This window comes from Oryza brachyantha, chromosome 3 (genome assembly GCF_000231095.2).
Source record: "Oryza brachyantha chromosome 3, ObraRS2, whole genome shotgun sequence".
In the NCBI taxonomy this organism is placed as follows: Eukaryota; Viridiplantae; Streptophyta; class Magnoliopsida; order Poales; family Poaceae; genus Oryza; species Oryza brachyantha.
The window spans coordinates 17,080,851-17,152,939 of record NC_023165.2 but is presented as its reverse complement, the minus strand read 5'-3'; the positions used below and the strand labels follow the sequence as shown (position 1 = coordinate 17,152,939).

Below are 72,089 nucleotides of genomic sequence, written 5' to 3'. Positions count from 1 at the left end.
AACCAAGACCATTGATGCAGATGATACCAACCTCTCCGACCCTAGTGCCCGAGGAAGGTGTCTCCCGTTTCAACGCTGCAAGAAGCCGCAACGGGACTGTCACAGTCTCTAGCAGCAGCGAGTCCACCTCTGGTGAAGATGAAGATGGCCTCCCCAGCAACTCTAGGAGTCGTTCCGAAGACGAGGAAGAAGATCCGTCTCCTGCCGTTGATCGTCCCTCTCCTTTCGTGCCCTAGACGTCGCCTTTAGCTACGTTCTTAGTCGTTGTGTGCTAGTTTTGTTGTGTTAGGTGTGCTTCGCTTGGGGCTAGTGGTGAACCATAGCAGTAGTGGGGTTATGGTTGTACCGCCAGGAGTTGTGTGGTTTTTAAGTGTGTTTCTTAAGCAAGACAATTACAGTTCATTAATTAAATAAAGCCCCTGTTTGCTTAGCCGTTTCTTTTTCTTCCTTCTCTTTTTGTTCCCTCCCGCCCCTGCAGATGGTGAACACTCGCAACGGTAACCGCGACAACGACCAGTCCAGCACCGGAGGACCTCCACCTCCTCCACCAGAGAACCAGTCGCTTGCTCAGATCCTCGCTAGCCAGACACAGATGCTCACCCTCATGATGCAGCAGATGCAACAACAGCAACAGCAGCACCAGCAAGTGCTACAACAGCTCTTGAACCAGCACCAGAACAACCAACAGCAGCATGGACCACCCCCTGTGCAGTCAAAGTTACCAGAGTTTCTCCGTGTTCGTCCCCCGACCTTCTCATGCACTACCTACCGCATGGAGGCAAATGATTGGCTCCATGCTATTGAAAAGAAGCTCAGCCTACTGCAGTGCACTGACCAGGAGAAAGTCTCATTCGCCGCACATCAACTGATGGGTCGCGCCTCTGCTTGGTGGGATAATTTCCTGGTTACCCGCACTGCTACCACGGAAATAACTTGGGCGGAGTTCTGTCTCAACTTCCGTAGGGCCCATAGCCCTGATGGGATAGTGACACAGAAGAAGCGGGAGTTCCGCGCTTTGCAGGAAGGTACCAAGACAGTGACAGAGTACCTTCATGAGTTCAACCGCCTCGCACGTTATGCCCCGGAAGATGTTCGCACTGATGCCGAAAGGCATGAAAAATTCCTCGGAGGTTTGGATGATGAGTTGAAGAAGCAGTTGCTCTCGGGCGACTATGCTGATTTTCAGAGACTGGTGGACAAGGTCATCCTTCAGGAGGACCAGCACCTCCAGATGGACAAGAAGAGGAAGGCCTCACAGTTCAGGTCTAACCAACCGCCTCCTCAGAAGCCTCGGTTTCATACCGGCCCGCACCCACAGAGTCAGCAGCACGGGCAATCCACCTTCATTGTCCGCCAGCACCGTCCCTTGAACCCGAACAGTTTCAACAACAACAGTGGCTCATCCCAGTGTGCTCCTCCTCAACGCGCTCCCCCAGCACCAGCTCCCCGACAACAGAACGCCCCTCCATCAATAGCTCAACTTCCTCCAACTAGGAAGGATGCATGTGCAAAGCCTGGAGTGTGCTACAACTATGGCGACCCAGGTCACTTCGCCGACAAGTGCCCGAAGCCGAAGCGTAGCGGGCAGAGGTTTGTGCAAGCTTGTGTGAACCACGTCACTGCAGAAGAAGCACAAACCGCACCGGAAGTAATACTGGGTACGTTCCCTGTTAACTCCGTACCTGCTACAATACTTTTTGATTCTGCTGCTACGCATTCTTTTATTTCAAGCAAGTTTGTGGGAATGCTTGGGTTAAGAAGGGAAAAGTTAAGAAACCCGATGCGGGTTAGTACTCCAGGGCATAGTATGTTTTCGAACCTTTATAGCCCTAAAGTGCCCAAAGAAATCCAAGGGACACCGTTTCTAGCCAATCCCATCCTTCTCGAATCTAAAGACCTAGATGTCATTTTGGGAATGGACTGGCTTACCAAGCATCAAGGTGTGATTGATTGTGCCAAGCGTACAGTCACCTTGACTAGTGAAGGTGGTGAAGAGGTGACTTATCAGTCGCCGGAGACAGTAATAATCGGGACCAGTCTAAATCAGATGGAAGCTGAAGAGCAACCCTCGGAAACAGTCAAAGATCCGAAGAAGTTGGAAGACATGCCAGTGGTTTGTTAGTATCCGGAGGTGTTTCCAGATGATCTCACAACGATGCCACCAGAAAGAGAGATCGAGTTCCATATCGATTTGGTACCGGGAACTGCACCGATCTATAAGAGACCCTATAGGATGGCAGCCAACGAGATGGCAGAAGTGAAGAAGCAAGTGGATGAACAGCTTCAGAAAGGTTTCATTCGACCGAGTACCTCGCCTTGGGGTGCCCCGGTTATCTTTGTTGAGAAGAAGGACAAAACTAAGAGAATGTGTGTAGACTATCGTACTTTGAACAATGTCACCATCAAGAATAAGTATCCTCTGCCAAGGATCGATGATCTGTTTGATCAGTTGAAGAGAGCCAAAGTTTTCTCCAAGATCGATTTGAGATCAGGGTATCACCAGTTGAGAATTCGAGAAGAAGATATTCCCAAGACAGCATTCACTACTCGCTACGGCTTGTATGAATGTACGGTTATGTCGTTTGGACTTACTAATGCCCCGGCATTCATCATGAATCTCATGAATAAGGTGTTCATGGAATACCTGGATAAGTGTGTGGTTGTCTTCATTGATGACATTCTTATCTACTCCAAGTCAGAAGAAGAGCACAAGCAACATTTGCGGATCGTGCTAGAGAAGCTAAGAGAACACCAGTTGTATGCCAAGTTCAGCAAGTGTGATTTCTGGCTGCGTGAAGTGAAGTTCCTTGGTCATGTGATCAATGCTCAAGGTGTAGCAGTGGACCCCAGCACTGTGGAGTCAGTAACAATATGGACCCCGCCTAAGACGGTTTCCCAGATCAGGAGTTTCTTAGGACATGCGGGCTATTACCGCCAGTTCATTGAGAATTTCTTGAAGCTAGCCAAGCCAATGACACAGTTGTTGAAAAAGGAAGAGAAGTTCAGATGGTCAATTGAGTGCGATAAGAGTTTTGAAGAGCTCAAGCAAAGGTTGGTGTCAGCACCCGTGTTGGTTTTGCCAGATCAAACGAAAGACTTCCAGGTTTACTGTGATGCATCCAGATCAGGGCTTGGATGTGTGCTGATGCAAGAAGGAAAGGTGGTTGCTTATACCTCTTGTCAATTGAGACCGCATGAGGGTAACTACCCGACCCATGATTCGGAACTAGCAGCCATAGTGCATGCCCTAAAAATCTGGCGACACCACTTAATTGGTAACAAGTGTGAAGTTTATACGCATCATAAGAGCTTAAAGTATTTCTTTACACAACCGGATTTGAACCTCCGTCAGCGAAGATGGTTGGAATTGATCAAGGATTATGATTTAAGTATCCATTACCATTCAGGCAAAGCAAATGTAGTTGCAGATGCTTTGAGCCGGAAGAATTACTGCAATGCTGCGGTATCAACGGAAGTTTATGAGCAGTTACAACAGGAGTTTGAACGACTAAATTTGGGGTTAGTCGAAGAAGGTTTCGTGGCAGCTCTGGAAGCGCAGCCCACTTTGGTGGATCAAGTTCGCCAATCCCAAGCGAATGATCCGGAGATAGCCGAGCTAAAGAAGAATATGCGAGTTGGTAAAGCTCGAGATTTTTGAGAAGATGAACATAGCTTGTGTATACCAGATAACAAGGAGTTAAAGGTGTTGATACTCCAAGAAGCTCATCAAACCCAGTACTCTATTCACCCCGGGAGTACCAAGATGTATCAGGACCTCAAAGAAAAGTTCTGGTGGGTTAGTATGAAGAGAGAAATTGCAGAATATGTCGCCTTGTGCGATGTTTGTCAACGAGTCAAAGCAGAACACCAAAGGCCAGCAGGACTGTTGCAACCTCTTCAGATTCCAGAATGGAAATGGGAAGAAATCGGGATGGATTTCATCACTGGTTTACCAAGGACCGCTGCCGGTCATGACTCGATTTGGGTAATTGTTGATCGATTGACAAAGGTTGCCCACTTCATACCAGTTCACACTACCTACTGAGGGAAAAGACTAGCTGAGATTTACTTGGCTAGGATCATGTGTCTACATGGAGTACCTAAAAAGATCGTTTCTGACTGAGGAAGTCCGTTTACCTCAAAGTTTTGGCAGAAGCTGCAGGAAGAATTGGGAACCCGACTGAATTTCAGTACAGCTTATCATCCACAGACAGATGGTCAGACGTAAAGGGTAAATCAGATTCTTGAAGACATGCTCAGAGCTTGCGCTCTCGACTTTGGTGGAACTTGGGATAAGAATTTACCGTATGCAGAGTTCTCATACAACAACAGTTATCAAGCCAGTTTGCAGATGGCACCTTTTGAAGCATTGTATGGGTGAAAGTGTCGTACACCCCTTTTCTGTAATCAAACAGGAGAACGTCATGTTTTTGGGACTGAAGTTTTAAGTCAGGCGGAAGAAAAAGTCAGAATAATCCGTGAAAGGTTGAAAACGGCCCAAACCAGACAGAAAAGTTATGCAGATAACCGTCGAAGGGACTTAGCCTTCGAAGCAGGAGACTATGTGTACCTCCGTGTCACACCTTTACGAGGAGTACACCGATTTCAGACCAAAGGAAAGTTGGCACCACGTTTCGTGGGACCATACCGAATAGTGGAACGTAAGGGAGAAGTTGTGTATCAGTTAGAACTCCCTGCTAACATGGCCGGAATCCATGACGTGTTCCATGTGTCGTAGCACAAGAAGTGTCTCCGTGTGCCTGAACAGACCAACTCCGAGCACATCGATCTACAGCAAGATCTGACATATGTGGAGAAACCAGCACGGGTTGTAGAAACCAGTGAAAGGAAGACTCGGAACCGTGTGATCAGATTCTGCAGAGTTCAGTGGAGTCATCACTCAGAAGAAGAAGCGACATGGGAAAGAGAAGATGAGCTCAAGGCCGCCAATCCGCACCTCTTTGCCAGCATCTCCGAATCTCGGGGTCGAGATTCCATTTAATTGGCTTAAATTAAATGAAAATTCGTAAAGGAAATTCGTAAATAATAATTGGCTTAATTAACTCAGGAAAAATCCCTCTAAAAGAAATTAATTTAATTAAATCGAGGTTCGCAAATCGATAAATTGGACTTAAACTCAAATTGAAGAAGTATAAAATTTGGCCAAACAAATTAATTTAAAATTCGACAAAAGTGGGGCTTTTCTTTTTCCCTCCTTTTTGCCTTCTTTTTTGCCTTCCTTCTCAAATTGGGCCGAAGTCCAATTTAACTCCTCTCTCTTTTTCTTTTTCCTTTTTTCTTTTTCCCCTCTACCTTCCCGGGCATAGACTTTAGAGATCTGAACAAAGCAACTCCCAAGGATGAATATCCGATGCCGGTAGCCGACCAGCTGGTGGACGCAGCCTCAGGACACAAGATGATAAGTTTCATGGATGACAACGCCGGTTACAATTAGATATTCATGGCAGAAGAAGACATCCATAAAATAGCTTTTAGATGCACGGGGGCAATCGGCTTGTTTGAATGGGTCGTTATGACGTTCGGACTGAAGAGCGCCGAAGCAACCTACCAGCGAGCCATGAATTACATCTTCCATGATTTAATCGGCTCCCTGGTGGAAATCTACATAGACGATGTCGTAGTCAAATCCGGAACAGTAGATGAACACTTGGGCAACCTTCGGCGCGTACTGGAAAGAACAAGACAATATGGATTGAAGATGAACCCTACCAAATGCGCCTTCGCTGTCTCGGCTGGGGAATTCCTGGCGTTCATGGTGCACGAGAAAGGAATCGAGATAACCCAAGGATGTCTCCAGGGAATAAACGACACTCTGCCTCCGGAGGACAAAACAAAATTACAATCCTTGATCGGCAAGATTAATTTCATCCGGAGATTCATATCAAACTTATCCGGGAGAATTGAACCTTTCTCTCCCTTGCTGAAATTAAAAGTCGATCAAGAATTCTCATGGGGGGAGAGTCACCAGAAGGTGTTCGACAAGATCAAAGAATACTTGAAAAAACCTCTAGTCATTATGCCACCCAAAAAAGGGGTACCCTTCAAACTTTATCTGTCAGCCGATCAGAAACCTATCGGATCTGTACTCATCCAAGAAGTAGACGGCAAGGAAAGGGTGGTATATTACTAGAGCAGAAAGTTGTTGGATGCCAAAACCAGATACCTAGAAGTCAAAAAATTGTGCTTGTGCTTGTATTTTTCATGCACCAAACTAAGGCATTACCTGCTGGTAGACAAGTGCACAGTCGTATGTAAAGCCGATGTGATAAAATACATGCTATCGGCCCTGGTTCTAAAAGGAAGGATGGGTAAATGGATGCTGGCACTGACAGAATATGACCTGAAATACGAGTCGGCCAAAGCAGTAAAAGGACAAGTAATGGCCGACTTCATAGTTGAGCATCACAAGGAAGCTGATTATGTCGAGGTCGTGCCTTGGACGGTATTCTTCGATGGATCGGTTTGCAGGCACGGATGCGGCATCGGCTGATGATAATCTCGCCTCGGGGGGCATGCTTCGAGTTTGCAATCACGATCAAGCCGTATCGGACCAACAATCAGGCAGAGTACAAAGCACTGATCAAAGGGCTGGAGGTACTAAAGGAGATAGGAGCCGAAGCGGTTGAGGTCATGGGGGATTCCCAGTTGGTGATCAAACAGCTATCCGGGGAATACGAATGCAGAGACGACGTCCTCAGAACTTACTATGAAGCGGCCAAAGAACTACTAGAGGATTTCAAGCAAATCACGTTAACTCACATTCCTCGAGAACAGAATACTGAAGCAAACTCCCTCGCCCAAGGGGCATCAGGTTACCAGCCGATGAATTCCGAAACTGAAGCAGAGATAAGACAGATAAAATTGATAGAACAAGCAAGCATATTATGCGCAGAAGCCGATGACTAGAGACAAGAGATTATCGATTATCTAAAGGACCCATCATCACCGGCCAACCGGAAAGTTAGGTACAAAGCGCTCAAATATGTACTATTCGAAGATCTGCTATACTACAGGACGATTGATGGCGTGCTGCTGAGATGCCTAGACAAAGAGGAAGCTAAAGTGGTAATGTGCGAAGTGCATGATGGCATATGCAGTACTCATCAATCGGCCTACAAGATGAAGTGATTGCTGCGGGGAGTAGGGTATTATTGGCCGATTATGCTAGAAGACTGCTTTACATACTATAAGAACTGTCAAGACTGTCAAAAATTCGGAAACATACAGAGATCTCCAGCGTCGGCCATGAACCCGATCATCAAACCTTGGCCGTTCAGCGGCTGGGGCATCAATATGATCGGATAGATATATCCCCCATCAAGCAAGGGACATAAATTCATACTGGCAGCCACGGATTACTTCGCCAAATGGGTCGAAGCTATTTCGCTCAAAAGAGTAACTTCGGCCGACGTGATAATTTTCATAAAGGAACACATCATATACCGGTTCGGAATTCCCCAAACAATAACCACAGACCAAGGATTGGTTTTTATCTCGGAAGAATTCCTGCAATTTGTCGCTAGTATGGGGATTAAACTACTCAACTCATCTCCTTACTACGCTCAGGCTAATAGACAGGCAGAAGCTTCAAATAAGAGCTTGATCAAGCCAATAAAAAGAAAGATAGCTGAGCAGCCTAGGAGATGGCATACCTCGCTAGCCGATTCGCTCTCGGCTTATCGGATGGCGTGCCATGGATCCATCCAGGTCCCACCTATTAAGCTGGTATATGGGCATGTCACACCCGGAGTTTTGTCCTAAGCCTTAAATCGTAAGAAGAAATCCGTAAATAACAATTGGCTTAATTAACTCAGGAAAAATCCCTCTAAAAGAACCTAATTTAATTAAATCGAGGCTCGCAAATCGACTAACTAGATTTAAATTCAAATTGCAGAAGTATAAAATTTGGCCAAACAAATTAATTTAAAACTCGGGAAAAGTGGGGCTTTCCTTTTTCCCTCCTTTTTCCTTTCTTTTTCCCTTCCTTCTCAAATTGGGCTGAAGTCCAATTTTCCTCCCCCTTCCTTTTCTTTTTCCTTTTTCTTTTTCCACCCCTCCTTCCCGGGCCGGCCCAGCCGAGCCGGCCCAACCTCCCGCTCGGCCGGCCCAGCCGACCGGCCTCCTTCCCGCGCGCGCCTCCTCCCTCCGCCTGGGCCGCCGCTCGACCCAGCTCGCGCGCCACGCTCGCCAGAGTAGTCCGCGCCGCCTCCCTCCTCCCTCGCGCCACTGACAGGTGGGGCCCACCTGTCAGCGACCGCGCCCTCGCCAGCTCGCCCACGCCGCGCCGGCCGAGTCCGAATCCGCCGCCGCCGCAACGGTCGCCGCCGAGACCTCGCCGCACCCGACTCGGTCTCCGACCTCCGCCCCGCCCTAGCCGGCGCCGCCACCCTATAAATCCTCACCGCTGCCGCGCCGTCGCCCACTTTTCCCTCTCCACCCGAAGCTCCCGCAGCCGCCGCTCCTCGCCGCCGCCGTTCGATCTCGCTGCCGGCCGCCCGTCGTCGCCTGTCACGCCCGGAGTTTTATCCCAAGCCTAAATCGTAAAAAGAAATTCGTAAATAACAATTGGTTTAATTAACTCAGGAAAAATCCCTCTAAAAAGAACCTAATTTAATTAAATCGAGGTTCCAAATCGACTAACTGGATTTAAACTCAAATTGCAGAAGTATAAAATTTGATCAAACAAATTAATTTAAAACTCGGCAAAAGTGGGGTTTTCCTTTTTCCCTCCTTTTTCCTCTCTTTTTCCCTTCCTTCTCAAATTGGGCCGAAGTCCAATTTTCCTCCCTTTCCTTTACTTTTTCCTTTTTCTTTTTCCTCTCCTCCTTCCCGGGCTGGCCCAGCCGAGCCGGCCCACCTCTCCCCGCCCGGCCGGCCCAGCTGAGCCGGCCTTCCGCTTCGTCCCCGCGCACGCGCGCGCCTCCTCCCGGCCGGGCCGCCTCGGCCCAGCTCGCCCGCTCGCGCGTCCGTGCCCGCGCCGCCGCGCAGTCTGCCTCGCCTCCCTTGCGCCACTGACAGGCGGGCCCCGCCTGTCAGCGACCGAAACCCCGCCTCCGCGCCAGCCCGCGCCCACGCCGCGCCGCGCCAGCCGAGTCCGCCGCTGCCCCAACTCCTCCGCCCGCCGCTCCGCCACCGCAACCGCCGCCGCCGAGTTCGCCGCGTCGCCGACTCGGTCTCCAACCTCCGTCCCGCCCTAGCCGGTGCCGCCACACTATAAGTCCCCTCCCTGCCGCCGCGTCACCGCTGTTTTCCCCTCCGCCACCAAACCGCCACTGTGCCCCGCTGTTCGCCGCCGACGTGCGATTGCGCCCTCTGCCACCCGTCGTCGCCGTCCAGCCACGTCATCACCTCCGCCTCGCCGTCGCCGACTTGCTACCGCCCCGGTCGTCGCCGGCGGGCATCTCTAGCGCCCGCGCATCCTCTCGCCACTCGGTCGCCGCCGCTCCCGACCTCGCCACCGCCTCCCCGATCCCATCGCCCGGTCGTCGCCGTCGCGCCATCGGACGTCACCACCTGTCCAGCCTCCTCGCTGACCTGTCGCCGTCGTTCCCATCGCCGGTGAGCCTCTCCGCTCTCCTCCTCCCCTCATTTCCTCTCCGCAGGATGCCGCGGAGGCCGCCGCCGCTGCCGCCGTGCGCGCGCGTGCCTTGGGCGTTGCCATCACCCCTCCGTTGCCGTCGCCCCTCCGCTTGCAAATCGTTCCCGCCATTCGCCGCACCGCCGCGCTCGTCGCGCCGTCGTTGCCTCCCCGAGCTGCCCGGCGTCCCCGTCGTGCCGCTGCGACGCATCTGCTGCCGGCCGCCGGCCTCCGTCCCGCGCCGTTGCCGCTGGTCGTGTCGTCGCCGTCGTCATCGGGCGCCATTGCCGCCGTCGGCCATGTGCCTCCTCTCTTCCTCGGCCCCCGCCTAACCGCCGATCCTTAGCACCGCCCCTCACCACGCCGTCGGTCGTCGCCGCCGTCCGCTGCCGTCGCGCCGACGTTGCCGACCACCGTTCGCCCGGCCGCCTGCCGCCTAACCGCGCCACCTCCTCCCGCACGCAACCATCGCTCCGCTTTCCCCCGGTCGCGCCGTCGCTCGCAACGGTCGCCACCGATCCCGCCGCTCCGCTCGCGCCGGCCCAACAGCCGTGCCACTTTTCCCGTCCGTGCCGCACAACCACCTCCTCCGCGCCGCGCGACGCAAAGCCGTCGTTGCGCCGACGCCGCCGCCAGTTCCCGGCCGTCGTCGCCACAATTTCCCCCTCCATCCTCCTCTGCCTCCCCACGCACGAGCCACGTCGCCAAGCCGTCGTCACGCGCCGCTCCTCCTCCTCTCCCTGGCTATGCTCGGCGCCGCCCCGGTCTCCCTTCTCCTCTTTCTCCCCGACCCTCGCCGCCGCATCGCACGTCGTCGCCGCGCTGCTTGGGGCCGTCGTTCGCCAACTCCCCGCCGGTCGTCACCGCCGTCGCCCCTCCGCCCACCACCACCTTCGCCTCCGCCGACCACCAACGACCGTTCTGCTGTCAAGCCGTCGCTGGCCGCCGCTGCCCCCGCGCCGCCGTCAAGCCCGCCTCTCCTCTCCTCTGTCGCTGCCGCTTGGCCGCTCCGCTCGCCTCTGACCACCACCACATTCGCCACCATTGGTCACCGGACCCCGTCGCCATCGCTGGTTGCCGACCGCTGCCGCTCAGCCGCCCTCTCATCCCTCCGCTCCGGCCGAAGCCGTCACCGTCCCCCTTCCCCTCTCTTTTTCCCTCCGCACGCTGTCGCTGAGGTCGTCACTGCCGCCACGCGTGTGCGTGCCCCAGACGTCACCATCGCCCCTCCGCCCGTCGTTACCCTCGCCTCGCCATCGCCGACGCGACCTTGCCGACGCCGGAGCGCCGTCGCGCCGTCGTCGTCGTCCTTCCCGAGCCCCGCTGTTCTCCCTTCGGCGTCGTCGCTCTAAGCGCCATCGCCAGCTCTCGCTTGGCCACCCACTCGGTCGCCACCGTCCGCCGCATACCCGCCGGTCCGTGCCGCCGTCCGTCGATCGCCGCCCTTCGCCGCCGACCGCCCCTCCCTTTGTCTCGGTTGAGGCCGGGCAGGCCAGCTCCCCTCCTCTCTCTGTTTTCTCTCTCTGGCAGGTCGGGCCCGCAAGCCAGCAACACCCTCTCTCCCCGTGGGCCCCGCACGTCGGTCTGCCCTCTCTCTCCCGTGCCGTGGGACCGCCTTGTCAGCCCTCCCTTCCTCTCTCTCCTCCCCGGGCCCGCGTGTCAGTCTCTCATTTCCCCTCTCTCCCACCGACAAGTGGCCCCCACCCGTCAGCGCCTCCTCTCTCCTCGCTGACGTCAACAGCCCCATTAATTGCGCAATAATTGATTTAGGACTTTTCTGTTTAGCTAAAAAACCCAAAAAACTTCTAAAATTCATAAGTAATTCATCTAGTCTCCGTTTAGGTCCATTCAAGTTTCATTAAATCCAGAAAATTGCCAAGAATCCATTAAAAATAGTTTCTTTCTCTGTTTCAGTAGTTTTATAGCCTGTTTTTCTTGTTTTGCCTTGTTTGTCGTAGGTTTTTCCCCCGTCGCAGCGCCGTTCGTTCTCGAAGTCGTCGCCGAAGTTCCTCGTGGGGCTAAGCAAGGCAAGTGGCACCCTTATTTGATCATATTGAACCTATGTTTATAAAATCCCCCGCTTTTACATTCAAACATGCATTGTATTCAAATGTATTTACTTTATTTATCTGTTGGGCATTTACCTTTATATCCGTTGATCCCCATTTATTATTATTGTCATCCCAGGGCTAATTTGACTAGAATTAGGGTTAGTCAATGCTTACCCATGCTTAGTTTAACTAGCTCACCAATTCTTACTTAATTATCCGATTAAACTTTGATAGACCTTTATTGGTTGTAATCATTATTAATCTCCCGATGTGGATTAATACAACTAAAATATTGCTTATGGTGGGCTGTGGGTGTATGGTTTTGAGAGTCGCACCCATGGCAATTAAGGACCGGTTCTCAGTAAACCCTGAAGGTCTTACACGTACTAACCACAAGCCAGAATGGGCAACGGTGAGACTCGTAATCTAGCTTGTCCCTATTCGACGTACCGAGCCAAGGGTAGGCGTGATGGAGTATGGACGGGCAATCGTGGTGTAACGAAAGCCTCTGCTGCTTCCGGATCTACCAAGGCACAAGAGGGGACTGCCCGACTTGGTGTAAAGGAGGGGGTGAAACCTGAAGTGTGGTGCGATTGTCTAGGGAGGGTTAGGTGAAAGGTCTTATCATGGTTTCCGTACTGAGGTATCGTGGTGATACGTTGGGGCATGGTGACATGCTTGGCAGCCATGTCTTGTTGGTAAAGTTGTACACCTCTGCAGAGTAAAACTATTCGAATAGCCGTGCCCGCGGTTATTGGGCGAACTGACAGACTCACTGGGATTAGTTGAACCCCTTTAATAATTTTATTAATCTTGGAATTGGTTTGACCCTGCGCAATGTGGTGTAAGGTTGGCAGAGGTTTGGGTCTGTCGCAACGTGGTTTAACGTTGGGCAGAGGGTTGACCCTGTCGCTACGTGGTGTAACGTTCGACAGTGGTTTGGGCCTGTTGCAACGTGGTGTAACGTTGGACAGTGGATGTTTATTGTAAATGTTTCTTTACTTTTATTTCAGTTTATTTTATCTACTGTTTTGCTAAATTACTACAGCTTTGTGCAATTTAACCTTAGCCTATCCTTGATACCCTATTGCATTCATTATTCTCCTCTCTTGGGTGTTACTTGTTGAGTACGGTGGTTGTACTCAGCCTTGCTTAATTTTTTCCCCCACCAGAGCAAGTGCCAGAGTTTCAGTCAGAAGGTTGTTCCCAAGGTTGAAGTGAGGTTCAGTCCGCCGTCGAGAGTGCCTGTGGTGTGGAGCCGTCTTCGCCAGCTGAAGCTGAAGATTAGATGGTCTAGTCTTGTTTTCCTTTTCGGCTGCATTTCGATAGATAATTGTTTTTATTTGTTTTTAAGACGTGGAACTGTGTATTAATTTGTCATAGTGTGTACTCGGCCTGATGCCTGGACCGAGATTTAATACATGCTATTGTTCAGAAATTTGGTGTAAATTTCTGGGCGTGACAAGTTGGTATCAGAGCCAATTTTGACCGTAGGATGAGCCAAATGGAAACCCTAGGAGCCTTCTGTCATATGCATTAGGTTTTGCAAAATTTGAGTCGTTAGTTGTTTTGAAAAAAAAGGTGTCGAGTCTTTTGGTTTTGAAAATTTAGTGAGCATACTTGCTTCTCAAACCTTGATCTCTCTATATGTGTGTCATCCCATCAATGAGCCTGTGCCTTCGTCGCAGTAGTCGTCAGCAACTTCAGCCGATCAAGTGTCAAGACCGAAGATTGAAGTGAAGAGTCAGGTCTGCGCTACTCCAAGCGTCGCTCTCAAGATGAAGACGGAGTTGTTCACGAGTCAAGCGTTGCTTCTTCAGTCGTCGCAGCCGTTTCGAGCCGTAGACGTTACCCTAGCATCGTCTTTTAGTCGTTGCTTGGTAGTTTGTGTGTGTAGGTTTGTTTTGGGTTAGCGGTTCACCATGACAAGTGGAGGCGTTATGGTTGTACCACCAGGAGTTGAGTGCTCTTTTTAAGTGTTTTAATCCAGATCAGAAAATTTCACTCGAATAATTCAAGAAAAGCCCTTTGCTTAGTTTTCTCCTCTGCCTTTGTTTTCTCCTTCTGCTCTGAAGATGGTGAACACAAGGAACAGTAACCGCAACAACATGGGAGCAACTGGAAGTCAAGAAAACCGTGAAGGTTCACGCAATGGATCACCACCGCCGCAACAAGAGGACCCGACGATTGCCCAAGTTCTAGCCAACCAGGCTCAGATGATGACCATGATGATGCAACAGATGCAACAACAACACCAACAGATGATGCAGCTTTTGATGAATCAGCAGCAGAATCAACACCAAGGACCACCGCCAGCACAGTCAAGGTTATCAGAGTTTCTTCGAGTTCAACCACCGACGTTTGCAAGCACAACCAACCCGATGGAAGCAAATGACTAGCTACATGCAATCGAAAAGAAGCTGGATCTTTTGGAGTGCAGTGATCAAGAGAAGGTCGCTTTCGCGACTCACCAACTGATGGGACCCGCCTCCGCTTGGTGGGATAACCTTTTGGCTACTCGGACTGCCACTACAGATATCACTTGGGACGAGTTCTGCAACAGTTTTCGGAAAGCCCATGTGCCAGATGGAATAGTAGCACAGAAGAAGCGTGAGCTTCGTGATCTACAACAAGGGGACATGACAGTTACAGAGTATCTCCATGAGTTCAACCGCCTTGCACGTTATTCCCCGGAAGATGTGCGCACCGATGCTGAAAGACGAGAAGTTTCTTGAAGGATTGGATGATGACCTGACCAAGCAGCTGATCTCAAGAGATTTTACAGACTTTGAGAAGTTAGTAGACAAAGCAATCTGTCAGGAGGACCAGCGCAACCAGATGGATCACAAGAGAAAAGCGGAACAAGTCAACACAGGAAAGAACCAGAAGCCACGTTTGCACTTTGGACAACAGCAGGGGTCTTCGACACTGATTGTTCGTCAACACCGACCTTTCAACCCAAGCAACTACAAACCCCATGACAACGACAACAATGGAGGACAACTGCAGCCCTTATCAGCACTGTCACCGCCAAGCCAGACAGCACCAGCTCAGAAGCCAGGGGTCTGTTTCAACTGTAACAAACCGGGTCACTTCGCCAAGGAGTGTCCACAGCCAAGACGCAACAAACCAGGATTCATGCAAGCCCAAGTCAACCAAGTCTCAGCCAAGGAAACTCAAGCCGCACCCGAGTTTGTTCCAGGTAAGTTCTGCCAACTCTAGGCAGCGTATCTTCACCTCTTTAACAGCTCCTCCGAATCTCGGGGACGAGATTCTGTTAAGGGGGGTGGATTTGTCACGCCCGGAGTTTTATCCCAAGCCTAAATCGTAAAAAGAAATTCGTAAATAACAATTGGTTTAATTAACTCAGGAAAAATCCCTCTAAAAAGAACCTAATTTAATTAAATCGAGGTTCCAAATCGACTAACTAGATTTAAACTCAAATTGCAGAAGTATCAAATTTGATCAAACAAATTAATTTAAAACTCGGCAAAAGTGGGGTTTTCCTTTTTCCCTCCTTTTTCCTCTCTTTTTCCCTTCCTTCTCAAATTGGGCCGAAGTCCAATTTTCCTCCCTTTCCTTTACTTTTTCCTTTTTCTTTTTCCTCTCCTCCTTCCCGGGCCGGCCCACCTCTCCCCGCCCGGCCGGCCCAGCCGAGCCGGCCTTTCGCTCCGTCCCCGCGCACGCGCGCGCCTCCTCCCGGCCGGGCCGCCTCGGCCCAGCTCGCCCGCTCGCGCGTCCGCGCCCGCGCCGCCGCGAAGTCCGCCTCGCCTCCCTTGCGCCACTGACAGGCGGGCCCCGCCTGTCAGCGACCGAAACCCCGCCTCCGCGCCTGCCCGCACCCGCGCCGCGCCGCGCCAGCCGAGTCCGCCGCTGCCCCAACTCCTCCGCCCGCCGCTCCGCCACCGCAACCGCCGCCGCCGAGTTCGCCGCGTCGCCGACTCGGTCTCCAACCTCCGTCCCGCCCTAGTCGGTGCCGCCACACTATAAGTCCCCTCCCTGCCGCCGCGTCGCCGCTGTTTTCCCCTCCGCCACCAAACCGCCGCTGTGCCCCGCCGTTCGCCGCCGACGTGCGATTGCGCCCTCTGCCACCCGTCGTCGCCGTCCAGCCGCGTCATCACCTCCGCCTCGCCGTCGCCGACTTGCTACCGCCCCGGTCGTCGCCGGCGGGCATCTCCAGCGCCCGCGCATCCTCTCGCCACTCGGTCGCCGCCGCTCCCGACCTCGCCACCGCCACCCCGATCCCATCGCCCGGTCGTCGCCGTCGCGCCGTCGGACGTCACCACCTGTCCCGCCTCCTCGCCGACCTGTCGCCGTCGTTCCCATCGCCGGTGAGCCTCTCCGCTCCCCTCCTCCCCTCATTTCCTCTCCGCAGGATGCCGCCGAGGCCGCCGCCGCCGCCGTGCGCGCGCGTGCATTGGGCGTTGCCATCGCCCCTCCGTTGCCGTCGCCCCTCCGCTTGCCGCTCGTTCCCGCCATTCGCCGCACCGCCGCGCTCGTCGCGCCGTCGTTGCCTCCCCGAGCTGCCCGGCGTCCCCGTCGTGCCGCTGCGACGCATCTGCTGCCGGCCGCCGGCCTCCGTCCCGCGCCGTTGCCGCTCGTCGCATCGTCGCCGTTCGTCGGGCGCCATTGCCGCCGTCGGCCATGTGCCTCCTCTCTTCCTCGGCCCCCGCCTAACCGCCGATCCTTAGCACCGCCCCTCGCAGCGCCGTCAGTCGTCACCGCCGTCCACTGCCGTCGCGCCGACGTCGCCGACCACCGTTCGCCCGGCCGCCTGCCGCCTAACCGCGCCACCTCCTCCCGCACGCAACCATCGCTCCGCTTTCCCCCGGTCGCACCGTCGCTCGCAACGGTCGCCGCCGATCCCGCCGCTCCGCTCGCGCCGGCCCAACAGCCGTGCCACTTTTCCCGTCCGTGCCGCACAACCACCTCCTCCGCGCCGCGCGACGCAAAGCCGTCGTTGCGCCGACGCCGCCGCCAGTTCCCGGCCGTCGTCGCCACAGTTTCCCCCTCCATCCTCCTCTGCCTCCCCACGCACGACCCACGTCGCCAAGCCGTCGTCATGCGCCGCTCCTCCTCCTCTCCCCGGCTATGCTCGGCGCCGCCCCGGTCTCCCTTCTCCTCTTTCTCCCCGACCCTCGCCGCCGCGTCGCACGTCGTCGCCGCGCTGCTTGGGGCCCTCGTTCGCCAACTCCCCGCCGTTCGTCACCGTCGTCGCCCCTCCGCCCACCACCACCTTCGCCTCTGCCGACCACCAACCACCGTTCTGCTGTCAAGCCGTCGCTGGTCGCCGCTGCCCCCGCGCCGCCGTCAAGCCCGCCTCTCCTCTCCTCTGTCGCTGCCGCTTGGCCGCTCCGCTTGCCTCCGACCACAACCACATTCGCCACCACTGGTCACCGGACCCCGTCGCCATCGCTGGTTGCTGACCGCCGCCGCTCAGCCGCCCTCTCATCCCTCCGCTCCGGCCGAAGCCGTCATCGTCCCCCATCCCCTCTCTTTTTCCCTAAGCACGCTGTCGCTGAGGTCGTCACCGCCGCCACGCGTGTGCTTGCCCCAAACGTCACCATCGCCCCTCCACCCGTCGTTACCCTCGCCTCGCCATCGCCGACGCGACCTTGCCGACGCCGGAGCGCCGTAGCGCCGTCGTCGTCGTCCTCCCCGAGCCGCCGCTGTTCTCCCTTCGGCGTCGTCGCCCTAAGCGCCGTCGCCAGCTCTCGCGTGGCCACCCACTGGGTCGCCACCGACCGCCGCATACCCGCCGGTCCGCGCCGCGTCCGTCGGTCGCCGCCCTTCGCCGCCGACCGCCCCTCCCTCTGTCTCGCTGAGGCCGGGCAGGCCAGCTCCCCTCCTCTCTCTGTTTTCTCTCTCTGGCAGGTCGGGCCCGCAAGCCAGCAACACCCTCTCTCCCCGTGGGCCCCGCACGTCGGTCTGCCCTCTCTCTCCCGTGCCGTGGGACCGCCTTGTCAGCCCTCCCTTCCTCTCTCTCCTCCCCGGGCCCGCGTGTCAGTCTCTCATTTCCCCTCTCTCCCACCGACAAGTGGCCCCCACCCGTCAGCGCCTCCTCTCTCCTCGCTGACGTCAGCAGCCCCATTAATTGCGCAATAATTGATTTAGGACTTTTCTGTTTAGCTAAAAAACCCAAAAAACTTCTAAAATTCATAAGTAATTCATCTAGTCTCCGTTTAGGTCCATTCAAGTTTCATTAAATCCAGAAAATTGCCAAGAATCCATTAAAAATAGTTTCTTTCTCTGTTTCAGTAGTTTTATAGCCTGTTTTTCTTGTTTTGCCTTGTTTGTCGTAGGTTTTTCCCCCGTCGCAGCGCCGTTCGTTCTCGAAGTCGTCGCCGAAGTTCCTCGTGGGGCTAAGCAAGGCAAGTGGCACCCTTATTTGATCATATTGAACCTATGTTTATAAAATCCCCCGCTTTTACATTCAAACATGCATTGTATTCAAATGTATTTACTTTATTTATCTGTTGGGCATTTACCTTTATATCCGTTGATCCCCATTTATTATTATTGTCATCCCCAGGGCTAATTTGACTAGAATTAGGGTTAGTCAATGCTTACCCATGCTTAGTTCAACTAGCTCACCAATTCTTATTTAATTATCCGATTAAACTTTGATAGACCTTTATTGGTTGTAATCTCCCGATGTGGATTAATACAACTAAAATATTGCTTATGGTGGGCTGTGGGTGCATGGTTTTGAGAGTCGCACCCATGGCAATTATGGACCGGTTCTCAGGAAACCCTGAAGGTCTTACACGTACTAACCACAAGCCAGAATGGGCAACGGTGAGACTCGTAATCTAGCTTGTCCCTATTCGACGTACCGAGGCAAGGGTCGGCGTGATGGAGTATGGACGGGCAATCGTGGTGTAACGAAAGCCTCTGCTGCTTCCGGATCTACCAAGGCACAAGAGGGGACTGCCCGACTTGGTGTAAAGGAGGGGGTGAAACCTGAAGTGTGGTGCGATTGTCTAGGGAGGGTTAGGTGAAAGGTCTTATCATGGTTTCCGTACTGAGGTATCGTGGTGATACGTTGGGGCATGGTGACATGCTTGGCAGCCATGTCTTGTGGGTAAAGTTGTCCACCTCTACAGAGTAAAACTATTCGAATAGCCGTGCCCGCGGTTATTGGGCGAACTGACAGACTCACTGGGATTAGTTGAACCCCTTTAATAATTTTATTAATCTTGGAATTGGTTTGACCCTGCGCAATGTGGTGTAACGTTGGCAGAGGTTTGGGTCTGTCGCAACGTGGTTTAACGTTGGGCAGAGGGTTGACCCTGTCGCTACGTGGTGTAACGTTCGACAGTGGTTTGGGCCTGTTGCAACGTGGTGTAACGTTGGACAGTGGATGTTTATTGTAAATGTTTCTTTACTTTTATTTCAGTTTATTTTATCTACTGTTTTGCTAAATTACTACAGCTTTGTGCAATTTAACCTTAGCCTATCCTTGATACCCTATTGCATTCATTATTCTCCTCTCTTGGGTGTTACTTGTTGAGTACGGTGGTTTGTACTCAGCCTTGCTTAATTTTTTCCCCCACCAGAGCAAGCGCCAGAGTTTCAGTCAGAAGGTTGTTCCCAAGGTTGAAGTGAGGTTCAGTCCGCCGTCGAGAGTGCCTGTGGTGTGGAGCCGTCTTCGTCAGCTGAAGCTGAAGATTAGATGGTCTAGTCTTGTTTTCCTTTTCCGCTGCATTTTGATAGATAATTGTATTTATTTGTTTTTAAGACGTGGAACTGTGTATTAATTTGTCATAGTGTATACTCGAGCTGATGCCTGGACCGAGATTTAATACATGCTATTGTTCAGAAATTTGGTGTAAATTTATGGGCGTGACATCATCGTCCAACCGCGACATCGCCTCCGCATCGACGTCACCAACCTTCCTCCGGCTCCCGTCGCCGCCGGTGGGCACCCCGCGTCCTTCGCCACTCCATCCTCTCCACCGCCGCGCCTCGTCGCCTCGCTGCCGTCTGCCGACCTCGTCACCGCGCGTCGCAAGGCGCCGCTCGTCTGCGTCACCACCTCCGCCTCAATCTCGCCGACTCACCCGCACCGTCGCCACCGCCGGTGAGCGTCTCCTTCCTCCTCCCCTCTCCCTTTTCCTTCTCGGCTGACCGCCACCGAGCCGCACGCCGTCGCCGGACGTGTGCGGAGCTCTTCGTCGCCGCCGCCCGCTGCTGTCGTCGTCGCCTTCGTGACGCCGTCGTCAAGCCGCCGCCACCCGTGCCCTTACGCGCCCGCGCTCGTCGCCCGGTCGTCATCGCCGTCGCTTTGCCTAGTCGCGCCGCGCGCGCCATCTCGCTCGTGCGCCGCGCGCCGTCGCCGGACGTCAGTCGTCGCCGTCGCGCCGGCGCCACGGTGCCGTGCGCCGCCGCTATCGCCGCAGCCGGCTGTCGCCGTCGCTGAGCCCCTCTCCCCGCTCCCCTCTCTGTTTCCCCTCTCGTCGACCGACGGGCCCCACCCGTCAGTTGCCCCGCGCCTCTCCTCCCTCTCTCCTCCCGTGGGACCTAGCTGTCAGCCACTCCTTTCCCCTCTCCTTCACCGACAGGTGGCCCCCACCTGTCAGCCGTCAGCCTCCTCTCTCCTCGCTGACGTCAGCAGCCCCATTAATTGCGCAATAATTGATTTAGGACTTTTCTGTTTAGCTAAAAAACCCAGAAAAATTCTAAAATTCATAAGTAATTCATCTAGTCTCCGTTTAGGTCCATTCAAATTTCATTAAATTCATAAAATTGATCAAAGTATAATCTATTCGAATAGCCGTCCCCACGGTTATGGGCGAGCTCCCAGCTTCACTGTGATTAGTGAACCTTTAATAACTTGAGTAAACTGGTTTTCACTCGGGACTACTGCAACGTGGTCTAACGTTGAGTAGTGGTTGGGCCTATTGCAACGTGGTGTAACGTTGGATAGGGTTGTGGTATTTTACAACTGTTATTTACTTATCCTTTACTGTATTCAATTACCTTTATTCTTTTTATTCTCTGTTAATTGTTTAACTGCTGCTTTATTGCAACTAACCCTAGCATGTCCTTGTTAATCCCTATGTATCATTTATTGCCCCCTTGTCCGTGTCACTTGTTGAGTACAATGGTTTGTACTTAGCCTTGCCCAACTTTTTCCCCCTTCAGAGCTAGAAGTTGAGTCCGATGGAGGTGCCTCTCAGGAGTGAGCTGATCTGCCGTCGAAGCTTTGCCTGTGGACTGGAGCCGTACCCGCTGGAGCTAGTCTACCTTTTTCTTTCCGCTGTATTTCCGCTAGAATAAGTGTTATTTTCAGTTGTTTCTAAGAACGATGGTTATGTAATCGACATTGTCTTTTTGTATACCCTGGCTGGTCCTGGACAGGGATTTAATACACAATTAAGTTCAGAAATTCGTGTGAGGAATTTCTTGGCGTGACAGGGCATGAGGCAGTACTCCCATGGGAAAATATTATCGGCTCCAGGAGATTGATGTTGCAAGATTAGTTGACGGCCGGTGAATACTATAATCTCGTGATGGATGAATCAGAAGAAGTTGCCCAATCCCGGTTAAGGGCGCTGGAGAAAATAAAAGAAAACAAGGCTTGAATATCAAGACACTACAACAAGAAAGTCAAGTCAAAAACTTTCGAAGAAGGAGAGTTGGTATGGAAGCTAGTCTTGCCGATCGGAACCAGAGATAACGTTTTCGGCAAGTGGTCACCGAATTGGGAAGGACCCTTTCGGATTCACAAGTGCGCCCAGGAAACACATATATGCTGGAGGGATTGGATGGAGAAGTGTTCGGGAGAGCGTTAAACACAAAATATCTAAAGAAATACTACCCGAGTGCATGGAAAACACTTGATCGGCTGAAGCCGATTAGCGTGAAAGCCAATACAATCAAGTATCGCCTCAAGATGGCCGATGTTAATACATCGCCCTTAGACCAAAAATTCATCACAAATCAACATGGAACAGAAGCCATGTCAGAACAAACAGAAGTTGTATCAATCAAGACAAAAGGTGCCAGGAAGCCAATAGAAAATCAAGTCATGCTGACAGGCCGATCACAAAAGTAAGGGCAAGAAGTTACAAGCCCAAGTGTTTTTTGGGGGCGGCTATCGCACGCAGGCGAACGTTATCAGCCTCTTGGACGATCTTCAAGTCATGGGCATCGGTGCCAGGAATTACCTTTAAGGATCGGTGACTATGGATAGCGGCCTGGACGGCCGATTTTAAGGCTTGCTCCTGAGCAGTGAGGACCGACGGTAGGTTGGCCAGTCGTTCTTCGGTTGCAAGATTCTCTACAACCTTAGCCAGTCTTGCTTCCAAGTCAGGTTTCTGCGTCTTCAGGTCAGCAATGATGGCCGATATACCAGGGGCAGCCGATTGGACCTCATCTAGCTTGGCCTTCTCGGCGACAGCCTTATCCCGATCGGCGCACACCTTCTCCTGGGCTACAACTTGGGAGGCACGATCCGTGATCCATTGATGGGCCCTAAGCACGGGGAGTCGATGGGACTCAATATAGCCCGCTGGGGCGATGGATTCAATCAGATCATCGGGCAGCCTGTCTTGTACTTCCTCGATCCTTGACCTGATCGGACCAGCGTCACTGATCAGTGTGTCGGTCGGATAGTCCAGCCTAGCCAGGATGTCTTGAAGGTATGCTCAGAGGTTAGCCGGCAAACTGACGGGTTCATCATCGTCGACCTTGGAGGGGTCCAAATATTGACCGACGTTGAAGGAAAAGAAATCATCCAAGTCCTAAAATAAAAGCGGCGGATGAGCCAGGACAATAGCAAAGCGAGAAGATAAGTTTGAAATTTACCCATGCTATGGGGGCAACATCGGTTGGTTGGATAGCTGTACTAGCAGGAAGAGGAACTTCTTCCGGGGCGAACGCTGGTGCAAGAACGATATCGACCGGTAAGATCGGTGCACTAGGAGCATCAGAAAGCTATCACGAGGAAACAGGATGTTAGCCACGAACGTGAAATCACATAATGAAAGAATGATCGGGTAGTTACCTATGCCGAAGAAGTAGCCTGCCGAGGAGACCGATGGGCCACCCTCTTTCGCTTCGTGCCGGATTTTGGAGATGGGCCAGATGGTGAAGCCGGACTCGGTGGCACTGGCGGTATGACAGCAGCAGAAGCCGAATCGCTGGCAGTGGGAGACAACGGGGTAGCATCGGCCGATGGCTTAACAGGAGACTGTAGGGAATAGAATTAGCAACACAATTGACAGAACACAAATGTGAGGATGTGTTATAAGGCAGTTACCCGCAGAGAAGGAAAAAGATAGGTAATCACCTGCTGACGAATCTTGGTGTCAGAAACATCCTCTGCAGCAGCATCAATGGCGGCATCCAATTCAGCCGATGACGCAGGGGCCGGTAGGGCTACCGCCATCGTCTTGGCCTTCTTTTTCTTCGGGGCCAAAGTGACCATCTTACTACTAAGAGGCCTCTTCGCTACACTCGATGACCCCGGGAAGTTCTTGATATATTCGCTCGCGGAAGGTGCTCCGTGGCCCAAGGAGGGAAGAGCCGATGAAGAGTACTCGATCGGCTTGCCACTTCTGCTGACAGCAGAATTGCGATGGTAGGCTGTGAAAGAAGAGTTAGTAGCAATAGAGATGATGTGTCAAAAATAAAGATATGAAATTAGTACAAAAATCACCTCGGAGTCAGAATACTCACAATCGGAGTCAATCCGATTGCAGAAGAAGCTGACAGCAACGGAGAATAGGTGTGCGTGCAACTCTTCCCACCAGCCAATATAAAGGTCCAGCACTGCATTCCCAAAAGAAAAGGAGACCATTGACCTGAGTGGGATAGCTTTGGTTATTTTCGAGACTTTGTCAAATTCTAAGGCCAAAGCTACATAGCCTCTCATCTCAATCTTGCCAAGAACGAATAGATTGGCCGGTAACTAACCACATCCTAGCTGACGGGCTACAAGGGCTGGCCGATCGTCCAGCGTGAAAACTCACTGGCAACAGATGAGGAGTGCAAGCAAAAGAGAAATTTTCCGATGAGCACTTGTCTGTTAATACTTCCTCCAGCCTAAGTATACTTGGGGCTTCGTAATCTCTAGAATCCGGGTAAGCAAACCAAGTTTGAGCATTGGGTTCTGGTCCTTGGTAGTAGATCTAGAAAAGGTGTGCCAGTCAGGCATCTGACATTTGGTGACCCAGGAAAGAGGAGACAATCTCTCCGTAGGACATGCATCTCCGAGTCTCGACCGGTTTTGCTTCCAAATATGGCAGTGAAGGGAAGCTACACTGATGGAAGGCCGATAGTTCCAGAACCTTAGAGAGGTACAGTCGGTGCCACAACTGGAGGAACCACCATGGTCCAGCTACAAGACCAACTGGTTGGCCGGTGGAAAGCTTTGATGAGACTTGGTGCATCATATGGTACATTGCTCCAAGCAAATACTGCCCAAGGGGCAAGAGGTTTCCATCGGCTAGGCATTCGGCTAAATTCTCGAAGTTGGTTGTGGGGCCCAAGGTTTGTCCACAGAACACAAACCTCTCTAGCCATAAGTTTAAGAAAGCGCTGTACTCTCTGTGATCGGCTGATCCGGAATCCTTGCGGTGGGAGGAGATATATCCAGACCAACCTCCAACACCTTTGGTTTGTAGCCGATGCTGGAAAGTGCTCCTCAGATTTAAGGGGTTGACCGGTGTCATGATATTTAGGCCAGTCAGCATTAGGACATCCATAAGTGTGGGAGTAAGTATGCCATGGCCGAATATGAATGCATTCAAGGCATCAGACCAAAAGTGACGCTGTGGCTAGTAGGGGTCCGTCTTTTTCCATCTCTGATAAACTCAGCCCTAGGCAGTGTCCAATATCTAATTCCTCCCACTGGGTGCCATAAGTCTTATAGGGCCGATTGTACCAATCTCTCCAACCAGTTAGGGGAGTAGGCAAGGATCTAAAAGATTGGGTCCAATCGGAAGCGTTGAGCCTAGCATTCTTGAAAGGGATCCGATTGGCTTCAGAACAGATGATTTCTGTGGGGTCAAGGTTTTCCACCGACCCAAGAAAGTAAAACCTAGGGTTTGGGCTAGGAATCATGATTTGATTTCTAGATTGCTCAAAAGGAAAACAATGCGGCAAAGGAATTAGCTAGCAAGCTAATCAATGATATGATTCGCTAACAGTAAACCGTAGAATTGGAAAACAGGGCATTCAGTGGCGGAAAGCGAAAATGGGGCAAAGGGGAGAACTTACCTCCGGGATCTCGTACGGGGTGTCCGGCGATGAGCTTGCTGATGCCATTGATGCTGGTGGAAGCTTGACGCGACAGGGGTCGAAGTTCTTCGCTGCGCGGTGATGATGAGCCTGGCGGTCCCGCAAAGGAGCGTGAACCCAAGGGGCGGCAGGCGTGCCGGGAGCAGGGAATGTTGAGCGCAAGGGCTTGAGGAGCAGGAAGAGTGCAAGAGTGAAAGTGTTTAACTCCGCAGAGGGATGGAAGTTTATAGCACGAGCAAGCGGAAAGTGACCGTTGGCACAGTGCGCCAAAACAGGGGATCCGTTGGGCTACAACAGTGAGCTGATGGCAGAAGTCGGTTATAAAAGAGAAAAGTTCGGAACAATGAATTATTCCGAAATTGGGGGGCATGTGTTAACACCGGATTTTAGCAAATGGGCGTTATTGATTAAAACACGGTTAAAGACCGAATCGGATGAGAAAACTTGGATCGGTTGGGGCAGGAAGCTGAACGTAAAAGGATTGCAGCCAATAGAGTTCAAATCGGACAAGAATGGGAGTACGATTGAGTCCAAAAATTGGAGATAGGTTCGGTGTTTAATTGTGAGTCCGTGTAAATTAATTAGGATTTATCTTGAAGTTTGTTTAGGATTCTATTGTTTAATTAGAGTCTGAATAATGTAAAGTTAGTTAATAGCGGATTCTTATCCGATTAGTTGTTTCCCGGGGCTATAAATATAGGTGCCCGGGGTCCTTGTAAAGTATCTCTAGATCAATTCAACTTGGCGCATTGCCTCAAATCTTCGACTTGCTAGAGCTTTCGGTGTGGGGTTTGTCAGCTTCGCAACGTAAGTTCTAGTTCGTCAAACCCGTTGATCAACTTAGACAAAACTGTCTTGGTTAAAACCGATCTTCTGCTTGGTTGATCGGCGGGTTGAGTTCTGCTGTTATTTTAATCTGTTCTAGCTTAAGGTAGTGGTAGTTCTCGATCAAATCCTCGTAAGTTCCTATGCTTGATCTGGTTGCATGAGTTTATTCGGCTTGATTCTGTCTCGGTTCAGGCATATCAATCAGGTTTGCTGAGTTCATGTCGTTAGATTGGGGTGGGAACTTGCGAGGGTTTATCGCTGGAGTTTTAGCCATCATTATCATAAACTAGTCCACTGATTGATTCGTTGATTCCGTTGATCTTCGTATTCCTGTGGTTATATCGTGTAAGACTGCATATTGTCTCGGTTAGGTCTGATCTATGTATGTCTGGTGCGATCTGTCCATAGAGATATGTCTGATCGGCTGAGGTTAATGAATTAGTTGATGGAGTACGCTGCTTTGCTATCTCATTATTCGTATACTATAATATTTATCTGATGTTATGCGTGGTTATGTTCAGATCTGTACTGTCTTGATTAAGTTAGATCTTCTAGGTCTGGATTAGGCACGTATGCTATCGGTTGTTATTGTTTTATGCGAATAGTTAGTACAACATTCTAGTTATTGCACAAATTCCATGTTTAAGCCTTACATCGGCTAACAATTTAGCGGATGATAAATATCACAGTGGTCCGATCGGGCGGTTAATCTTAAGACTGTCTCAGTTGGTTCCGATCTTTTAAGATTAATTTGTCGGTTGGCTTATCTGTTATTTATCCTGCTTCTGACTTAGCCGATTTGGCGTATTTATAATTGTTATCATGAAATTCATGTAAAGCCATCGTCTAGTCTATCGGCTAGGGTCCTGGAACGGTATCGGCTATCTGGCCGATAGCGATTTCGGAGTTAACTGTTTTCTATGCCATATCTTGTCAGTTACAAAATCAAACTGACTCGCACGCCCGGTATTTCTAAGAATTAGGTCCTGCACTGGAATGCTTTAAGATTGATTCTCAGGCCTACGTGTGTGACCGTTGATTGTTATTTTCAGCGTCAACAGAAATTTACACCAATTTCTGAACAATAGCATGTATTAAATCTCAGGAATCAGCCCAAGTACACACTATGACAAATCGAATACATAGTTCCATGACTTAAAAACAAATAAAAATAATTGTCTATCGAAATGCAGTGGAAAAAACAAACAAAAACTCTAACTAATCTTTAGCTTCTACTGACGAACACGGCTCCACTCCACAGGCATTCTCGACGGCGGACTGAACCTCACTTCACCCTTGCGAACAACCTTCTGACTCAGGCTCTAGAACTTGCTCTAGTGGAGAAAAAATAAGTAGCGCTAAGTACAAACCACCGTACTCATCAAGTGACACACGGGAAAGAAACAATAATGAATGCAATTGGATAACAAGGATAAGCTAGGGTTAATTTATACAAAGCAGCACTATTTAGCAAAATAGTAAATAAAATAGACTGAATAAAAACATAAAGTAAATATTTAAAAGAATCGTCCACTATTCAACGTTACACCATGTTGCAACAGGCCAAACCGTTGTCCAACACTACACCACACAACAACAGGGCAACCCTCTATCCAATGTTAAACCACGTTGCGACAGACACAAACCACGGCCAACGTTACACCACATTGCGCAGGGTTAAACCAATTCCAAATTAATCAGATCAGATTCTTAAAGTTTCGACTAATCCCAGCGAATTTGTTAGATCTCCCCATATTTGAATAGTTTTACTCTGATCAGAGTTGTACAACTTTATCCACAAGACAAAGCTCCACATCATGTTATCATTCCCCAACGTATCACCACGATACCTTAGTAAGGAAACCATGATAAGAGCTATCACCTAACCTTCCCTAGACAAACATACCACACTGCAGGTTTTGCCCCCTTCTTTACACCAAGTCAGGCAGCATGGACCGTTGTAGGGTCCATCCATACTCCATCACGGTCACCCTAGCCTGGGTACATCGAATAGGGACAAGCTAGACTATGGATCTCACTGTTGCCCACTATGGCTTATGATTAGTATGTGTAAGACTTCCAGGGTTTCCCGAGAACCGATCCTTAGTTGTCATGGACGTGACCCTCAAAACCATGCACTCACAGCCCGCCACAAGCAATATTTTAGTTGGCATTAACCCTCACCAGGTAATTAATCATAAACAAGAACTATTAAAGGTCTATCAAAGTTTAATAATAATTAAATAATAACATGTGAGCTAGTTGAACTAAGCATGGCTAAGCATTGCCTAAGCCTATTTCTAGTCAAATTATCCCTGGGATGACAATAATAATCAAAGGTAATTAATGGATATAGAGGTAATTGCCCAATAGGTAAGTAAATGAAGTAAATTTGCATAAAATAATGCATGTTTGAATGTAAAGCGAGGATTTTTGCAATCATCGAATCAATATGATCAAAGGCAGGTGCCACTTGCCTTTCTCTGACCCACGAGGAACTTCAGCGATGACTATGAGAAAAACCGGCGATTCGACGAGGTCAAAACCTACGACAAACAAAGCAAACAGGCAAAACAAATGCTATAAAACTACTGAAATAGAGAAACAAACTATTTTTAATGGATTCATGTCATTTTTATGGATTTAATGAAATTTGAATGGACAAAAACAGAGAATGGATGAATTAGTTATGAATTTTAGAAGTTTAACTATGTTTTTAAACTAAACAAAAAGCCTTAAATTATTTATTGCGCAAGTAATTGAAGGCATGACATTAGCACAGGAGAGAGAGGGTGTGCTGACATGGTGGGCCCACTAGTTAGTGAGCCGAGAGGGGAAAAGGGGCTGACAGTGGGGTTTAGCTGTCAGTGGAAGAGATGATGGGGGAAAGGCTGACAAAAGGGGCCCTTTGGGAAGGAGAGGCTAGCCGCGAGGCCCACGACTCAGTGATAAGGAGAGAGAAAGCGAGAGAGAGTTGATGGGAGGGGCCCACAACTTGGGTGAGAGAAACAGAATATGATGAGTGGGGTCCACCCATTACAGAGATAGAGGGCTGACAAGCTGGGCCCGATGCCCAAAAGGAGAAAAAGAGAGGAGCAAAGGAGGGAGGGAGCGGCCAGGCGATGGCGGCAGATGACCGACGAAGGCGGCAACCGACGAGCGGTTGTGGTGCTAGGTGACGGCGGTGGCACACATGTGCGGCAGCCGGTTTAAAGGCGGCATGGCGGGCGACGGGTGCGCATGAGGATGTTACGCACAACGATGAGCCGAGGGAGGGAGAGGGAGCAGGAAGGGGGAAGGCACGACGATGGTGGCCGGGAAGCGGCAGAGGACGACAACCGACAATGGTAGCGTGGGGAAATAGAGGAAGGGGAGGCAGAAGTGGTGGCTTTGGCTTGGCCCGACGGCAGCGACAGCAACCAGTGCGGGTGCGAGCACGGTGGCAAGGGAGTTGAGAAGGGGAGAGAGAGGGGGAGGGAGACGCCGACGACGACACGCACCAAGGTGACGATGAAGATGATGTCCAGCAGCGGGAGAGGTGAGCGGTGCTGGTGCAGCGGAGGCTCGAGCTGGCGAATGGGGAGTGAGCGGTGGCCGAGGGGATTTTAAAGGGGAGAAGACGGCGATCAGCGCGGCGGTTGCGGCGCGGGAGACGGGGGAGGCAGGAAGTTGGTTGGCAGTGGCGGCACGCGGGATTGGTGGCGCGAACGCGGGGAAAACAGCGGCGACGGTTGTGCCGGCGCGGCTGAGATTGGCAGCGGCCGTTACGGGTGACGCAAGGGAGGCGGCGGCGCAAGCAGACGCGGCGGCGACACGGAGGGGCGCAGGCGTGGGAGCAGTGCAAGGGTGTGTTGTGGCGAGGAACGCCGAGGCAGAGCGTGGATGCGACCAGGTGAAGCATGACCGGGACGGCACTCGGCGGCGATGAGGCGCGGCGGGGCGTGGGCACACAGCGGCGTAACACGGAGCGTCACGTGGGCGAGGCGACAGCGCGTGAGGAATGCGCGGAGGTAGAGGGCGGCAGCGGCCCATGACTACATCGGCGGCGAGGCGCAAGCGTGCGGGCCACGGTGCCAATCGGCGGCGAGACGCAGCCGGCGCAGCAGGATGCACGCGCGGCGAACACGGCGCTGAAGCGGAAGCGGAAGGGTGCGACACAGGCACATGGAGGATGGGGAGACGGCAGGCAACGAGACATCGAACGACAGCGAGGGCGCGGGCACCGGAGGTGGAGGATGGGCCCAACGGGTGGGCCCCACCTATCGGTGTCCTGAGGAGGGGGTGAAACTGGACTTGGCGTGATGTGGGCCGTGGGGAGAGGAGGGAAGTAGTGGGTCGGGCGGCGGGGCCGGTCCAGGTGGGAGAAGAAAGGAATGAGGCTGGCTGGAGAGAGGAGGGAGATGGGTTACCAACCCAACCGACTGTGAAAAAATAAAAGAGAGAAAAAGAGAGAAAGGAGGAAGGAAAAAATAGAGAGAAAAGAAAAAGGAGAAAAGAAAGGGGAAAGAGGGGGAAGGGAATAAGGGAAAAAGATGAAGATTTTGCCTCCAATTTTTGCCAATGTTTATTTAATTTATTTAACCAAATTTGATACACTGAAATTCATATTTAAATCCTCTTAATTATTTTAAGCGCTTTCGAGACATTTTAAAATATTTCGAAAAGCTTCCAATTAATTTAATTAATTTATACATGGTTTCTCCTGAACTTTAATTAATAAATTTATTTTTAATGTATTATTTAATTAAGTATTAGCTAGCGTAAAACTAAGGGCGTGACAAATATACCCTCTTAAATAGAACCTCGTCCCCGACATTCGGAAGAGCTGTTAAAGAGGTGGAGATGACCAGCCTAGAGCTGGCAAAAACGTACCTGGAACAAACTCGGGTGCCGTTGACAGCAAAATGTGAACGATGATGTGTCACATACCGTTGACGTCAAAATGTGAACGTTGACGTGTCACGCATGAGAGAAAATTTATGATTGGCCACTCCATACATTTTCTCTCCATAAAATGCCACCCTTTACATGTTCCCCATTAAAATGCCCTCCTCAGTGTAACATTCTCTATAAAATTCCATTATGATGGTTTTAGAGCTGTTCTCCTTTATTTTAGCCATCAAATGAATTGTGAAAAGACTAAAGTGCCCCTGGTCTATTTTGTAAACAAAACAGCCAGCTAGCTTGTTTTTTGAGCACCCAGCCAGCCAGCTAGCCTTAACCGGGCATGCATGCAAGCTACCAGACAGACAACAAACAAAAGAGCATATAAAAAAATCACCCGTTGCATATCAATCTTAGAAATAAACACATACATCACTTAGAAATAAGCAATCTTTAACCAACAATAATCAATCTTCAACTCAATATGAATAAACACATACATCACTTAAAAATAATCAATCTTCAACCAACAATAATCAATCTTGAACTGAATATGAATAAACACATACATCACATAGAAATAACCAATCTCCAACCAACAAAAATCAGACACAACCATTCATCATCACACAGTAAATCACATAATATATCACATAATCAATCTCAAATAGTAATAACTATTACTGAACATGACAAAAGATTTAGAAAGGACTTAATACATGAGTTCGTCTCTCAGGCCCTTCCAAAATACATGTGTTGCAGCTGTCATTTTACACATAATTAATAAGAAAAATACAACATTGAACTGATTTCACATCTCAGTAGATTCAATTGTAGCCAACTCCACATGATGCAATTAGGTTATTTTCATTTTCTTGGGAGTTACCTTTTTTTTTCTTTATAGGTTGAGATGATCCTCCAGAAGTGCTTGCTTCTCTAGACTGATTTGTTGTGTATCCAGCCCCTGCCGCTCCAGAATTAATTGTTCCTCCACCCAGTAGCATTGCAAGACGCCTGAACACACACATGAGCTAAGTTAGAGAAAAGATACAAAGATGAACACACCCTTTATGGATCCATTTACCTCCTTGTAACCATTCCGGGGCTTTCTTGCAAAATTCTATCTACATTAGTTGTTTTTTTTGGTGTGGAAGGTTCAGCTTGGTTCTTAGCTTTGGCCTTCTTAGTTTTCCTTTTCCTGTAAACATGCATACATAAAGGGTGATGTTGGATAATTTGAAAATGACATAATTTGATAAGGATAGAAAATTATTACCTTTTTGTTGTTCCATTTAGTGAGCACTTATAGCTAGCTTGCCTATGGCCTTTCTCTCCACATCTTTTGCATGTAACAGGCCCTCTGATTACTTTTTTATTTTTGGCATCACTCTTTGACCTAGTGCTACCACCAATCTCAAGGCATCCTTTAATCCTCAATTTTCTCTGTCTCCCCACACTCCTCTTCCCAAGTGGTGCACCCAAAATCAAATGGCATGTTAACCTTTGGCCAATAGGACTTATCTGGCATAGCTGGTATCTCCCTCTCATATGCAGCCTTGAACTTCTCCACTGAGTAAAACATGTCAACATAGTCTGCCAAGTTCACATTTCTCTGAGTTGTTAAAAAGGCCAATGCATGATCACAAGGTTGCCCGGTGTGTTGCCATTCCTCACAAGTGCATGTCTTTGTTGTTATTGTAACGACATGCCTTCCAAAATCCTTGCCGAAGTCTTGCACCTCGGCAGTGTGTAGACTAGCTGTAATAACCTTCAAGTGCCCTAAACCTCCTGTTCTTGCCTTTAGTTGAAGGATTACAGCTGGTAGAACCCTACCCTGAAGTCGTTCTCCAATACTCCTTCTCTTGTCCCTAGAACCATTACCTTCTCTCTTAGCCTGTCAACTAGGTCAACAACCGGGTAAGTCTTTTATTTCAGAAATCCAATTATTGAAAACTTCTGCAATATTGTTTCTGATGTAGTCAGACTTGATTGCAGTGTTGAATCCACATCTCCTCCACTTCAAACTATGATATGTGGACAACCATTTCCAAACTTTTGGGGGACCATTAGTAATAGGTGTCTTGTGCTTCTAAAACACCGCTTCCCTATAAGCTCTAGCTGCAGGGTACATATTAGCAAAAGTATTGCCATGGAACTTCTTTGAAAAATTCTTCAAAAAATGCCAAAAACATTCTCTTTGTTCAGCTTCAGGGAAAACCTTATGAACTGTATTCTCTAACCCCTTACATGCATCTGAACATATTGCAAGAGGTTCTAAATCTCCTATGGCCTTATGAAGCTGTGACATGAACCAAACCCAATTGTCCTCAGTCTTGGAGTCTATGAAACCAAATGCAACAGGATACATCCAATTATGCCCATCTATTAATGTCGCTGCAGCTAAATGACCATTCCACCTACCATTCAGATGGGTAGAATCTACACTCAAGTGAGGTCTACAACCAGCCAAAAACCCCTTAATGCAAGGACTAAATGCACAGAAAAACCTATGAAAGTATGCTCTCCCATCCACCACCTTGATATCAATTTCTATAACACTACCAGGTGATCTCTTAAGGACTTCTTCCTTCCAACTATACAACATGTAAAAACTTTCTTCCCAAGATCCATACAACTCTTTCTTTGCTTTCTCCAGCCCACACCAAACTGTATTGTAAGCCAGAGTTACATTGTGTTCATCTTGCAACCTGGTAAGTAGCTCTTTCGCACCCATGGTTGGTGAAGTCTTGAGGATGTCAAGAGCCCTGTCAGCCACCCAACCTTGCGAAGGCGTAGTTGTCCTTATCCTCATGCTAGATGTACAATTATGCTCCTCATTGTGAACTGTGACCTGCAATAAAAATGCAATGGTATCAATTGTACTGTAAGTAAGAGTAGTCATAAGTGCACTAATGCCATTTTCATGTTTGAAGTTATACCATTATAGTTTTATTATCGCTCTGTCTACGCCCAACAAGACTCCATTTACATCCTTCAGCTGCACATGTTACCATGTATCTCTCCTTATCAGTTTTAACTTTGCCCAACTCAAATTCTTAATACCAAATTGTCTCACTGCCAACCTAAATTCCTTCATTGAGGGGTATTTAGTGCCTCGATCCATACAAGGGTTGTTCTTATCATAGCTTATTACAAGCTCACCCGGTACTGAATCGGCAACAAGAATAGATGCACCCTCGGTGCCCTCATCAACTCCAAGACCACTTGCATCAACATTACTTGAACTAGGAGCATGCCCATAATTTGCGGCCCTATCATCCTCTTCTCTAAACCCTAGTAGGAGAAAAAATTGGTCATCGCTCATAACCTTAATCCTTCCCCTCATCATCCAAATTTTCCTCTATGTCCAACCTATCCCAATCAACATACTGAATTGGTTCATCTTGCAGACCTATAGTCCAGCTTGGCATTTCATAAGATGTACCCGTTGGAGGGTTTGCTTCTAAAATTGCCTCATACTCCAGACATAAAGGCATTTCATAAGATGTACCCGTTGGAGGGTTGGCTTCTGAAATTGCCTCATACTCCAGACATAAAGGCATTTCATAAGTTGTACCCGTTGGAGGGTTGGCCTCTGAAATTGCCTGGTTCTCTAGACATAAAGGCCCAATTGTAACACTATCTAGCTTTTGTGGATCTGCCCCATTCGGTGTTGTTGCCTCTGCAATTGATCCATACTCAAGACATATTGGCCCACTTGTACAACTATCTAGTTTTTCTGAACCTAAAGTTGATAGCGATGAATCTGAACTCGTCTCATAATCAACCAGCTGAACCTCTACTCTAGACTGTTCTGGATCCGCCTTAGATGAATTGAATGAACAATAGAACAGTCAAGTTAGAAATCTAACTCGATATAAATGCAAAATGGAAATGATGAAGAAAGATTTTACCCTGAGGAGGCGTCCTTTGAACTCATGCCGTTAATTTGTAACTTCCCCTTTCTACCATGCCAATCGAGTGTTCAACCTTCCAAATCTGTACATCAATCTCGGTCAACAATGTTAAATTCAGTACACTATGTTGACAAGAAAACATTGTGTTGAAACCACACAGGTTCATCTCAGGAATTCAGCAAAAAAAAAGAGAACACATATTAGTACGTGCTGGCTTAATACAGCTAATTGATCAGGATTCAGGAAAGAAGGGTTTTCAACTTGCAAAGGTTGGTAGAGCAGGCAATGGGATCATGTCATTTGGTTACATGTAGAAATAAGCTGTAAGCCTCTAAGCCGATGTTTGCAATGAAAGTTGCAGCAATAAAGCGGCATTTCCTGCCACTATCTTATTTAGAAATATGTGAGTGTAATTTGCATCACCTGAAGACCTAATTGGCCAAATCTCTGATGCTAAACACTTCAGAATTCACACACTGCAAGGTCCCAAATCTCTGATGCTACTTCAGAATTCAATCCCTGCAAAGTGCAACAAGACGCCACAATTAGGCAAAAAGAAAGCCATAATTTAGAACTCTGGATCCAAACATTATCAATAGAAGAATTCAATTACATCTGCATGGATCTAGGGGAGGCCATGGAGGCCGCGACGGCTGGGGGTGGCAGCGCCCACCAGTGGAGGCCACGCTGGCTAGGGTTGGCGGTGGCAGCCGGGGCAGTCGGGAGGTGCCGGCCTGGGGTGAAGGCGGCAGACGGGGGTCGGGTTGTCGCCGAGGTGGGAGGAGGCCGCGCCGGCCGGGGTTGAAGGCGACAGACGAGGGCCGGGGCGCCGGGAGGTCCGTGAGGCGGGAGGAGGCCGCGCTGGCCGGAGATGGCGAGGTCGAGGAGGCGGCCGGAGAGGAAGACGCCGACCTGGCTGGGGACGACGCCGCTGCGGCCGGATAGGGCACTAGGCGACGGGTCGATGGGGGCGCCGGGTGTACGCGAGAGAAGGAGACGAGAAGAGAGCCAATATGTTTCTGGATCTAGAGGGGCACAAACGACATTAAAGGTACTTGTTTGTTAACGCCAGACTTTGGCAAATCGTCGTTATGTATTGAAACACAGCTAAAGAGTGAGTTGGGCAAGAAAGGGGGAATCGGCTGGAGTCAGGAGATTGGATGCGGAGTGGTCGTAGCCGATAGAGTTCGAATCGGACGGGAATTGAAGTCCGATTGGGCCCAAGGCTTAGAGATAGATTCGGTGTTAGTTGTGAGTCCGTGTAAATTAATTAGGCTTTATCTTAATACTCAGGGCTATAAATATAAGTGCTCGGGGTCCTTGTAGAGGATCTTGAGATCAATCCAATTTGGCACATCGCCTCAAAACCGTTGACTTGCTTGAGCTTTCGGCGCGGGGTTTGTCAGCTTCGCAATATAAGTTCCTACTCATCAAAACCCGTTGATCAACTAGAAAAGGACTGTCTCGGTTAAGTCCGATCTCCTGCCTAGTTGATCGGCGGGCTGAGTTCTATTATTGCTTTAATCTGTTTTACTTTGAAGTAGTAGTAGCTCTCTATCAAGTCCATGTGGGTTCTTCTGTTCGATCTATTAGCATAGTTCTGGTTAACCTGATTCTGTCTCGGTTTGGTCCGATCAATCTGGTTTGCCGGGTTTGTGTTATCAAATTGGATCAGGGGCTCGCGAGGGCTTATTACTGGTGTTCTAGTCATCATTATCTTGAGTAATTTGTTGAATGGTTCATTAAGCTCATCGGTCTTCATATTTCTACGATTATATCGTGCTAGATTGCGTACTGTCTCGGTTAGGTCTGATCTATGAATATTTGGTACGATATGCTGATAGAGATCTGTCCGATCGGCCAAGTTTAATGAGTTGATTCACAGATTACGCTGGTTTGCTATCTTATTGATCGTGTGCTACAATAATCAGTCGATTCCATGCATAATTGTATCTAGATCTATACTGTCTGATTAGGTTCGATCTTCCAGGTTCGATATGTGAATGAATGCTATCATGCATTGTTGTTTTCTGACTTAGCCAATTGGGCATATTTATGCTTACTATCATGAAATTCTTGTAAAGCCGATCGTCTAGTCTATCGGCTAGGGTCCTGGGACGGTATCGGTTATCCGGTCGATAGCGATTTTAGGGTTAACTGTTTGCTATGCTATACCTTGTTAGTTATAGGCTCAAACTGACTGACACACCTAGTATTTCTAAGAATTAGGTCCTACACTGGAGTGGTTTAAGATTAATTCCCAGGCCTTCGTGTGTGACGCGTCAACGTTCACATTTTGACGTCAACACATTTTTTGGCATGCCCAGTGGGACCGTGTCAGGAGCCCAATTCAACCATGAGCCAGTCAAGCGTTCATCGAGTCCAGGCAAGAGCGATGGCCACGAAAAAAGTCAGCGCTGAAAACATCCTCGCTGTCACCTGGGAGAACCTCACTAACGAGCAGCAGGCCCTGGTGCAGCGACATATGGATAAATTCCAGAAGTTGTGTCTCAAGTCCTTCCGTATGATCAGGGCAGTCCGGTGAAAAAGTCTCGGCTTCCGACGCCCATCTCGGAGTCGAGAAAAGGCAGCGACCCACCCATGGAGAAGCAGCCGAATCTATAGGACATGGTAGATTCGGCAGTACACCATGCACTCATTAACCAGTCAGGGGTACTGGTAAATACCCTGTTGGGACTAATTCGGTAGGTAGCCGATGGTGCTCCTGAATGGGAGTCACATCAAAGGGGGCCTAGATACATCCCAGACGGGGAAAGGCCCTGGTATCGACAGTATAGGGATGAAAGAAATCCGAGAGATGAAGAGCCGATACCGCAACATTCTCGTGCACAGCTGGAGGAGCTCCCGGAGAGACCAAGACAACCTTAGCAAGAGAGGACTCCACCCAGGTATGCTCGGCACGCCGATCCGTACCATCGGGATAACCAGCAGCACAACCCACCTCCGGCGTGGCCACATCGGCAGGAGCCGATGTATAAAATCCAGATCCGTTTGCCCGACCCTGTGCCCGGGGGGCAGTTCAGGGATGAAGACTGGACAGACCACATAGCCGAAGTTAAGCAAGAGCACTTCGGCCTAAGGCCGAGGGAGCAAACTACTATGTATCGGCACCCATATCCGGGATGGCTCGAAAGGGTGCCGCTACCACACCGGTACAGGGTGCCGGATTTCTCCAAGTTCTTCGAGCAAGATGGTACATTGACCATTGAACATGTAAGTCGATTCCTAGCCCAGTGCGACGAAGCATCGGCTAAAGACGCGCTCAAAGTGCGCTTCTTCCCTCTATCACTGTCTGGATCGGCCTTCACGTGGTTCTCATCCTTACCACCGAATTCGGTCGGGAGCTAGGCCGATCTCGAGAAATAGTTCCACAAATATTCTTCGCAGGGGTACAAGAGATGTCCCTGACCGATCTCACTATAGTAAGACAGAAGATGGACGAGTCGGTCCATGACTACGTCCAGAGGTTCTGCAACGAGAGAAGCCGTTGCTATCGGCTAAATCTGAGTTACCAACGGTTGGCCGAGCTACCATTCCAGGGTTTGCTTGGCCAGATCAGGGAAAAGTTCTCGGCTCAGGAGTTCGAGAGCGTAGCCCACCTCGTACAAAAGGTATCGGCCCACGAAATCCGATGCCAAGAGGCTAGAAAAGACAAATTTCAGTGCCGACTCACATACCTAGCTGAAGAGTCATCGGATTCTGACATCGATGAATCCGACATAGTCCTGGCAGAATGGACCAGGAATAAAAAGCCGGTGAATTGTCCCTAGGTCAAGGGGGCAAAGGAGACAGAGAAGTTTGACTTCGATGTCAATAAAGCCGATAAAATCTTCGACCTCCTGCTACAAGAGAAGCACATCCAGCTGCCGGCAGGGCATGTTATAACATCGGTTGAAGAGTTGAAGAAGAAAAAGTACTGCAAATGGCACAACTCCGTCTCTCACCACACAAACGACTGCCAAATCTTCTGGCGTCAGATCCAAGTGGCGGTTGAACAATGCCATATCAAGTTTGAAGAAACCAAAAAGCCGATGAAAATATACGGGCATCCCTTCCCCGTCAACATGGTCTATACTGACATCGGCTACGGGTCAAGCAGCAGTTCGAGCAGACGTCCAGGTACGAACAATATCACGTCCACTTCAGTGATGAACAGGTACCATCGGTGCTACAAGAGGAACCAAAGGCACGACGAGTAGACCCAATATGACGATTACTAGGACTGTCCGTTTTTCCAATACTTCTAGGAAGAAAGGATATGGCCCCCGTCCAAAGAGGACTACCCCGAATGCAACCCCGAGGAGCGGGATTACACCAGCCGACAGCCACGCCCAAGGAGATCGAGGATGCCACCAAGATTGACACGGCGCCACGTGCCGGTGCACGACAGGCTGGGTCCTCGGGAGCAAGACTATGACGAGGAGGAAATCAGGCAGTACTACAATGACCAAGAGCAGCAACCACCGATGAAGCCCAACCAGTGGTGTCCTAGTGGTTTGTTCACCAAAAAACCAGAAGTGACGGTTGCAACGGCTCCACCAACGCAAACTACAACAGCAGCAAGATGAAGAGCAACCACCGGCACCCAAGAAGACTCGTAAAGAGTGGCGCATCAAGTTAGAAGTCCACAAACCATCGGCCAACGTAAACATGGTGGTTATACTACCAACAGAGTACAGGGTTGATTGGTCCGACGACGAAACAGAGGAGGCGATGGCCCAGCTCGTGCTACCTCCGCAACCAGCCGTCTTTGAGAAGCTGGCAGAGAAAGATCATCGGCACCTTCGACCGTTGTACATCTAGGGGCACGTCGATGGGAAGCCGATGGCCAAAATGTTAGTCGACGGTGGTGCGACGGTACATCTAATGCCCTACTCCACATATAGGAAGCTGGGTAAAACCCCCGAAGATCTTATCAAGACCAACATGATGCTAAAAGACTTCGGGGGCAATTCATCCTAGTAAACACCTTGACCGGGGCAGTCGACGACTTAGACGGGAAACTAGGTCAAGGATTTATGTCGGCCGATAAGCTAGAAGAAATAGACATAGGACCTAGAGACAGGCGAAGGCTGACATACATAAGTGCAAACCTGACCCCGAATTTTCGGGAAGAATTAATAAAGTTGTTAAAAGAGTATGTCAACTGTTTTGCATGGGAATATCATGAGATGCTAGGACTAAGCCGATCGATTGTCGAATATCGGCTCCGATTAAGCCAGGCTATCGGCCCTTCAAACAACCACCAAGGAGGTTCAAACCCGACATGTATGAACCGATAAAGGCAGAGATCACCAGTCTATACGATGCCAAGTTCATCCAGCCTTGTCGGTATGCAGAGTAGGTTTCCAACATCGTCCTGGTGCTCAAGAAAAATAGCAAGCTTCGGGTATGCGTGGATTTCAAAGACTTGAACAAGGTAACCCCAAAGGATGAGTACCCAATGCCAGTAGCCGATCAGTTAGTAGACGCGGCCTTAGGACACAAGATGATAAGCTTCATGGATGGCAACGCCGGCTACAATCAGATATTCATGGCAGAAGAAGACATCCATAAGACAGCTTTCAGATGCCCAGGGGCAATCGGCTTGTTCGAATGGGTCGTAATGACATTCGGACTTAAGAGCGCTGGGGCCACCTATCAGAGGGTCATGAACTACATCTTTCATGACCTGATCGGCTCTCTAGTGGAAATTTACATAGATGATGTGGTGGTCAAATCTGGAACAGTAGAAGAGCACCTGGGCAACCTTTGGTGCGTACTAGAGAGGACAAGGCAATATAGACTAAAGATGAATCCAACCAAATGTGCCTTTGTTGTGTCAGCTGGAGAGTTCTTAGGGTTCATGGTGCACGAGAAAGGAATTGAGATAACAAAAGGATGTCTCCAAGGGATAAATGACACTTAACCTCCAGAGGACAAGACAAAATTACAAATCCTTGATCGGCAAGATTAATTTCATACGGAGATTCGTATCAAATCTGTCTGGAAGAATCAAACCCTTCTCTCCTTTGCTGAAATTAAAAGCCGATCAAAAATTCTCGTGGGGGAGAGTCACCAGAAAGCCTTTGACAGGATCACAGAGTACTTAAAGAAACCTCCAGTCATCATGCCACCCAAAAAAAGGGTACCCTTCAAACTTTATTTATTAGCCAATCAGAAGACTATCGGCTCGGTATTGATACAGGAAGTAGAAGGCAAGGAGAGGGTGGTATATTACCTAAGCAGAAAACTGTTGGATGCCAAAACCAGGTACCCAGAAGTCGAGAGGTTGTGCATGTGCTTGTATTTCACGTGCACCTAATTGAGGCATTACCTGTCGGCGGCCGAGTGTATAGTACTATGCAAAGCCGACGTGATCGAATATATGCTATCGGCCCCAGTTCTGAAAGGAAGGATGGATAAATGGATTCTGGCACTAACAGAATATGACCTGAAATACGAGTCGGCCAAAGCAGTAAAAGGACAGGTGATGGCTGACTTCATAGTTGAACACTACAAGGAGGCCGATTATGTTGAAATCGTACCTTGGACTGTCTTCTTCGATGGATCCATCTGCAGGCATGGGTGCGCCATCGACCTGATGATAATCTCACCTCGAGAGGCATGCTTCCAGTTTGCATACACGATCAAGCGTATCGGACCAACAATCAGGCCATGTACGAAGCGCTAATCAAAGGCTTAGAACTGCTGATGGAAATAGGTGCCGAAGCAGTTGAAGTCATGGGGGATTCTCAGTTGGTGATCAAGCAACTATCTGGAGAATATAAATGCAGAGACGATGTCCTCAAAACCTACCATGAAGTCGCCAAAGGATTGCTAGGAGATTTCAGGCGAGTCACGTTGAACCACATTCCTCGAGAGCAGAACGCCAAAGCAAATTCCCTCGCCCAAGGAGCATCCGGTTATCGGCCGATGACCTCAGAAACAGAAGCAGAGATAGCACAATTAGAGCAGACAGAGGAAGCAAGTATAGCATGCGCTGAAGCCGATGACCAGCGACAAGAAATTATCGACTATCTAAAAGACCCGTCATCATCAGCCAATAGAAAAGTCAGGTACAAAGTGCTCAAACATGTGCTACTCGAAGACTTGTTATACTATAGGACGATTGACGGAGTGCTCTTGAGATGCTTAGACAAGGAAGAAGCCAAAGTAGTAATGTGCGAGGTGCACGATGGCATATGCGACACTCATCAATCGGCCTACAAGATGAAGTGGTTGCTACAGAGAGTAGGGTACTATTGGCCAACCATGCTGGAGGATTCCTTCACGTACTACAAGAGCTGTCAAGACTGCCAAAAGTTTGGAAACGTGTAGAGATCTTCAGCATCGGCTATGAACCCGATCATCAAACCTTGGCCGTTCAGGGGCTGGGGCATCGACATGATCGGGCAAATATACCCTCTGTCAAGCAAGGGACACAAGTTCATACTGGTAGCTACGGATTACTTCACCAAGTGGGTCGAAGCCATACCACTAAAAAGAGTGACTTCGGCCGATGTAATTAATTTCGTAAAAGAACATATCATATAGAGGTTCGGAATTCCTCAGACAATAACCACCGACCAAGGATCAGTATTCATCTCAGAGGAGTTCCAACAGTTTGTTGCCGGTATGGGAATTAAGCTTCTCAATAAATATCCTTACTATGCTCACGCTAATGGATAGGCAGAGGCCTCAAACAAGAGTTTGATCAAACTAATAAAGAGAAAGATAGCCGAACAACCTAGGAGATGGCACACCTCCCTAGCTGATTTGCTCTGGGCTTATCGGATGGTATGTCACTGTTGACGCTGAAAATGATAATCAACGGTCACACACGTAGGCCTGGGAATCAATCTTAGACCATTCCAGTGCAGGACCTAATTCTTAGGAATACTGGATGTGCTAGTCAGTTTGATCCTGTAACTGACAAGATATAACATGAAAAAACAGTCAACCCCGAAATCGCTCTCGGCCGGATAGCCGATACCGTTCTAGGACCCTAGCCGATAGATTAGATGATCGGCTTCTCAGGAATTTTGTTATAACAATTATAAACATGCCCAATCGGCTAAGTCAGAAGTAGGATAAACACCGAACAGCCCAATCAATCAACTAATCTCAAAAGATCGGACCGAACCGAGACAGTCTTAAGATTAATCGATCGATCGGACCATCGTAGAGCTTATCTTACAAGAGATCGACAGCCGATATAGGACTAGATGTGGCATCAGATACAAACTAGGATGCTATACCAATTATTAACATGAAACAATAACGACTAATAACATGCATACTTATATCAGACCTAGAAGATCAAATCTAATCGAGACAGTACAGATCTAGGCACAATCATACATGGCATCGGTAGAATATTATATCATGCAAATAACAAGATAGAAAACCAACGTAATCCATCAATTAAACCATCAAACTCAGCCGATCGGACAAACTTCTATGGACATATCATACCAAACATACATAGATCAGACCTAACCGAGACAGTACATAGTTTCGCATGATATAGCCATAGAAACATGAAGATCGGTGAATTTAACCAACTAATCAGTGGATTACTTAAGATAATGCTGGCTAAAACTCCAGCGATAAGCCTCTACGCACCCTCAACCCAATCCGACAACGCAGATGTAGCAAACCAGATTGATTAGACCGAACCGAGATAGAATCAGGCCAACTGGAACAACGTTACCAGATTGAAAAGAAGAATTCGTAGAGACTTGAACGAGCACTAATACTACCTCAAACTTAAAGTAGATCAAAGCAGTAATAGAACTTAACCCGCCGATCAACCAAGCAGAAGATCGGACTTAACCGAGACAGTTCTGTCTTAGTTGATCGACGGGTTTTAACGAACTAGAACTTACGTTGCGAAGCTGACAAACCCCGCGCCGAAAGCCCAAGCAAGTCGAAGATTTGAGGTGATGCGCCAAGTTAGATTGAACTGCTGATAATTTACAAGGACCCCAGGCACCTATATTTATAGCCCCGGGAAATAACTAACCGGATAAAAATCCGCTACTACCTAACTTTACATTGTCCGGACTGTAATTAAATAATAGAATCCTAAATAAACTTTGAGATAAATCCTAATTAATCTACACGGACTCACAGTTAAATACCGAACCTATCTCCAAGCTTTAGGTCCAATCGAACTCCCATCCTTGTCCAATCTGGATTCTATCGGCCACCACCACATTGCACCCAGCTTTCCTGTCTCCAGCCGATTCGAGCCTTCCTATCCAATTCGGTCTTCAACCGTGTCTCAATCAATAACGACTATTTGCCAAAATCTGGCAATAACATGCCCCCAAATTTTGGAATAATTCATTGTTCCGAAATTTCTTCTTTTGTAACCGATTTCCGCCATCGGCTCAATCTGTTGTAACGGTATAGTCTCAACGGATCCCCTGTTTTATCGCACTATGCCAACGGTCACTTTTCGTCGCTTGCGTAATAAGCTTTCCCCCTTTCCAGACTTAACTATTTCTCACCATTGCCTCCTTCTTCCCTGAGCTCCGGCGATCCTTACCCCCGCATTCAGCACGCTCACCCTTCTCTCAAGCTTGCTCTTTCCGCACGAAATCACCAAGTCCATCGCTGGGCCACCACGTTCCACGCTCCGGGCAACCCTTCTGCCTCAAGGTACAACCCTTCCCACGTCTCGAGCCTTTGTCAGCAGCAATGGCCTCAACGAGCTCTTCACCGGATACCCCGTACGAAGTCCCCGAGGCAAGTTCTCATCCTAGCACCATTTTCGCTTTCCGCCATTGAATACCCTGTTCTCTGAACCGAGGGTTTACTGTTAGCAAATTTTCCTCGTACCACGCCATTGATCGGCATGTTAACCGATTCCTTCTCCGCATTGCTTTTTTTCAGCAACTTAAAAACCAGATCATAATTGCTAGCCCAAACCCTAGGTTTTACTTTCTTGGCCCAATGGGGAACCCTGACCTAGTAGACATCATATGCTCTGGGGCCAATAGGATACCTTTTAAGAATGCCCAATTGAGTGCCTCTGACTAGAATCAGTCTTTTCATTCCTTTCCCACTCCCTCGAATGGTTGGAGAGATTGGTACAATCGGTTGTACAAGACCTATGGTACCCAATGGGAAAAATTGGACATCAACCACTGTATATGCCTTAGCCTTTCTGAGATGGAAAAGGATGAACCCTTGCTAGCCACGGCATCTTACTTTTGGTCCGATGCCTTGAACGCATTCATATTCGGCCACGGGATACTCACTCCCACCCCTATGGACATCCTGATGTTAACTGGCCTGAATATTATGGCGCCTGTAAACCCTTTGAACCTAAGAGGCACCTTCCAGCATCGGCTGCAGACTAAAGGTGTTGGAGGTTGGTCAGGATACATCTCCTCCCACCGCAAGGACTCCGGGACTGCCGATCATAGAGAGCGCAGCGCCTTCCTAAACCTATGGCTAGAGAGATTTGTTTTTTGCGGACAAACTCTAGGCCCTACAACCAACTTCGAGAACATGGCAGAACGCTTAGCCGACGGAGGTCCCGTTCCCCTTGGCCAGTACCTACTTGGAGCGGTATACCAGATGCTTCACCAAGTAACCTCCAAGCTATCAGCTAGCCAACCGGTTGGACACATCGCTGGCCCATGGTGGTTTCTCCAGCTGTGGCTGCGTGTCACGCCCGGAGTTTTGTCCTAAGCCTAAAATCGTAAAAAGAAATTCGTAAACAACAATCGGCTTAATTAACTCAGGAAGAATCCCCCTAAAAGAACTTAACTCAATTAAATCGAGGCTCGCAAATCGACTAACTGGATTTAAATTTAAATTGCAGAAGAATAAAATTTGATCAAACAAATTAATTTAAAACTCGGGAAAAGTGGGGTTTTCCTTTTTCCCTCCTTTTTCCTTTCTTTTTCCTTTCCTTCTCAAATTGGGCCGAAGTCCAATTTTCCTCCCTTCCTTTTCTTTTTCCTTTTTCTTTTTCCTCTCCTTCCTTCCCGGGCCGGCCCAGCCGACCGGCTCCAGCTTCCCCCTCTCCGCGCGCACCCCGCCTGGGCCGCTGCCCCGGCCCAGCTCGCCGCGCCGCACTCGCCCGCGAGTCCGCGCCGCCTCCCTCCTCCCTCGCGCCACTGACAGGTGGGGCCCACCTGTCAGCGACCGAAACCCCGCCTCCGCGTCGCGCCGCGCCGAGTCCGAGTCCACGCCGCCGCCGCAACCGCCGCCGCCGCAACGGCCGCCGCCGAGACCGCGTCACGCCCGACTCGGTCTCCAACCTCCGCCCCGCCCTAGCCGGTGCCGCCACCCTATAAATCCCGAGCCGCCGCGCGCCGTCGCCCACTTTTTGCCTCCGCCCGAGTCGCCGCCGCGCTGTCGTCGTTCGCCGCCGCCGGTGGATTCCGTCGCCAGCCGCCGGTCGTCGTCGTCCAGCTGCGTCACCGCCTCCGTCTCGCTGTCGCCAACTTGCTGCCGCCCTCGTCGCCGCCAGGGAGTCTCCCCAGTGCCGCGCATCCCTTCGCCGCCCGGTCGCCGCCGCGTCCGGCCTCCTCGCCGTCGCCAACCGATCTCCGCCGCCACCGTCGATCTTCCGCTCCTTCCCGCGTCACCACCTTTGCCTCAATCTCGCCGACTCGTCCGCACAGTCGCCGCCGCTGGTGAGAGTCTCCATCCTCCTCCCCTCTCTCTCTTCCTTCCCGACCGACCGCCGCCGAGCCGCACGCCGTCGCCGGACAGGTGCGGAGCACCTCCCCGCCGTCGCCTGCTGCGGTCGTCGTCGCCTTCGCGAGACCGTCATCTATCCGCCGTCACCTGTGCTCGTGCGTGCCCGCGCCCGCCGCTCGTTCGCCGTCGCCGTGCCAGTCCGCTGTCGTCGCCTTGCTCGGTTGCGCCGCGTGCGCTACCGTCTCGGTTGTTCGCCGTCGCCGTCGCACCGTCGTCGCCGTGCCGTGCGCCGTCGCCGGGCATCGCCGCTCTCGCCACCGCTAGCTCAAGCCACCGGCCGCGCTCATCCCCTCTGTCACGCCCAGAAATTTACACCAAATTTCTGAACAATACCATGCATTAAATCTCGGTCCAGGAATCAGCCCGAGTACACAGTATTACAAATTAATATACAGTTCCACGACTTAAAAACAAATAAAAACAATTATCTATCGAAATGCAGCGGAAAAAGAAAAACAAGACTAGACCATCTAATCTTCAGCTTCAGCTGGCGATGACGGCTCCACACCACAGGCATTCTTGACGGCGGACTGAACCTTACTTCAACCTTCGGAACAACCTTCTTCTGACACAGACTCTGGCACTTGCTCTGGTGGGAGATGCCCGCCGACGACGACCGGGGCGGTAGCAAGTCGGCGACGGCGAGGCGGAGGTGATGACGCGGCTGGACGGCGACGACGGGCGGCAGTGGGCACAATCGCACGTCGGCGGCGAACGGCGGGGCACAGCGGCGGCTTGGTGGCGGAGGGGAAAACAGCGGCGACGCGGCGGCAGGGAGGGGATTTATAGTGTGGCGGCGCCGACTAGGGCGGGACGGAGGTTGGAGATCGAGTCGGCGACGCGGCGAACTCGGCGGCGGCGGTTGCGGTGGCAGAGCGGTGGGCGGAGGAGTCGGGGCGGCGGCGGACTCGGCTGGCGCGGCGCGGCGCGGGCGCGGGCTGGCGCGGGCTGGCGCGGAGGCCGGTGGCCTGCTCGGCTGGGCCGGCCGAGGGGAGAGGTGGTGGTGGGCCGGCTCGGCTGGGCCGGCCCGGGAAGGAGGAGAGGAAAAAGAAAAAGGAAAAAGAAAAGGGAGCAAAATTGGACTTCGGACCAATTTGAGAAGGAAGGGAAAAAGAGAGGAAAAAGGAAAACCCCACTTTTGCCGAGTTTTAAATTAATTTGTTTGATCAAATTTTATACTTCTGCAATTTGAATTTAAATCCAGTTAGTCGATTTGGAACCTCGATTTAATTAAATTAATTCCTTTAGAGGGATTTTTCCTGAGTTAATTAAACCAATTGTTATTTACGAATTTCTTTTTACGATTTAGGCTTGGGATAAAACTCCGGGCATGACAAATCCACCCCCCTTAACAGAATCTCGTCCCCGAGATTCGGAGGAGCTGTTAAAGATGTGAAGATAAGCAGCCTAGAGTTGGCAGAACTTACCTGGAACAAACTCGGGTGCGGCTTGAGTTTCCTTGGCTGAGACTTGGTTGACTTGGGCTTGCATGAATCCTGGTTTGTTGCGTCTTGGCTGTGGACACTCCTTGGCGAAGTGACCCGGTTTGTTGCAGTTGAAACAGACCCCTGGCTTCTAAGCTGGTGTTGTCTGGTTTGGCGGTGGCAGTGCTGATAAGGGCTGCAGTTGTCCTCCATTGTTGTCGTTGTCATGGGGGATACAGTTGCTTGGGTTGAAAGGTCGGTGTTGACGAACAATCAGTGTCGAAGACCCCTGTTGTTGTCCAAAGTGCAAACGTGGCTTTTGGTTCTTTCCTGTGTTGACTTGTTCCGCTTTTCTCTTGCGATCCATCTGGTTGCACTAGTCCTCCTGGCAGATTGCTTTGTCTACTAACTTCTCAAAGTCCGCAAAATCCCTTGAGATCAGCTGCTTGGTCAGGTCATCATCCAATCCTTCGAGAAACTTCTCTTGTCTTTCAGCATCGGTGCGCACATCTTCCGGGGCATAACGTGCAAGGCGGTTGAACTCATGGAGATACTTCGTAACTGTCATGTCCCCTTGTTGTAGATCACAAAACTCACGCTTCTTCTGTGCTACTATTCCATCTGGCACGTGGGCTTTCCAAAAACTATCACAGAACTCGTCCCATGTGATATCCGTAGTGGCAGTCCGAGTAGCCAAAAGGTTATCTCACCAAGTGGAGGCGGGTCCCATCAGTTGGTGAGTCGCGAAAGCGACCTTCTCTTGATCACTGCACTCCAAAAGATCCAGCTTCTTTTCGATTGCATGTAGCCAGTCATTCGCTTCCATCGGGTTGGTTGTGCTTGCAAACGTCGGCGGTCGAACTCGAAGAAACTCTGATAACCTTGACTGTGCTGGCGGTGGTCCTTGGTGTTGATTCTACTGCTAATTCGTCAAAAGCTGCATCATCTGTTGGTGTTGTTGTTGCATCTGTTGCATCATCATGGTCATCATCTGAGCCTGGTTGGCTAGAACTTGGGCAATCATCGGGTCCTCTTGTTGCGGCGGTGGTGATCCATTGCATGAACCTTCACGGTTTTCTTGACTTCCAGTTGCTCCAATGTTGTTGCGGTTACTGTTCCTTGTGTTCACCATCTTCGGAGCAGAAGGAGAAAACAAAGGCAGAGGAGAAAACTAAGCAAAGGGCTTTTCTTGAATTACTCGAGTGAAATTTTCTGATCTTGATTAAAACACTTAAAAGAGCACCCAACTCCTGGTGGTACGACCATAACGCCTCCACTACTTGTTATGGTGAACCGCTAACCCCAAAACAAACCTACACACACAAAAACTACCAAGCAACGACTAAAAGACAATGCTAGGGTAACGTCTACGGCTCGAAACGGCTGCGACGACTGAAGAAGCAAAGCTTGACTCTTCAACGACTCCATCTTCAACTTGAGAGCGACGCTTGGAGTAGCGCAGACCTGACTCTTCACTGCTGGCAGAACCTGACTCTTCGGTCTTGACACTTGATCAGCTGAAGTTGCTGACGACTGCTGCGACGAAGGCACGGGCTCGTCGATGGGATGACACACATATAGAGAGATCAAGGCTTGAGAAGCAAGTATGCTCACTAAATTTTCAAAACCAAAAGACTCGACACCTTTTTTTTCAAAACAACTGACGACTCAAATTTTGCAAAACCTAATGCATATGACAGAAGGCTCCTAGGGTTTCCATTTGGCCCATCCTACGATCAAGATTGGCTCTGATACCAACTTGTCACGCCCAGAAATTTACATCAAATTTCTGAACAATAGCATGCATTAAATCTCGGTCCAAGAATCAGCCCGAGTACACACTATGACAAATTAATACACAGTTCCACGACTTAAAAACAAATAAAAACAATTATCTATCGAAATGCAGCGGAAAAAGAAAAACAAGACTAGACCATCTAATCTTCAGCTTCAGCTCGCGATGATGGCTCCACACCACAGGCATTCTTGACGGCGGACTAAACCTTACTTCAACCTTCGGAACAACCTTCTTCTGACACAGGCTCTGGCACTTGCTCTGGTGGGGGAAAAATTAAGCAGGGCTGAGTACAAACCACCGTACTCAACAAGTAACACCCAAGAGAGGAGAATAATGAATGCAATAGGGTAACAAGGATAGGCTAAGGTTAAATTGCACAAAGCTGCAGTAATTTAGCAAAACAATAGATAAAATAAACTGAAATAAAAGTAAAGTAACACTTAAAATAAACATCCACTGTTCAACGTTACACCACGTTGCAACAGGCCCAAACCACTGTCGAACGTTACACCACGTAGCGACAGGGTCAACCCTCTGCCCAACGTTAAACCACGTTGCGACAGACCCAAACCACTGCCAACGTTACACCACATTGCGCAGGGTCAAACCAGTTCCAAGATTAAGAAAATTATTAAAAGGGGTTCAACTAATCCCAGTGAGTCTGTCAGTTCGCCCAATAACCGCGGGCACGGCTATTCGAATAGTTTTACTCTGCAGAGGTGTACAACTTTACCCACAAGACATGGCTGCCAAGCATGTTACCATGCCCCAACGTATCACCACGATACCTCAGTACGGAAACCATGATAAGACCTTTCACCTAACCCTCCCTAGACAATCGCACCACACTTCAGGTTTCACCCCCTCCTTTACACCAAGTCGGGCAGTCCCCTCTTGTGTCTTGGTAGATCCGGAAGCAGCAGAGGCTTTCGTTACACCACGATTCCCGTCCATACTCCATCACGCCTACCCTTGCCTCGGTACGTCGAATAGGGACAAGCTAGATTACGAGTCTCACCGTTGCCCATTCTGGCTTATGGTTAGTACGTGTAAGACCTTCAGGGTTTCCTGAGAACCGGTCCTTAATTGCCATGGGCACGACTCTCAAAACCATGCACCCACAGCCCACCATAAGCAATATCTTAGTTGTATTAATCCACAACGGGAAATTAATAATGATTACAACCATTAAAAGTCTATCAAAGTTTAATCCGATAATTAAATAAGAATTGGTGAGCTACTTGAACTAAGCATGGCTAAGCATTGCCTACCCTAAGTCTAGTCAAATTAACCCTGGGATGACAATAATAATAAATGGGGATCAACGGGTATAAAGGTAAATGCCCAACAGATAAATAAAGTAACACATTTGAATACAATGCATGTTTGAATGTCAAAGCGGTGGATTTTATAATCATAGGTTCAATATGATCAAAGAAGGGTGCTGTCACGCCCAGAAATTCCTCACACGAATTTCTGAACTTAATTGTGTATTGAATCCTGTCCAGGACCAGTCAGGGTACACAAAAAGACAATGTTGATTACATAACCAGCGTTCTTAGAAACAACTGAAAATTACACTTATTCTAGCGGAAATGCAGCGGAAAGAAAAAGGTAGACTAGCTCCAGCAGGTACAGCTCTAGTCCACAGGCAACGCTTCGACGGTGGAACAGCTCACTCCTGAGAGGCACCTCCCTCTGACTCGACTTCAAGCTCTGGGGTGGGAAAGTTAAGCAAGGCTGAGTACAAACCAACGTACTCAACAAGTAACACGGACAAGGGGGAAATAAATGATGCATAGGGATTAACAAGGACAGGCTAAGGTTGGTTGCAATAAAGCAGCAGTTAAACAAATAACAGAGATTGAAAAGAAAATACAGGTAAATAAATACAGTAAAGGATAAGTAAATAACAGTTGTAAAATACCACAACACTGTCCAACGTTACACCACGTTGCAACAGGCCTAACCACTACTCAACGTTACACCACGTTGCAGTAGTCCTGAGTGACAACCATTTTACTCAAGTTATTAGAGGTTCACTAATCACAGTGAAGCTGGAAGCTCGCCCGTAACCGTGGGCACGGCTATTCGAATAGTTTATACACTGATCAGAGGTCACTTCAGGTTTCACCCCCTCCTTTACACCAAGTCAAGCAGTCCCCTCTTGTGCCTTGGCAGATCCGGAAGCAGCAGAGGCTTTCGTTACACCACGATTGCCCGTCCATACTCCATCACGCCTACCCTTGCCACGGTACGTCAAATAGTTCAAAGTCATGCTTCAAATCCCACCTTACCCATTTCGGCATGTGGTTAGCACTTAATTACTTCCAGGGTTTCCCGTGATTCGGTCCTTAATTACCATGGGTGCGACTCTCAAAACCATGCACCCACAGCCCACCATTATCAATATTTTAGTTGGCAATAACCCGAACCAGGTAATGAAACAATATCTCAGCTATTAAGAACTAAGCATGATTAAAGGTGATCCCAATGAGCTATTTGTTCTAAGCACGCCTAAGCATTAACCTAGACCTAACTCTAATCAATTTACCCCTGGTACAGCAATGAATAGAGTCGGATAAACAACGGCATAATAATAAGGTTTACCCGAAAAAAAATAAATACAGTAAATACTTTAATTAAAACAATGCATATTTGAATTAATAAAGCGGGGAATTTGCAATAATGGGTTCAATATGATCAAGGATGAGTGTCACTTGCCTTGCTCTGGCCCTTGGGGAACTTCGGCGACGAACTCGAAGTAAACTGGCTCTTCGACGGGGTCCGAATCAAAGCGACAAAGCACAAAAATAAATAAACAGGCACAAACTCTACTGAAACAGCAAAAGAAACTATTTTTAATGGATTCTTGACAATTTTATGAATTTAATGAAATTTGAATGGACCTAAACGGAGACTAGATGAATTACTTATGAATTTTAGAAGTTTTCTGGGTTTTTAGACTAAATAGAAAAGTCCTAAATCAATTATTGCGCAATTAATGGGGCTGCTGACGTCAGCGAGGAGAGAGGAGGCTGACGGTTGACGGGTGGGGACCACCTGTCGGTGAGAGAGGGGGGAGGAAGAGACTGACACGCGGGCCCGGGGAGGAGAGAGAGGAAGGGAGGGCGCGGTGTGACTGACGAGTGGGGCCCACTCGTCAGTGAGGCTGGAACAGAGAGGAGGGGGAAAACGCGGCCGGCGGCGGGAGCGACGGGCGACGCGGCGGCGGCGACTCACGGCGACGGCGACGACGGTGCGACGGCGACGATGCGACGGCGACGATGGCGCGACAGCGACAACGGCAGCAGCACATGGCGCGGGGCCGAGCGCGGGCGCACGGCGACGACGGCACGACGGCGACGACCGGCGACGAGCGCGGGTGCGGACGGGCGCGGGCGGCGGCGGCTAGACGACGGCGTCGCGAAAGCGACGACGACCACAGCGAGTGGCGGCGAGGAGGAGCTCCGCACGCGTCCGGCGACGGCGTGCGGCTCGGCGGCGGCGGCCGGGAAGGGGGAGAGGGAGGGGAGGAGGAAGGGGATTCTCACCGGCGGCGGCGAACACGCGGGCGAGTCGGCGAGATCGAGGCGAAGGTGGCGGCGCGGGTAGGAGCGGAAGATCGCGGTGGCGACGGAGATCGATCGGCGATGGTGAGGAGACCGGGCGCGACAGCGACCGGGCGGCGAAGGAGTGCGCGGCGCTGGGGAGACTCCCTGGCGGCGACGAGGGCGGTAGCAGGTCGGCGACAGCGAGGCGGAGGCGGTGACGCAACTGGACGGCAACGACCGGCGGCTGGCGGCGGAATCAACCGGCGGCGGCGAACGACGACAGCGCGGCGGCGGCTCGGGCGGAGACGGAAAGTGCGCGACGGCACGCGGCGGCTCGGAATTTATAGGGTGGCGGCACCGGCTAGCGCGGGGCGGAGGTTGGAGACCGAGTCGGGCACGACGCGGTCTCGGCGGCGGCCGGTGCGGCGGCGGCGGTTGCGGCGGCGGCGCAGACTCGGATTCGGCGCGGCGCGGCGTGGCGCGGGCGCGGGCTGGCGCGGAGGCGGGTTTACTGTCGCTGACAGGTGGGCCCCACCTGTCAGTGGCACGAGGGAGGAGGGAGGCGGCGCGGACTCGCGGCGCGGGCGAGCGAACGAGCTGGGCCGGGCGGCGGCCCAGGCGGGGGCGCGCGCGGGGAGGAGGCCGGAGGCCGGTCGGCTGGGCCGGCCGAGGGGAAACGGGCCGGCTCGGCTGGGCCGTCCCGGGAAGGAAGGAGAAGAAAAAGAAAAAGGAAAAGGAAAAGGAAGGGAGGAAAATTGGACTTCGGCCCAATTTGAGAAGGAAGGGAAAAAGAAAGGAAAAAGGAGGGAAAAAGGTAAACACCACTTTTGCCGAATTTTAAATTAATTTGTTTGATCAAATTTTATACTTCTGCAATTTGAATTTAAATCCAGTTAGTCGATTTGCGAGCCTCGATTTAACTGAGTTAATTTCTTTTAGAGGGATTTTTCCTGAGTTAATTAAGCCAATTGTTATTTACGAATTCCTTTTTACGATTTAAGGCTTAGGACAAAACTCCGGGCGTGACAGGTGCCACTTGCCTTGCCTAGACCCACGAGGAACTTCGGCGACGACTTCGAGAACGAACGGCGCTACGACGGGGTCAAAACCTACGACAAACAAGGCAAAACAAGAAAAACAGGCTACAAAACTACTGAAACAGAGAAAGAAACTATTTTTAATGGATTCTTGGCAATTTTCTGGATTTAATGAAACTTGAATGGACCTAAACGGAGACTAGATGAATTACTTATGAATTTTAGAAGTTTTCTGGGTTTTTAGCTAAACAGAAAAGTCCTAAATCAATTATTGCGCAATTAATGGGGCTGCTGACGTCAGCGAGGAGAGAGGAGCTGACGGCTGACAGGTGGGGGCCACCTGTTGGTGGGAGAGAGGGGAAGTGGGCGGCTGACACGCGGGCCCGACCGAGAGGGAGGGGCTGATGGGTGGGACCCGCTGGCCAGTGAGAGGGAAACAGAGAGGGGAGGAGGGGAGCGGCTGGCGACGAGCGGCGCGACGGCGGGCGGTGACGGCGCGGCGGAGACGGCGAGGGCCGAGGAGAAGGAGAAGGTGGCGACGGCGATGACCGGCGGCGCGAGGGCGTCGACGTCGGCGACATCGACCGACGACACCGACCGGCGACCGGAGGGCGACGACGGCGTCGGCGACCACCGGCGCGAGGCGACGGGCGGCAGCGCATGGCGAGGCAGGGGTCACGGCGAGCGGAGGGGCGACGGTGACGGCTTCGGCCGGAGCGGAGGGAGAGGGCGGCTGAGCGGCGGCGGTCGGCAACCAGCGATGGCGACGGGGTCCGGTGACCAGTGGTGGCGAATGTGGTGGTGGGCGGAGGGGCGACGGCGGTGACGTCCGGCGGGGAGTTGGCGAACGACGGCCCCAAGCAGCGCGGCGACGACGTGCGACGCGGCGGCGAGGGTCGGGGAGAAAGAGGAGAGGGGAGACCGGGGCGGCGCCGAGCATAGCCGGGGAGAGGAGGAGGAGCGGCGCGTGACGACGGCTTGGCGACGTGGCTCGTGCGCAGGGAGGCAGAGGAGGATGGAGGGGGAAACTGTGGCGACGACGGCCGGGAACTGGCGGCGGCGTCGGTGCAACGACGGCTTTGCGTCGCGCGGCACGGAGGAGGTGGTTGTGCGGGGAATGGCGGGAACGAGCGGCGCCGGCGAAGAGCGGCGACGGCGAGGCTGGGACGACGGCAAGCGGAGAGGCGACAGCAACGGAGGGGCGACGGCAACGCCCAAGGCACGCACGAGCACGGCGGTGGCGGCCTCGGCGGCATCCTGCGGAGAGGAAATGAGGGGAGGAGGGGAGCAGAGAGGCTCACCGGCGATGGGAACGACGGCGACAGGTCGGCGAGGAGGCGGGACAGGTGGCGACGTTCGACGGCGCGACGGTGACGATCGGGCAATGGGATCGGGGTGGCGGCGGCGAGGTCGGGAGCGGCGGCGACCGAGTGGCGAGAGGATGCGCGGGCGCTGGAGATGCCCGCCGGCGACGACCGGGGCGGTAGCAAGTTGGCGACGGCGAGGCGGAGGTGATGACGCGGCTGGACGGCGACGACGGGCGGCAGAGGGCGCAATCGCACGTCGGCGGCGAACGGCGGGGCACTGCGGCGGCTTGGTGGCGGAGGGGAAAACAGCAGCGACGCGGCGGCAGGGAGGGGATTTATAGTGTGGCGGCGCCAGCTAGGGCGGGCCGGAGGTTGGAGACCGAGTCGGCGACGCGGCGAACTCGGCGGCCGCGGTTGCGGTAGCGGAGCGGCGGGCGGAGGAGTCGGGGCGGCGGCGGACTCGGCTGGCGCGGCGCGGCACGGGTGCGGGCTGGCGCGGAGGCCGGTGGCCTGCTCGGCTGGGCCGGCCGAGGGGAGAGGTGGTGGTGGGCCGGCTCGGCTGGGCCGGCCAGGGAAGGAGGAGAGGAAAAAGAAAAAGGAAAAAGAAAAGGGAGGAAAATTGGACTTCGGCCCAATTTGAGACGGAAGGGAAAAAGAGAGGAAAAAGGAGGGAAAAAGGAAAACCGCACTTTTGACGAGTTTTAAATTAATTTGTTTGATCAAATTTTATACTTCTGCAATTTGAATTTAAATCCAGTTAGTCGATTTGGAACCTCGATTTAATTAAATTAATTCCTTTAGAGGGATTTTTCCTGAGTTAATTAAACCAATTGTTATTTATGAATTTCTTTTTACGATTTAGGCTTGGGATAAAACTCCGGGCGTGACACCCTCTCTACTCCCCTCTCGCTGACGAGCGGGACCCACCCGTCAGTCACCCCGCGCCTCTCTCCTCTCTCTCCTCCCGTGGGACCCAGCTGTCAGTCTCTCCTCCCCCTCTCTCTCACCAACAGCCGTCAGCCTCCTCTCTCCTCGCTGACGTCAGCAGCCCCATTATTGCGCAATAATTGATTTAGGACTTTTCTGTTTAGCTAAAAATCTAGAAAACTTATAAAATTCATAAGTAATTCATATAGTCTCCGTTTAGGTCCATTCAAATTTCGTTAAATTCATAAAATTGTCAAGAATCCATTAAAAATAGTTTCTTTTGCTGTTTCAGTAGAGTTTGTGCCTGTTTATTTATTTTTATGCTTTGTCGCTTAGATTCGGACCCCGCCGAAGAGCCGGTTTACTTCGAGATCGTCGCCGAAGTTCCCCAGGGGCCAGAGCAAGGCAAGTGGCACTCATCTTTGATCATATTGAACCCATTATTGCAAATTCCCCGCTTTGTTTATTCAAATATGCATTGTTTTAATTAAAGTATTTTCTGTATGTTACTTTCCGGGTAAACCTTATTATTATGCCGTTGTTTATCCGACTCTATTCATTGCTGGACCAGGGGTAAGTTGATTAGAGTTAGGCCCAGGTTAATGCTTAGCCCTGCTTAGAACAAAAAGCTCATGGGATCACATTTAATCATGCTTAGTCCTGAATAGCTGAGATATTGATTCATTACCCGGTTCGGGTTAATGTCAACTAAAATATTGATAATGGTGGGCTGTGGGTGTATGGTTTTGAGAGTCGCACCCATGGTAATTAAGGACCAGTTCACAGGAAACCCTGGAAGTAATTAAGTGCTAACCACATGCCGAAATGGGTCAGGTGGGATTTGAAGCATGACTTCAAACTATTTGACGTACCGTGGCAAGGGTAGGCGTGATGGAGTATGGACGGGCAATCGTGGTGTAACGAAAGCCTCTGCTGCTTCCGGATCTTGCAAGGCGCAAGAGGGGACTGCCCGACTTGGTGTAAAGGAGGGGGTGAAACCTGAAGTGTGGTGCGATTAAATAGGGAGGGTTATGTGACGGGTCCTATCACGGTCTCCTTTCCGGTATACCATGGTGGTATGTCGGCGCACGTTCAAGTGTAGTGGAGTCGTGTCTTGTGGGTACAGTAGTACACCTCTGATCAGAGTATAAACTATTCGAATAGCTGTGCCCACGGTTACGGGCGAGCTCCCAGCTTCACTGTGATTAGTGAACCTTTAATAACTTGAGTAAAATGGTTATCACTCGGGACTACTGCAACGTGGTGTAACGTTGAGTAGTGGTTGGGCCTGTTGCAACGTGGTGTAACGTTGGACAGCGTTGTGGTATTTTATAACCGTTATTTACTTGTGCTTTACTATATTCAATTACCTGTATTTCTGTTTAATCTCTGTTATTTGTTTAACTGCTATTTTATTGCAACTAACCCTAGTCTGTCCTTGTTAATCCCTATGCATCATTTATTTCCCCCTTGTCCGTGTTACTTGTTGAGTACGGTGGTTTGTACTCAGCCTTGCTTAACTTTCCCACCCAGAGCTAGAAGTCGAGTCTGATGGAGGTGCCTCTCAGGAGTGAGCTGTTCCGCCGTCGAAGCATTGCCTGTGGACTGGAGCCGTACCCGCTGGAGCTAGTCTTCTTTTCTTTTTTCCTTTCCACTGCATTTCCGCTAGAATAAGTTTAATTTTCAGTTGTTTCTAAGAACGATGGTTGTTATGTAATCAACATTGTCTTTTTGTGTACCCTGGGTTGTCCTGGACAGGGATTTAATACACAATTAAGTTCAGAAATTCGTGTGAGCAATTTCTGGGCGTGACACTGCGCCTATATCTTTCCAAAGTATTGGAATTATTGACCTTCAGTCAATGCAGCTACCCCTCCTTATTCCACCTGGAATCAGACCCTGCCGAAACCCAGAGTTGTATGTCATATGGGGAAGTCGTGTCATCCTTCCCGGGTCATATGATTGGCACACACCAGAGCCCAACGCACAGACTTGGTTTGCTTATCCAGATTTTCAAGACTATGAAGCTCCAAGTATACTCAAGCTAGACGAAGTGCAGAGAGACAAATGCTCCTTGGAAAACTTCTCTTTTGCCCTTACCCCGTGTTTGTTACCGGTGAGTTTTCATGCTGGATGATCGGCTCGGCCCTCATATGAACTAGTTGATACCCCGCGCGTTGCGGCGGGAATTTATAGAAAATCGATGTGTTACATATATGTAGTTGGACAACAGCAAAAGGTGATTGCACTTAAATATTTTTGTCACAGAACATTTAGAGCAAAACCCTAATAAATTGTAAAATGCACTAAATTGTGTAGTCATGCAATCATTGCACATGTTCTTTACTTGTTATGTTTTGAATATTAGGTAATCATGAACTGGCTCTAGATAAAACTGTTTTTTAATTTCTGACAAACTCATATAGAATCATGCCTAGGAGAGGTAAGACCAATGGATTCTTTCACAATCTAATTCATTCCTAATATATTTTTAGCTCAAATATTTATAAAATTTCAGCCCACATCTTTTTTGAACACTTCGCTTAAATTTATAGGCCAACAAATTGCACATATTACCATCCCCTGTAATAATGGTCTAGTGCCAACAATATTGCTCAATGAGAACATTAATGGAAAAAGAAGCACCCGTACATCACCATCACCTAACTTTGACTCCCAGTACAAATGTTAAAAACTAAAAATGTCACATAGAAAAGTAGGTTATAAAAACAATTAAGAAAGTAAGCACAACATATTTCATCGTTGGAACCTTTTGCCACTGCTTTTGCTAATCCATACGTGACAAATGTTAAGGAGACCCATGATATTGGACACAAAACTGAAGTATATTGTTCTCTTGAAATTGATACACTGATATAATTTAAGAATATATATAGCCACCTTGATCATGTTTGTTTCCATATGATCATTCATCTTTTTTAGTGCTACTGCAATAACATTCACATGTTTATACTCTAGACACTGTTAACCTAATCAAAGAGAGAGGACAAAAGAAATAATTTCATAGCAATAGCTATAACCTTCTCTGTAGGTTAAAATTTGATAATGCAAGAAATCAGCAAGTGAAGAAAAGTTGGGGTCAGAAAAAAACCTCAGACCCAATGGAGAGCGGCGGCATTGCTATACGGATGGCAGCTGCTCCACATGCATCAAAGAAAAGCATATGTGTTGATATGCTTATGTCCTGACCAGTGAGAAAGGTAGAGGAGAGAACCATCTCCATTGTTGAATGGCAGGAGCTCTAGGCTACAAACCAAAATTGCTGGTGGGGTAGAAGGGAACATTGTTTATATGTGGAAGAGAATGAGAAATGTTATAGAAAACACATTAATTAAAAAGGATTAGACAACGACAGTTTCATGCGAAGGCAATAAAGAGGGAAGGGGAGAGGGCTGCAAATCTTAAAAGTCGGCTAATTTGTTTGGTCGAGAGGTGCAAGCGTGACATTGATGTCAAGGGGAGCAATGATGAGCTGTTGATAGATATCATTAATTGCACTTTAATAGGTATATGAAGAGATGAAATCTATGGACACATGGCAAAAATCTAGAGCTCACCAGATTTGATCGGACGGCTATGACTTAACGATGATGTGGCCTCCTAGAAATCAAGCTTTGTGGGTGAACTATATAGTAAGAGTAGATTCTACCATCCAGCCCTCGCAGCACGCCAGCTTGGATGTGGCCAGTTGTCAGCCGACCTATTCTTCCTGGGCCGGATTGAAATGAGGGGCCAAGTAACTTCGGCCTTGGAATTCGATAGGATTAACAAAATGGCCGAAGTCATCCCATTTGGGTCCATGACCTCTTTTTCCTTCGGAAATGCTATGCTGGACGCCTACACTGCCTGGTGGGATGAGCTGCATCAACACTTGTTCTAGGCATCAGTGGGCTTCTTCTGTAATCGGATCAACCCTAATTATCAATATTCTGACTCTGAGGTAACTATTAAAACTTGTCAATTCGCTATTTGGACGTCTCTTGTTATCATTTGATATTAATCCTTATGCTTTGCAGCCTACTCCCGCGGTTCCTACTGTTAGCCGGAGCGGCAGGCCAATCGAATACTCCTCATCGGCTCTTCTAGCCCTGGGACATGGTGCCCCTTCCCCCAGTGTATACATCAAGAATTTTTCAGGGCCACCAAGTCCGGCAAAATGGCCTCTTAGGATCAAGAAGGTCACTTTGGCCCCGAAGAAAAATAGGGCCAAAACAATGCCGCCGTCGATGCTGCTGCCGAGGAGGTATCCGACATCGAGATTCGTCAGCAGGTGATTACCTGTATTTTTCCCCCTCTGTGGGTAATTGCCTCATAACACAACCTTACAACTGTTTCGCCGATTGTCTTGCTAATTCTGTTCCCTGCAGTCTCCTATTAAGCCACCGGCCGATGTTACCCCGGCACCGACTACCGCCGTTGATCTAGCTCCTACCACTGACATGGCACCGGCGCCAGCAAGTCCGACTTCACCAGCTGGCCCATCCCTGAGATCCGGTATGAAACGAAAAATGGTGGTCCATTGGCCTTCTCGGGAAGCTACTTCTTCTGCACAGGTAAACGTCCGATGTCTCCTCCATTATCTAGTATTGTGTCTATGGCTAACGTTCTATTTCCTCGTGCTAGCTTCCTGATGCCCCCAGCTCACCGACTCCACCGGCCGATACTGATCCGACACCAGCGCCCGTCCCGGAGGAAGTTCCTCTGCCTGCTAGCACGCCTATCCAGTCGGCTGACGTTGCTTCCATGGCATAGGTAATTTTCTCCAGCTTATTTCCTTGCTTCACTTGTGCTCTGGCTCATCCGTCGTTTCTGTTCTAGGACTTGGGTGATTTCTTTTCGTTTGACGTCGGCCAATACCTGGACTCATCTGAAGTTGATGCTGCTGACCCTGTTGATCTATCCGCTGATCTCAAAGTGCGCCTCCAGGATATCCTGGCCAGGCTGGACTACCTGATCGACACATTGATCAACGACGCTGGCCCAATCAGATCAAGAATCGAGGAAGTGCAAGACAAGCTGTGAGATGATCTGATCAACGCCATCACCCCGGCAGGAACTACAAGAAATGTATGGTTTTTTGACGTATTTAGTATGACAACACGATATAATGTCACTATATCATTCGTTTTATGACATTATGTAATACGTATTTCAATTTAATGATAATAAAAAATTATATGTCATAACAAATGTCATATAGGTATTGCAATGTCACCCAGTGACGATATTTCCTTATGTCATAAGGCCTATTTTGTAATGATATAAATATGACAAATGTTGTGCGTCACAAAATATTTAATGCATTACTGTTATTTTTTTTGTCCATGTTGGCATCACTATTGCCACGTCAGAAATTGTTTTTTTCCTTTTTTTTTCATTTATTTATGTCAGCCCAACTTGTTTCTTTTGGATCATCGGGAAGTGGACCCCAAATGAGCTGGCCCAGTGGAAAAACGGTGCAATTCAAAATGTTGGGTGTGCGGGATATGAAATTGTGTCTCCAAATGTAATTGGAATATGTTTATAATCTTACTTGTGTCTCCAAATGCTTAAATAAATTTTACTGAAATTTTCAGAGCATTTAAACTAATTTTAGTTGATTAAAACATTTAAAAATAATTCAATAAAAAGAAACTATTTTTTATTCCCCTCTTGAATAGGCCATTTATATAGTCATATTGCAAACGACCAAAACAAAAGTTGTAGATATTGATCTTTTATATAACTTTATTGTTGATGATTTTTCAGTTAAAATCATTTAATATTTGAAAATGTTTTTTGAACTTGTCATAATTTGAAATTCAAATCCAAATTATTGAAATAGAGTCATAGAGAAAAATGGCCAAAACAAAAATTGTAGATATTAATGATTTATATAATTTTGTTGTTGATGACTTTTTCAGTTGAAATCGTTTAGTATTTGAAAATATTGTTTGAAGTTGTCATAATTCGAAATTCAAATTTTATATAGGTCAATTAAACTCAGATTGAGAAATAACCAAAATAAAACTGGTAGATCCTAATAAGTTATACAACTTTGTTTTTGACAACTTTTTTACGTAAGTTCATTTAGTAAGATAAAATTCGATGCGAAGATTTAATACTTTGAAATTAATTCAACGGAGGAACGCATAATGGACTTGTCAGAGAGGGATGAGCACAAGGGCTGGCCCGTGGCAGGCCTTCTGCTCCTCCCTCGCCGAGAAGTCCATTTTGCCTCCTTCCATGAATTAATTTCAAAATCTTAAACCTCCTAATCGAATTTTATCATATTAAATAAACTTTTGTGAAACAATTGTTGAAAACAAAGTTTTATAATTTATTGAGATCTTCCTATTTTATTTTGGTTATTTCTCCATCTGAGTTTGATTGACCTATATAAAATTTTAATTTCAAATTATAACAACTTCAAATAACATTTTTAAATACTAAATGATCTCAACTAAAAAAAGTCATCAACAACAAAGTTGTATAACTCATCAAAATGTATAACTTTTATTTTGACCATTTCTTCATTCGACAAAGTAATAGTAATATTGTTCATAAAATTTACGTATGTCTGTTATAGTTTATAATATGTACATTTTGTGAAGAAAGTTATAAATTACTTTGCTGGATGAAGAAATGACCCAAATAAAAGTTATAGATCTTGAAGAGTTATACAACTTTCATGTTGATGACTTTTTCAATTTAAATCATTTAGTATTTGAAAATGTTGTTTGGAGTTGTCGTAATTTGAAATTCAAATTTCAATTATAGAAACAGAGTCATATAGCAAAATCGCCCAAATAAAAGTTGTGTATATTGACAATTTATACAACTTTGACGTTGATGACTTTTTCAGTTGAAATGATTTAGTATTTCAAAATGTTGTTTGAAATTGTCATAATTTGAAATTCAAATTAAAATTATTGAAACAAAGTTATATAGCAAAATGACCAAAACAAAAGTTGTAGATATTGATGATTTATACAACTTTTATGTTGATGACCTTTTCAGTTGAAATCATTTAGTATTTTAAAATATTGTTTGAGTTGTCATAATTTGAAATTCAAATTCAAATCATTGAAATAGAGTCATATAGCAAAATGACCAAAACAAAAGTTGTAGATATCGATGATTTATACAACTTTGTTGTTGATGACTTTTTCAGTTGAAATCTTTTAGTATTTAAAAATATTGTTTGAAGTTGTCATAATTTGAAATTCAAATTTTATATAGTCCACTCAAACTCGGATGGAGAAATGATCAAAAGAAAAATTGTAGATCTTAATGATTTCTACAACTTTGTTTTGGATAACTTTTTCAGACGAGTTGATTTAGTACGATTTTTATGTTTTACTTCACAATAGTATAATAAAATAAAAAGAAAAAGGTTAAACAGAGATGGAATGAAACGTTACATGGTAGCTCATTTGCTCCTCCCTCGCCAACAAGTCTGTTTAAAATATTAAATCTTTGAATTAAACTTTATCATACTAAATGAACTAATATGAAAAAGTTGTTAAAAACAAAGTTGTATAACTTATTGAGATCTACCTATTTTATTTTGGTTATTGCTCCATTTAAGTTTGATTGACCTATATAAAATTTGAATTTAAAATTATGACAACATCAAATAATATTTTTAAATACTAAATGATTTCAACTGAAAACATCGTCAACAACAAAGTTGTATAAATCATCAATATATACAACTTTTGTTTTGGTTATTTTTCCATGTGACTTTGTTTCAAGAATTTGAATTTGAATTTCAAATTATGACAACTTCAAACAATATTTTGAAATAGTAAATGATTTCAACTGAAAAAGTCATGCACAACAAAGTTGTATAACTCATCAATATCTATAACTTTTATTTTGCTTATTTCTTCATTAGACAAAATAATAGTAACATTGTTCATAAAATTTACATATTTCTCTCATAGTTCATAAACTATATAAGAGATATGTACATTTTGTAAACAAAGTTACAAATCACTTTGTCGGATAAAGAAATGACCCAAATAAAAGTTATAGATCTTGATGAGTTATACAACTTTCATGTTAATGACTTTTTAGTTGAAATCATTTGGTATTTGAAAATATTGTTTGAAGTTGTCATAATTTGAAATTCAAATTTAAATTATTGAAATAGAGTCATATGACAAAGTGACCAAAACAAAAGTTGTACATTTTGATAAGTTATACAAGTTTTTTGTTGATGACTTTTTCGGCTGAAATCATTTAGTATTTAAAAACATTTTTTAAATTTGTCATAACTTGAAATTCAAATTTTATATACTTCAATCAAACTCAGATGGAGAAATGACCAAAAGAAAAATGGTAGATCTAAATGAGTTCTACAACTTTATCTTTTACAACTTTTTCATACAAATTAATTTAATACAATAAAAATCAATTCAAAATTTCTAATTAAAATTTTCCCTCCACATCACTTCAAAATTTTTATCAACCTCTCCCTCCCCACCCCCCACCTCATATTTTCCCCTTCTCCTCCCTCTTTCTCTTCTCTCTCACTCTTTCTTCCTCTCTCGGCACCGAGCAGGAGTGGGCGGCGTGCGCGTGTCGGCAGCCGAAGGCCGCCGCGTCGTCCTTGTCACTCGGGGACGCCGACGAGTGGGTGGCGACGCGGGCCTCGTCCCGCTCGGATCCGGAGGCAGGAGTGGGCGGCGTGAGCGGGGGCGGCCGGCGGCGGGAGCGGGGTATCCGGCAGCGGCGGCGGCGGGGAGCTGGGCAGCGGCTCGGGGAGGGCGACCAGATCGGGCGGGCGGGCGGGCGGCGGTCCCGGGGCAGTTCAGCGACGGCCTCCTCCGTCGTCGCTCGCCGCCCCGGCTTTCTCCCTCCTCTCCACTCGTCGCCTGGTCTCCATCCGCCGTCGTCGGGCATGGAATCAGCGTATCCGCCACCGGGCGCCCGGTTGGCCAGTGGTGGCGGAGCGGAGCGGCCGGCGCGCGGCTGGCCGAGTCAGAGGCTAATAACAAGGTAAAGACCAGCAATGGCAAGCGGCGGCAGGGAGACGACGATGAGGCGCCGCCACAGCCGCCGGCGGCGGCGCGGTCGATCGGTGGGTACGAATCCGTGCACAGGCTCCTCGAGTCCAACCTCTCCCCTGACCTCTTCAAGGTAGACTTCCTTTCTTGATTACCTCCCGGCCACTCCAGATCTCCCCCACCCGCTCCGTTAATTTCTTGGTTCATGGCTGTGCGTGCGGCTGCCGCGACCGCGTTTCATTTCCTTAGTGTGTTTGTGACGTCGTCGTGAGTGTGTCCATCTTGAACTTGCATTGTCCATTTAAGTTCTTCTGAAAAAGCAAAAAGCTGCTTGGTTCATATCTCTGAAGTATTAGCTTTCCGCGTTATGATAGCTTGCCTTCTAAATTGGCGTTTATAACCGATCACTACGACCATTTCTTGTTTTACTTAAACATTCTCTTTCCATTATATTTTTTTTCTTCGGATTGAAGATGCACGACGAAACTAGCAGTTCCCATAGAGTTCAGATATCATATAATTTGGTGTGTGTGTGTGCTGTACTGTCACCCTACAGAAGTTGTATACATGTGCATATCCGGTAGACTGAACCTAGCTGTCTCTCTGCATGTATCATCTGTAACATGTATTGTGTGAGCTACTCAGAGCTAGTTGGTTTGGTCACTCATAAATGCTGGCAACTTATCATGGAACAATGAGGGCACTAAACCTAGCTCCGGCTGCCATGGAGTTTATTACCAAATCATACTAAGTTGCTGGACAGTTGAAATATTCAAGTTAGTTCATCCGGCTAGCTAATTCTTGCTTTGATCCATCTGCGTTCTGTTGTTTGATTCCTCTTGCTGAGATAGTTGCTGATTATCCCCCATGCAATTTGTGTGCCTTTGCCTAAAAATTCTAAGCCATTATTTATTTGGAATCCGCAACACTAAGTTGTTGAATTGTCACGCTTAGTAGCACTCAATGTACTGAAATGCCTCGACAATTGTTGTTTCCGGAGAATCAGAAAATATATGCTCTTAATTATTCTATATGTGATCATTTTTGCTTGATTATGCATACACGAACCCTTGACTGATTTTCTAATCTGATCAGCACCTTATCTAACTTGATTTTATAATTCTCAGCAATTCCATAATATTTTCAGATGATCTGATAACCCTTTAAGCAGTGCACTTCATTTTTTTAACGTCCTTTCTATATTGGAGTACAATAGTCAAAATTCTGGATGCTTTAGATTCCATGTTTTAAGTATGCTATTAATGTAAATGGTCTTTATTGCAGGTCATCAAAATTCTGGATGCTTCAGATGTAGTTATGTTGCTTTTCTCTTTTATGGGTTTCAACAGGTCATCATCTGGTTATGTTGATTGGCCTAACGTAAATAGATTTTTTTTCTACTCAACGGAACCTTCATATATTCCTTTTCATGTAATTGAGTAGAAACCATATTGACACTAAAATAGTATTTTTGCAGCACATCTCAAGAAGCTATGTGTAAGTTTGTAGCAAAAAATGTCATTGCACATCAACAAGAAGGCCTTACTGTAATTCAATCCTCTATTTGCTATGAGTGGAGGACAAGAAGCAAGGAGTGATTCCATGGAATGTTTGGAAGATTTGTTTTGGTTTTTTGTTTTTAGATCTTTTTGTTATTAGGTTGAATTCTGAGATAATTGTTTGAATTCTGTTGTATTCCAATTGTTGTATCTACTATTGTTTGAATTCTGAGATGAACTATGACAAATTTTTAGTAATCCATGACAATTTTTTTCATAGATTAAATAGATTCTTATAGTATTTGTTGGTTGACAAAAATGACTAGTACTGAAATGGGCCTAGTTCTAACAAAATAATGGGCTGTTGAATAATTCATGGATCAATATAAAGAACTAATGGGCCGTTAAAACATAATGAGCGGGTTAAAAATATTTGTTGACGTTAGCTGCCACGTCATCACACACGTGTCAAATGACCATGTCACCTACCATATGGCAATCATATGTGACGTTTAACTTTGTCACAAAGGTTGGGCTTTAGCAAGCCAAAATTTATTTTATGACGTTATTTTTTTCCTTGCCATGTTAGCTTCCCATCCTACGTGGCGCTTGTCCATATGGCATGGTCTACGATTTTATGACAATAAATCAATGTCATAAATCTGTATGACATTCAAATCTATTGTCATACACTTATAACATGAAACTATATAGATGTCACGAAATAAATTTGTGACGGTGGTTTTTGGACGTTTGGATTTTCGCCAACTAGATGTCACAAAGTTTATATTGTGACATAAATTCCATATATTATGACATAAGCACGACATCAAAAAACCACACATCTCTTGTAGTGAGGCTACATTGAAATTCATAGACTCCCGGTGCTGAGGGCTCACCGACGGATTGAAGACCATGCCTCCCAAGTTGCAGCCCAAGCGAGGGTACAGGCTGATTGGGAAAAGACCGTCATTGAGAAGGCCAAGCTGGATGAACTCCAGTCGGCTGCGCCAGCCATATCGGCCAAGATTGCCGACCTAGAGTCGAGAAAGGCTATTTTGGAAGTACAGCTGGCCCAAGTTGTGGCAGACCTCGCCATTGAGGGAGTCAGACTAGTCAATCTACCATCGGTCATCACTGCCCAAGAGCGGATCTTAAAGTCGGCTGTCCAGGAAGCCATCCATAGCCACCGATCCTTAAAGACAATTGTCGGGACCAACGCCGATGACTTGAGGATTATCCAAGAGGCCGATAATGTTCGTCTGCATGCGATTGCCGCCCTGAAGTAAGACTTGGGCCTGTAATTGCTTAATTTTACTTCTGTGATCGACTTGTTAGTATAACTTGATACTTTTGTCGGCCCTTGGCAACCTTTGGCTCAATGGTATAACTTCTGCTTTTTGTCATAACTTATCTTCCATCTTGATCTATGATGAATTTTTAGTCTAAGGGCGATGTGTTAACATCGGCCATCTTGAGGCGATACCTGGGTGTACACTCTTTCATGTTAATCGGGTTTAGCCAATCAAGTGTTTATCCATACGCTTGGGTAGTATTTCTTTAGGTATTTCCCATTTAATGTTCTCCCGAATACTTCTCCATCTAGTCCCTCTAGCATATATGCATTTCCCGGCGCACACTTGGGAACCCGAAAGGGCCCCTCCAGATTCGGTGACCACTTGCCGAAGACGTTGTCTCTGGATCCAATCTGCAAGATCAGCTTTCATACCAATTCACCTTCCTCAAAAGTTTTTTAACTTAACTTTCTTGTTGTAGTGCCTTGATACTCGAGCCTTGTTTTCTTTTATTTTTTCTAGCGCCGTTAACCGGGATTGGGCAACTTCTTCTGATTCGTCCATCATGAGATTATAGTATTCATCGGCTGTCAACTGATCTTGCAACGTCAATCTCCTAGATCCGATGTTATTGTCCCATGGTAGTACTGCCTCGTGCCCATAAACCAACAGATAAGGTGGAACCTGGATGGATCCGTGACATGCCATCCGATAAGCCCAAAGCGAATTGGCTAGCGAAGTATGTCATCTCCTAGGCTGTTCGGCTATCTTTCTTTTTATTAGCTTGATCAAACTCTTGTTTGAGGCCTCTGCATGTCCATTAGCCTGAGCGTAATAAGGAGATGAATTAAGTAGTTTGATCCCCATATTGGCAACAAACTGTTGGAACTCCTCTGAGATGAATACTGATCCTTGATCGGTGCTTATAGTCTGAGGAATTCCGAACCTGTATATAATGTGTTCTCTTATAAAATTGATCACATCGGCCAAAGTTACCCTCTTCAATGGTATGGCTTTGACCCACTTGGTGAAATAATACGTAGCTACCATTATGAACTTATGTGCTTTACATGATGGAGGATATATCTATCCGATCATGTCGATGCCCCAGCGTCCGAACGGCCAAGGTTTGATGATCGGGTTCATAGCCGATGCTGGGGATCTCTGCACGTTTCCGAACCTTTGACAGTCTTGACTACTCTTGTAGTACGTGAAGCAATCCTCCAGCATGGTTGGCCAATAATACCCTACTCTCCGCAACAACCACTTCATTTTGTAGGCCGATTGATGAGTGCCACGTATGCTGTCGTGTACTTTGCACATTAGCACTTTGGCTTCTTCTTTGTCTAAGCATCTCAGCAACACTCCATCAATCGTCCTGTAGTACAACAAATCTTCGAGCAGCACACACTTGAGCGCCTTATACCTAACTTTCCGGTTGGCCGATGACGACGGGTTTTCCAGATAGTCAATAATTTCCTGTCGCTAGTCATTGGCTTCCGCGCATGGTATGCTTGCTTCTTTTGTCTGCTCTACTTGCGTTATTTCTGCTTTGGTTTCTGAGTTCATCGGTCGGTAACCCGACGCTCCTTGGGCGAGGGAATTTGCTTCGACGTTCTGCTCTCGAGGGATGTGGGTTAGCGTGACCTGCTTGAAATCGCTTAGCAGTTCTTTAGCCGCTTCATGGTAGGATTTGAGGACATCATCTCTGCATTCGTATTCCCCAGATAATTGTTCGATTACCAACTGGGAATCTCCCATGACCTCGACGGCCTCGGCTCCTATTTCCTTGAGCAGCTCTAACCCTTTGATCATCGCTTCGTACTCGGCCTGATTGTTGGTCCGATACGGCCTGATTGTGTATGCAAATTCGAAGCATGCACCCCAAGGCAAGATTATCATCAGACCGATGCCACATCCGTGCCTACAGACTGTCACGCCCAGAAATTTACACCAAATTTCTGAACAATAGCATGTATTAAATCTCGGTCCAGGCATCAGCCCGAGTACACACTATGACAAATTAATACACAGTTCCACGACTTAAAAACAAATAAAAACAATTATCTATCGAAATACAGCGGAAAAGGAAAACAAACTAAACCATCTAATCTTCAGCTTCAGCTGGCGATGACGGCTCCACACCACAGGCACTCTCGACGGTGGACTGAACTTCACTTCAACCTTGGGAACAACCTTCTGACTGAAACTCTGGCACTTGCTCTGGTGGGGGAAAAATTAAGCAAGGTGAGTACAAACCACCGTACTCAACAAGTAACACCCGAGAGAGGAGAATAATGAATGCAATAGGGTAACAAGGATAGGCTAAGGTTAAATTGCACAAAGCTGCAGTAATTTAGCAAAACAGTAAATAAAATAGACTGAAATAAAAGTAAAGTAACATTTAAAATAAACATCCACTGTCGAACGTTACACCACGTTGCAACAGGCCCAAACCACTGTCGAACGTTACACCACGTAGCGACAGGGTCAACCCTCTGCCCAACGTTAAACCACGTTGCGACAGACCCAAACCTCTGCCAACGTTACACCACATTGCGCAGGGTCAAACCAATTCCAAGATTTAATAAAATTATCAAAGGGGTTCAACTAATCCCAGTGAGTCTGTCAGTTCGCCCAATAACCGCGGGCACGGCTATTCGAATAGTTTTACTCTGCAGAGGTGTACAACTTTACCCACAAGACATGGCTGCCAAGCATGTCACCATGCCCCAACGTATCACCACGATACCTCAGTACGGAAACCATGATAAGACCTTTCACCTAACCCTCCCTAGACAATCGTACCACACTTCAGGTTTCACCCCCTCCTTTACACCAAGTCGGGCAGTCCCCTCTTGTGCCTTGGTAGATCCGGAAGCAGGAGAAGCTTTCGTTACACCACGATTGCCCGTCCATACTCCATCACGCCTACCCTTGCCTCGGTACATCGAATAGGGACAAGCTAGATTATGAGTCTCACCGTTGCCCATTCTGGCTTGTGGTTAGTACGTGTAAGACCTTCAGGGTTTCCTGAGAACCGGTCCTTAATTGCCATGGGTGCGACTCTCAAAACCATGCACCCACAGCCCACCATAAGCAATATTTTAGTTGTATTAATCCACATCAGGAAATGAATAATGATTACAACCATTAAAGGTCTATTAAAGTGTAACAGTAATTAAATAATAATTGGTGAGCTAGTTGAACTAAGCATGGCTAAGCATTGCCTAAGCCTATTTCTAGTCAAATTAACCCTCGGATGACAATAATAATAAATAGGGATCAATGGGTATATTGGTAAATGCCCAATAGATAAGTAAAGTAAATACATTTGCATAAAACAATGCATGTTTGAATGTAAAGCGAGGAATTTTATAAACATAGGTTCAATATGATCAAAGAAGGGTGCCACTTGCCTTGCTTAGACCTACGAGGAACTTCGGTGACGACTTCGAGAACGGACGGCGCTGCGACGGGGGAAAAACCTACGACAAACAAGGCAAAACAAGAAAAACAGGCTAAAAAACTACTGAAACAGAGAAAGAAACTATTTTTAATGGATTCTTGGCATTTTTCTGGATTTAATGAAACTTGACTGGACCTAAACGGAGACTAGATGAATTACTTATGAATTTTAGAAGTTTTCTGGGTTTTTAAACTAAACAGAAAAGTCCTAAATCAATTATTGCGCAATTAATGGGGCTGCTGACGTCAGCGAGGAGAGAGGAAGCTGACGGCTGACAGGTGGGGACCACCTGTCGGTGAGAGAGAGGGGGAGGAAGAGACTGACAGCTGGGTCCCACGGGAGGAGAGAGAGGAGAGAGGCGCGGGCGACTGACGGGTGGGGCCCGCTCGTCAGCGAGAGGGGAACAGAGAGGAGGGGAGCAGAGCGCGGCTCGGGCGGACGACGGCCGCCGGCGGGAGCTGCGGGTGATGCGGCGGCGGCGGCGCAAGGCGACGGCGACGGCGACGCGACGG

General features: G+C 48.5%; 1 protein-coding gene and 1 long non-coding RNA gene across 3 annotated transcripts; one reads left to right on the top strand and one right to left on the bottom strand.

Moving 5' to 3' along the window:
- Window positions 1-31,256: 31,256 nt before the first annotated feature.
- On the bottom strand, window positions 31,257-35,540 carry LOC102705873. Of its 2 annotated transcripts, XR_001551772.2 has the most exons (7): window positions 35,140-35,540; window positions 34,950-35,045; window positions 34,524-34,608; window positions 33,549-34,433; window positions 31,886-33,460; window positions 31,694-31,807; window positions 31,257-31,623 (listed from the first exon to the last, which is right to left on the bottom strand). It is a non-coding gene; the product is annotated as an uncharacterized LOC102705873 (long non-coding RNA). The 2 variants fall into 2 exon arrangements; XR_424037.3 differs by lacking the exon at window positions 33,549-34,433.
- Window positions 35,541-38,578: 3,038 nt separating this feature from the next.
- LOC107305487 lies at window positions 38,579-67,075 on the top strand. Its single transcript, XM_040521769.1, has 4 exons — window positions 38,579-38,666; window positions 65,038-65,447; window positions 66,599-66,694; window positions 66,792-67,075. The coding sequence occupies exons 1-4, from the start codon at window positions 38,579-38,581 to the stop codon at window positions 66,813-66,815; spliced, it is 618 nt and encodes a 205-aa protein (XP_040377703.1). The 3' UTR covers window positions 66,816-67,075.
- Window positions 67,076-72,089: the final 5,014 nt, after the last annotated feature.

Excerpts from the sequence above, each read along its gene's own strand:
- LOC107305487 (XM_040521769.1), top strand. The coding sequence starts at position 38,579 with ATGAAAATATACGGGCATCCCTTCCCCGTCAACATGGTCTATACTGAC. Across the intron at positions 38,667-65,037 it reads CAGTTCGAGCAGACGTCCAG|CGGCGGCGGCGGGGAGCTGG; the intron begins GTACGAACAATA and ends GGTATCCGGCAG. Across the intron at positions 66,695-66,791 it reads GTTATGTTGATTGGCCTAAC|CACATCTCAAGAAGCTATGT; the intron begins GTAAATAGATTT and ends GTATTTTTGCAG.